Source organism: Serinus canaria, chromosome 2, assembly GCF_022539315.1.
Source record: "Serinus canaria isolate serCan28SL12 chromosome 2, serCan2020, whole genome shotgun sequence".
Classification (NCBI taxonomy): Eukaryota; Metazoa; Chordata; class Aves; order Passeriformes; family Fringillidae; genus Serinus; species Serinus canaria.
The window spans coordinates 74,375,908-74,447,996 of NC_066315.1; positions in this window are offsets into that span (position 1 = coordinate 74,375,908).

The window sequence follows — 72,089 nt, forward strand, 5'->3', positions numbered from 1 at the left end:
TGGGGCAGTTTTGCGCTCCCCTTGGGATGCCTTGTGCAGCTGCGTTGTGCTTAGAGCTCTGGGCTTTCTGCATTCCGAGGCGCTAACCCTAGGCGTAAACCTAACCCTAGCTCCAGGCAGGAAAAACAACCCTGGCCTAGGCCTGCCTCTGAGGAAAAACAATGGAGGCAGATATCTTGGGGTTGTTTTGCGGTCCCCTTGGATGCCTTCTGTGGCTGCGCTGTGTCTGGAGCTCTGGTCTTTCTGCTTCCCGAGGCACTAACCCTAGGCGTAAACCTAACCCTAGCTCCAGGCAGGAAAAGCAGCCCTGGCCTAGGCCTGCCTTCTGAGGATAAAGCGGTGGAAGCAGGCATCTTGGGGCAATTTTGCATTCCCCTCGGGATGCCTTGTGCGGCTGCGCTGTGCTTGGAGCTCTGGTCTTTGTGCTTTCCGAGACGCTAACCCTAGGTGTAAGCCTAACCCTAGCTCCACGCGAGAAAAGCAGCCCTGGCCTAGGGCTGCCTCTGAGTAAAAAACGGTGGAGGCAGGCATCTTGGGGCAGTTTCGCACTCCCCTTGTTATGCCTTTGGCGGCGTCGCTGTGCCTGGAGCTCTGGGCTTTGTGCTTTCCGAGACGCTAACCCTAGGCGTAACCCTAACCCTAGCTCCAGGCAGGAAAAGCAGCCCTGGCCTAGGCCAGCCTCTGAGGAAAAAGCAATGGAGGCAGATATCTTGGGGCAGTTTTTCGCTCCCCTTTGGATGTCTTGTGCGGCTGCGCTGTGCTTGGAGTTTTGGGGATTGTGCTTTCCCAGACGCTAACCCTAGACGTAACCCTAACCCTAGCTCCAGGCAGGAAAAGCAGCCCGGGCCTAGGCCTGCCTCTAAGGAAAAAGCGGTGGAAGCAGGCATCTTGGGGCAATTTTGCATTCCCCTCGGGATGCCTTGTGCGGCTGCGCTGTGCTTGGAGCTCTGGTCTTTGTGCTTTCCGAGACGCTAACCCTAGGTGTAAGCCTAACCCTAGCTCCACGCGAGAAAAGCAGCCCTGGCCTAGGGCTGCCTCTGAGTAAAAAACGGTGGAGGCAGATCTATAGGGGCAGTTTTGTGCTCCCCATCGGATGCCTTGTGCGGCTGCGCTGTGCTTGGAGCTCTGGGCTTTGTGCTTTCCGAGACGCCAACCCTAGGCGTAACCCTAACCCTAGCTCCAGGCAGGAAAAGCAGCCTGGGCCTACGCCTGCCTCTGAAGAAAAAGCAGTGGAGGCAGGCATCTTGGGGCAGTTTTGCGCTCCCCTCGGGATGCCTTGTGCAGCTGCGCTGTGCCTGGAGCTCTGGGCTTTGTGCTTTTTGAGACGCTTACCCTAGGCGTGACCCTAAACCTAGCTTCAGGTGGGAAAAGCAGCCCTGGCTTAGGGCTGACTCAGAAGAAAAGAACGGTGGAGGCAGGCATCGTGGGGCAATTTTGCCCTCCCCTTGAGATGCCTTGTGCGGCTGCGCTGTGCCTGGTGCTCTGGTCTTTGTGCTTTCAGAGACGCTAACCCTAGGCGAAACCGTAACCCTAGCTCCAGGCAGGAAAAGCAAGCCTGGCCTAGGCCTGCCTCAGAGGAAAAAACAATGGAGGCAGATATCTTGGAGCAGTATAGCGCTCCCTTTGGGATGGCTTGTAAGGCTGCGCTGTGCTTAGAGCTCTGGGCTTTGTGCTTTCCGAGACGCTAACCCTAGGCGTAACCCTAACCCTAGCTCCAGGCAGGAAAAGCAGCCCTTACCTAGGCCTGCCTCTGAGGAAAAAGCGGTGGAAGCAGTCATCTTGTCGCAGTTTTGCGCTCCCCTTAAATTGCCTTTGGCGGCTGTACTGTGTTTGGAGCTCCAGGCTTTGTGCTTTACGTGACGCTAACCCTAGGCGAAACCGTAACCCTAGCTCCAGGCAGGAAATGCAACCCTGGCCTAGGCCTGCCTCTGAGGAAAAAGCATTGGAGGCAGATATCTTGGGGCATTTTTGCGCTCCCCTTTGGATGCCTTGTGCGGCTGCGCTGTGCTTGGAGCTCTGGGCTTTGTGCTTTCCGAGACGCTAACCCTAGGCGTAACCCTAACCCTAGCTCCAGGCAGGAAAAGCAGCCCTGTCCTTCGGCTGCCTCTAAAGAAAAAGCGGTGGAGGCAGGCATCTTGAGGCAGTTTCGCGCTCCCCTTGTGATGCGTTGGGCGGCGGCGCTGTGCCTGGAGCTCTGGGCTTTGTGATTTCCAAGACGCTAACCCTAGGCGTAACCCTAACCCTAGCTCCAGGCAGGAAAAGCAGCCCTGTCCTTCGGCTGCCTCTAAAGAAAAAGCGGTGGAGGCAGGCATCTTGAGGCAGTTTCGCGCTCCCCTTGTGATGCGTTGGGCGGCGGCGCTGTGCCTGGAGCTCTGGGCTTTGTGCTTTCCGAGACGCTAACCCTAGGCGTAACCCTAACCCTAGCTCCAGGCAGGAAAAGCAGCCCTGGCCTAGGGCTGCCTCACAAGAAAAAAACGTTGGAGGCAGGCATCTTGGGGCAGTTTCGCGCTCCTCTTGAGATGCGTTGTGCGGCTGCGCTGTGCTTGGAGCTCTGGGCTTTGTGCTTTCCGAGACGCTAACCCTAGGCGTAACCCTAACCCTAGCTCCAGGCAGGAAAAGCAGCCTGGGCCTACGCCTGCCTCTGAGGAAAAAGCGGTGGAGGAAGATATCTTGGTGCAGTTTTGCGCTCCCCTTGGGATGCCTTGTGCGGCTGCGCTGTGCTTGGAGCTCTGGGCTTTGTGCTTTCCGAGACGCTAACCCTAGGCGTAACCCTAACCCTAGCTCCAGGCAGGAAAAGCAGCCTGGGCCTACGCCTGCCTCTGAGGAAAAAGCGGTGGAGGAAGATATCTTGGTGCAGTTTTGCGCTCCCCTTGGGATGCCTTGTGCGGCTGCGCTGTGCTTGGAGCTCTGGGCTTTGTGCTTTCCGAGACGCTAACCCTAGGCGTAACCCTAACCCTGGAGCTCCAGGCAGGAAAAGCCTTCATATATGTTGCTAAGAAACTTTCTATGAGTAGTTCCCATGCTCACAGCTATGGGATATATCACTTGGTGCTATCCATAAATTACCTAGAGCCAAATGAGTAAAGAGGTATTGCTGAAATTATAGCATTGAACTACTGCAGGCATTATTAACAGTAGCCAGAGTAACAGGCACACGATCTATCCCAAATTAACAACCTAGGTTAACAGTCCCAGGCATTTCTGGAAAAGCTCATCTGTCACATGAGTTCAGAATGATAATGGTCCTATTGCCACAGATAACTAAAACACTGCCAGTGCACAGCAGTTCCCTGACTGTATAATTTATGAGCCTGACAGTGTTTAGAACATTTACAGTTATGATGATGTACCAGGGTCTCAGACTGCTGCAATCTTTGGAAGACTTGACTACAAGAGCTGTTCAGTGAAGAAGGCATGGCGTATCTGATACCCAGTTCTGAGAAAGAACACAAATTGGAAGGTTAAAGATGTTAAGTTGTCTTTATCTGTGGAACTGCCATACACCAACATGTCTATGTCAATGTAACATCCCTTTATCCTTTCAACCTTGAAGAAGAAATTAAAAGGAAAATGAGCCAGGTTTTCACTGATAAATCTCCCAACCACACAGGATCAGAGGGTCTGGTGCCTGAGGGGCCAGCTTGGTCCTGCTGGCACTTATCACCCTGACTGGTAATAAGTCAGTGAGTGGCTCTCACTTACCTGGGGCTGTGTGAGACCATCTGCCCCAAAGGCAAGAGCAGCCAAGGAGTGACAAACACCAGCTCTGGGTGTCCCTAGGGTGTCCCCAGTTTGTGCTGGCCACACTGCCCTGACTGCCTGGGGAGGGCAGTGCTATGCACTGAGGGAACATATGGAAAACAAATACAAGTATATCCCAGTATTAAAAGGGAAGAAATTTCTACCATGAACAACAGATTCTGCTTGACAAAGATATCAGGATGCTGATGGTTGTTGCAAAAAGCCAGTGACAGTCAGTAAAGGCACACACTAAAAAGTTGCACAGAAATGCAGGCAAAAGAGTATGTGTGTATAAAAGTGTGAATAAAAATTTCCTCTCTGCTATTAATTTCCTTAAGTTGCTGAAAACTAGGGGTTGCTGTAATTTTAGTGAAATTTTAGTGAAAATTTTAGTGAAAAATCTGCTTTCAGTCGTTGCTCATCAGCGCCTGATGTTTTTTGTTCAATTGATTAATTATAACTAGTTCTCATATAAACAGTACTCCTCATTAAAGCACTTTGCAAAAGAGGTCGGTGTCATTAACTGCACTTGGCCATCAATGAAACCAAAGCATAGAAGCTGATGGCTATGACTCAAGTCTGCTGGGGTAACAACTAATCCATACTGCTTAATTTTGAATATATATTGTGATTGAAATATAAACAATAAAAATCATGCTGCAAAAAGAAAAAGCTTCTTTTTAAAGAAAAATCAAAGTAATTGACAAGTTTGTTAAGAATTACGTCCTTTTTGCTTCCTAAATTGTTAGTAAATCAACTCTGAAACTAGAAAAAAGTAATAAATCCAGAATCAATACATTTGAGTGGTGTTCAGCCTTAAAACTTGCATTTGGCAAACAATAAATCTTTGGATTAAAGGTAACAATTTGATAATTTGTTGTCAAACCTGACCCTATTGCTGTCAATCCTAGTGCCAGCTAGGTACATAAACCAAAGTATTCAAAGTTGACTCAGCCTACAAAAACAAAATACAAGAAATTTTGAATTAGAATTGTAGACACAAGAGCAGCTTTCTTCCTTATGTTATAGATTATAAAACTGCAGAGCTTTGTTATCTGCTAAAGTCATCCTTGCCCATCATATTTTCTTTAAAGAGAATTTGATTATAGACTTAATGAGGGTTTTTTTTTAATTATTGCTTATTCCAAATTTTTTTGGGTTTATGAAAATGGGAGAGAGGGAATCACTGTGGATCTTACTGAAAATCTGCAATCTTCAGATTTTTTGAGGTAATTCCTTTATATGAAAGAAAAAGAAAAATATTTTTCCATCTCCACAGAAGTTTCTCTGAGATTTTTGTTTTGGTTTTGTTTTGCTGCAGTGAAATTTTTGTGTCTTTGTCAGCTGGAGATATTTTATTCCATTCCGCAGTGGCAGAGACAGCTGATGAACTAAAGTTATCTGAATAGAAAAGGAAACAATACTAAGAAAAAATGAATGATATGTTTAGTTATATCTGGAGGTAAATAAAGAGGAAAAGTACTTAGGACTTAAGCTTGAGTCTTTGCATTTGCCACTTTTGGTAGACTCACTCTCTCCTTTAGCATAGTATTTAATCACTTTTCCTTCTGTTTGTTTTTAAAGTAGAGATAGATTAATCTACATCAGATACTACTAGAAAAAAAATAATATAGACATTTATATACTAATATTTAGCCATGCCTATACCACTATTTAATTACATTTATATATCCCTATTAGGCCTCATAGAAGCATCAAAAGACATATAGGCATGTAGATATGTGTGGAAAAAACACCCTACATTGAGTATCTTAATTCTTGACAAAAGTGGTATTTACATATTTGTAGAATTAATGGGGAGACAGTTGATTTAAAAAGTTCTGTGCTTTTCATTCCCACATCCTTTTTTTTTGCTTCCCTTCCTTCCACAGATGCAAAGCTGATATACAAAGGCAATCACATCAGTGTTTAGAATATAAGCTAAGTTTATGTAGAAAAGTTCTTTAAATGGTATTCTGAACAAAGTGTCTAGGCATTATCACAGAAGAAAAAATGGAATTTATTAGTTTATCATAGGAAAAAGAAAGTACTAAGCACTGAAATGGATATTAAAGATCATCTAGTCACATCCCCCTGCCATGTGCAGGGGCACCTCCCACTAGACCAGACTGCTTATTGCCTTATCCACTCTGGCTTTGAACACTACCAAGGCTGGGGCAATGCATAAGTATGCATTTTTCCACACATAGTTTAAATGAAGAAAAATAAAAGTATTTTGTGTTTAAACGTAGTTTAAATTGTATGCTAAAATGATATAGTTCTATCTATTTTTGTCTCTGATATGTCCCTGCAAATCTATGGGAAGTGTCTTTGAACTCAGTGCAAAACTCTTCATATGTGTAACTAAATGCTGGTTACGAAATTGTGTTTCTCTTACTTTCTTTTTATCTGGTCTCTTTTCATAACTTTAAGTGTAATTCAAAATGATAGCACTTTTATTTTGCTCTCTTATCTGCTTTTTGGTTTTTTTAAATTATGCTAGTAATGTGTAGGTTGTGGGGTTTTTCTTCTTTCAGACTAGGAGGAGAGCAAAAGGGCAGTGTATAAACTGACATCGATTTTTCACAGCATGACCAATAAGGACTATGGCAGAGACCCTTAGAAAGCAGTGTCCTGCACTGAGATGCCTTTCTGAAAGATCAAGGTAATCTGTATCTTTTCAGAGTAACCTGCAGGGAGTAACATCATAAATCAGTGAAGTGCATCACATGACAGTTATTTGTGCTGTAACCAACAGATTAATCCCAGACAACAGGCTCCAGATGCACATTATATTACTAAGCCACCTATAGAGAACAATCAGACAAGGTCACAGAGATTTCAATACAGTGGAAAGAGTGAAAAAGTTTACAAGAGTAAGATATTAAGTTCACTCCCTGCGCCTGTTTGTTCCCTTGTACTACAGCACCATTTCTGTCTCTCTTTATCTGGTGTTGGAAAAAAAAGCTTGAATCACCACCATGTTAATCCTAGCCTAAACTAGAGCCATGCAGACATGGTGTCAAGAGCAAATCGGTTGCATCTTTGCACTTTAGTTAATATATTTTAAGACATCTATGAAATAGAAGGTAAATGGAATCATTCTTGCCAATTTCTCAGTGGCCATTGCTTTAATGGCACAAATGTGTGCGGAGTAGTCCATGCCCAAAATGATGTAAACAACATTTAAATACCAATAAGCTCCCACATTTTAATTTAACTTCCAGTCATTAGACTAAAATTTGAGCCACAGCTATTAGGTTTACCCTTGTGACTGAGATCCCAAACAGATATTTTAATTTTCTCAGACTTTAAGCAGTAGCATGAGACTGAGTTAAAAAAGGAAGTTGGAAAAGGGGTGTAAAAGCAGTTCAAATAGTAAAAGCTGCTTCTGGAAGCAAGTCAAATCTTGTTTAATCAGGACTTTGGCACAGGCAGAGTCAGGAGTGAGCAAGCACATGGCAGGTTTGTTTTGCCTGACAGGAAATCAGAGCATGATATACTCAAGTGCTTATTTTCCCTAAGGCAAGGGATTGCCTTGTCAAGACTTGATTCATGCATGGTTTTCCTTTCAAATATAATAATATTAAGAACATTTATTTTAAAGTTTTGTTCTTATTTTAGAATATATTTGCTGATCTGATAGAGTTTCCTAAGTAATGTAATAATTTTCAAATTTTTTTTTTTTTTAAACTACACCCAAACATTTCTGCATTTCCTGAAACGTATTTTAATTTTTTAAAGGTGTGTGTTTATGTGGATGTTTTTCCCTAAAGAGTTTAATTTATTTTCAGTGAACTAATAAATACAAGAAATGTTGAAAAATACCAAATATAATTTTCATGATTGAATAGATGAGAAAAAACTGGATAAATACTTTTTTAAAATCATATCTTTATATCTAAAATCTCCAACTATGAATATCAGGGAAAAGTTAATATTGTGGAGTTTTTTCTATTTTTCCCTTTACCTGCAGTGTTAATCCTTTTTATTTGTGTTTTGCTAACCTAATTTCCTTAAATTACTTTCATCATTCAAGTCCACTCTGCCGAACTTCACAGTGAAAATTTCAATCTACCTTGAAGGAAGTTGCAATTTCCTCCTAGGTAATCTGATCTCAACACTTACTAAAAAAATCCCCCAGAGCTGCTGGACTGAGTGTAGAAGACTTCCTACAGACAGTCTACAAGAACTTCCCAGAAACACTGTTCTGTGACTTGATTAATTTCCCTCCTGCCTGATGAAGTTTTTAAAGATGATCGTAAATTTTAAGAAAGAAAAGAAATATGATAGTGCCAAAATGGCCTGCAGCCATCTGTGATCTCATGAGATGAATGAATTTAAGTATGATCAGGGACTACGAAGGAAAGCCTCATTCAATAATCCTTTTCTATACTGGGAAAATAATCTATTTATCTGCTTTAAATACATGACTTTCAAGAAAATTTTGACCTAAAATGGAGTGTGACAGAAGCAGCTAAATGCCTTTCTCCATCCCATTCCCTGTATTAGTTTACGTGCTCCAGCTGTCATATCTACTACTTAGGAATGGGTTCAAAACTTATCCTGAAAGGAAGAAAAAATGAAAATTGGAAAGTAATTTTTCCTGCACTCAACTTTTAATGTGCTTGTTCAACTGTCAGTCACTGTTTCTTAAGTCTTACATCATGTTTAATTCTTCTTGTCAAAAGTCTCCCAGATAAAATAGGTGGAAAGAGAGTGTTTTAAGCACACCTGATATCACCTGGTTTGGTTTTGCTACCTGCTAGTCTGCTGCTTGATTACATGAGATGCTTTTTTCATGATTATTTCTAGGAACCAGTCTTTTGCCTCTGAAAATATGCAAGGCCAGACTGGGGCCCTGGGAACCCTGATCTTGTGGAAGGTGCCCCTGCCCATGGCAGGAGGGTTGGAACTAGATGATCCTTCAGGTCCCTTCCAATCTAAACCATTCTATGATTAGCTTGTTGCTATAGCACAAGTTGTTTGTTTAATGAGAGGCTGGGCCAATAAATTAAAAACTAGCATGTAAGGAAGACACAGGAAAGAGTTTTCTCATCAAAAAGCTCATTTGTTTATCAATTAGTAAAGTCAAAAAGAGGGAACAGTTACCCCTTGGAAAGGTCCAAATCAGGGAGCAGGAAACTTGATGCATTGACAAGCCTGGAATCAGGACTCAAAACTCATTGACTGGTATTCATTGGCATCAGTAAGATAGTCTTTAGCAGAAAATTTCATGTGCAGAATTAGCAAATGCAAGATACTATTGTGCATTCATGCATGACCTCATTTTTTCGTAATTTCTTGATTATCAGCTACCATTATTCAGTGTCAGACCAGTTTACTCTAGGCTGACTCATTTATTTATTTGTGTAAATATATATATGTATATAAAACTGTTAACTCACTTTTTCTTAAAGAAAATGTCTAAATAACAGCAACAAATAGACCCAGGTTTGTCTTCTGCATTAGGTGACATAGGGGTCAAGGGTGTTAATGGGTCATCAGTACATGTACAAAATAATCTGCAGGTTGCAAACTATTAGAATTTTACAATAAAATTGGTTTTTGAAGGGAAATCAGCAATAGAAGGCAATACTTTGTTTGAAAGAATGATTATAGACTATTTTATCTTGACTTTCATACACAGTGCACTTGTCAGACAGTAAAAGGAGACACTAAGGCATATAATTAGGCAAGTTAGTGGTGTGGCAGAGTGTCACCCAGCAGAAGCTCTTTTAGGGGGCAGCTGTGCAGTCATTTATAAGAAGATTTCCTATGTGAAGTCAATAGGAGGTCTGAGTCCATCAGGGATTCAGAACAAGCTCATATAGGAAAGAGTAGAGACAGGAAGTCAAGTGTCTGTTGTTTGCTCACCAAGAAAGACCTAAGGGCAGGGAAGATCAATACAACTGAAGAACTGGAGTTAAGAGGAAGATTTATGAATTATTTCTCAGACTCTTCATCTTTGAAAGAAGAGAGAGAAATAAAGTGTCCAATTTTCCTGTGTGAAGGTTTTTTTTTTTTCTTCTAGCAAATTTCAAACACGTAGGTAGCATTTTATTGATGCTAAAGATAAGAACTGGAGGAATTTTCAGAAGTGTAGTTTTTACTAAGCTCTTTAATCTCTCATCTTTTCTCTCTCTCTCTTTTTTTTTTTTTTTTTTTTTGTATCTCCAAACTAGCTCAAGGTCAAAAATTTAATCACATCTTCTTTTCTTCTTTTGCCCAGTCAAACTTAAACCTAAGGATTCTTCCAAGGATCATTAAACATAAAAATCCCCCCTCTCCTATTTTAAGTATATATACAATTATACAGAATTTCTCAGTATATTAAAAATAAACCTTGGTGAACTTTTCTAAACACATCTTCAGTCTGCAAAGTGTAAAGTGCCCGTGTCTTGTATGCATGTATATATATTTATTTGTCTTTATTTGTGTGTGTGCACACTTGTGTGCATTTAAAGTCATAAGCATTTCTGATATCCTTTGCTTATTTTGAGCTTCCCTAGAACTAAAAGGCATTTGTAAATCTAGCATATTTTAAAAACATGTCAAGAACTTCACTTGAAAACAAAAAGAAGTCAGTTTTCAGTGAGTTTTAGACTTTCAAGCTAAAATTATTTAACTCTTCTTTGGCATCTTAGTAATCAGTGGGAGTAGGAAGATACATACACTGTAAATTACTAGTTTTGTTTATAGAAGGAGCTTAGATGAACAGCCTAGACAAAACATTTAGGTTTTATCTGTGATATTAGTACTTTTGCAATTGCATTAATCTTTAAAATGGAAATACACATTTTTAAAATAATACATATTTATTTATAACATTAGTAGTGATATAAGCAATAAAACATACTCTATTAGGAGTTACAAAATATTAGGTTTTCTTCATATGTTGTTTTTTGGTTTTTCATTATGTCAACAACTGTAAACTCACATTTTATGTTATGCACCTCTTCTAACTTAAAAACACTTGCCATTTATCATTTAAGAGAAGGAGAAGAGAAGAGAATGAAAAAGAAATCTTGGACAAAGCGAAAAATGCTCAGGAAAGGAGTGATAAAAAATTCCTTTAAAGACATCTTCATTGAGTAATTATTGGAGCCTGACAACGAGCTAAAGAAAAGATTATTTAACCACAATGATTTCAATATGTCTCTATACTTCAGAAATAAAAGAACAATAGAAATTAACATCAAACACAACTTTGTTATTTTCTAAATATAAGTGGTAGTGGAGTAAAAAAAATATTTTAAAAAATTGTAGTTACTTTGTTAGGAGCAAGTAACTCCCTCCACCCCATTATCAGAGGGATTTTTCTATGCAGCTCAATGAAACTGCTGTCATTTTAAAGGGCATGAACAACACTGTTTTTAAGGAAAAGAATTAATTGAAGTATTTTATTCTTGAATTACACTGGTTTTAAGTATTTAAAAACAGTAAAAACCCCAGTAATTAATAAAATAAAAACAGTATTTCCCACTGTCTGAATGTGCATACTATTCTACTTTTTTAAAAAATTCAATATTATTCTCATACTATTTATGTGTTGTAAACTTGCATTCTTAATCTTGTGCTTTTATTTTCTTTATGAAAATTCAGAGTATTAGAAAATACTCTGATAGCTATTATATCCAATCCAGATTCAGCTCCCCTTGAAAGCCAAGATTTCACCCATTTTCTTTACATGACTAGACTTACATTTTTGTCCACGTTTTAAAGGATTATCTGAAACAACATATCTAGGGAAGCACCTGTTGAAGCTGGTATGTCTCAGATGACCTGAAGGCACAATTCCTGTCTTTTGAATCTAGTTTCTTCACTTAATGGTGCTGATTTGATGTTGCCTTATGAATGTGTCTTACCCACGCTCCTGAAGCTGTTATGCCTCAGCTCAAACACAGGATGCAGCAGGAAGAGTTAAGATGACAAAACAATTCAGTTGATATGAAGTATCTTGCAAACAGAATCTAGGATATTTGGAAACTGCATTTCGTTGTTTTCCTCTGTCTGATTTTGTTTGTTTGTTGGTATAGAGTGGAATTACTGTGGGAGTGTTGTGGCACCAGCTAGTGAAAGAGAAAAGGAATAAAAAAATTACATATTTGCAGAAGAGCCTGTGAAATGGCAGGAAAGCCAGGTGCATCAGCAGTTTTGTCCAGTTGAAGCAGTAGAAGTAGCAGTAGACATCCAAAAATGTAGGAATTGAATTGTAGCCTCCTAATTCCCTGTCTTGTTTATGCTAACTTTCTTTTTTAAAAACTGTTTGTCTGTGTAGGGAGAATTAGTTCTATATGTGCACTAAAGTCCAGGTTGAGCTCACTGTGATGTGGCAGATCTAAGCTATATTTTTTAGCGGCTCCTCTAATTTGACCATAACCTATATTGCTGCAAAACAGCTCTTGCTAGAAGCTTATATATATATATATAAATGGATGTGATAGTATAGATCCCTTCCAGATTTTCTTGCAGAAAAGTATGGTAGCTGGTCATAAAGTATAAGAAAAGGAAAATAATTTTCCAATTTTGTGTGATATTGAACACAGCAAAGCTATTCTTGCATCTCCAAATTATCTGTTACATTCAGGATGCAAATGCATGCATGTAGCTCTTTTCATTTTCACTAGAGCCTGACTCATTTAAGAAATGAGTATTATCTTGTGTACCAAATTTAGAGGCACTGGTGCAATGAACTGAATACTAAACAAGCATTGAACCCTGGCAATTTCTATATGGAAAGTGCCTGTAAAAATACTTTTTCTATGTCTGAATAATATAGGTAATTTTTTAAAAGAAACTTATCTCCTGTCTGAAAGTCTTATTCTAATAAAGGGATTTGTAGAATATCTCAAATAATACAGTAAATTAGATATTAATCTTGATATTTATACCCAGGAAATCATTCCTGTGTTATTTAACCTGAATAGTTTGACCGCTTCCATTTTGCTGTTTTCCTGCACTGTCACTAATTCACTCTCTCAAAGACTTCTGGCCCACATCCATTATCCTATTCATATTCCCCTTTATAATGCATGACTTTCAGAGGCATCTCTATGTGCCAGCATTGCTCTCATTCAGTCTGAAAAACACTTTGGCTCACCATCAGCTGCAGAACAGATCCTGTGTCGCTGCTCATCGTTCTAGCAAAATATACTTGCTTACCATTCAGTTACTGATAGCAGAAGTCTGACTTTACTGAAGATTTGTACATTTTCTGTGCAACTTTTGTGGGTTTGGCTCATGTTTTTTGGGGTGAGAAATTTTCCACAGAGGTATTGCTCAAAGACAATTCGAGTAAATCACAGTTTTGTTATTCTGAGTTAGCACTTGTATTTTCATAATTTCCTTCCAACCGGAATTGATGTACCTCTAAACAGTTCTCAGTTCTGAGCACAGAAAGTTTTCTCGTGATATTTTTGCAGAAATAAGAATTATTTACATCAACATTTTGAAAAACTTCATTACCTGAAAGACAGTGAAGCTTCTTTGTGAAAAGCAGATCCTATTAATATGTTCAGCAATGACTCATCCCAAAGTATCTGACATCAGAACAGACTGATCAACTCAAAGCAAGAAGAAAAACCGAGGATTTTAAAAAAGGAAAGGGAAGTAATTCTATTAATTGGAAGGAAAGTAATTCTATTAATTGTTCACTTCTAAAAGGCCTGAGATTTTACCACAAAAATATAGCCACTGAAGAATCCAGAAGGGTCCAGATATAGTCCTCCAAATCTCTCTTCTGATGCAAAATTATAAAAAAGTTCCTAGCACTAAGGGTTGTTCAACTGTCTGTACCACATAAAAATGGCTCATATTATAAAAATAATATGGTTATCAAAATACTTTTTATACTTACTTCTCATCTGTTGCAGTGTGAAATATATTAAATAGATGCAACACTGCATTTTTAGCACCACATATGTCTATATTTATTTACTTAGTTAGTTTTCAAACACAGCTGAAGTTTTGATGCTTTTCTTCTACCCAGACTCTATGGAAGGCAGAACAACTGCAAGGTGTAAGATAATGGAAAAATTATTGACAAGTGCAATCCTCTACATCTGTGATACCAAATTTAATATCAAATTGATTGAATAGCAGGCCAATTGGTGTACATTTCAAATGCATAGTCTCTTCTGTTCCTAGATTTAGGATTAGGTAGATGACTTGCTGCATTCTTTTGTCCAATCCTGCTGTAGAATTACAATGAAACAAATAGGCAGTATTAATAAGACCTAATTATACAATTTGAGCTCGGCAATGCCAAGTTTAGCTGCTTAGTAATCATATATTTTCCATCCTATTTTTTAGTTCCAGCAATTGAATCACAGCTAGAGACTATCAATCCATGGGTTTAGGAAAAAAAATCTGTTAGGGCAACAAAACACAGTGGGGAAATGGAAGAGTAGGGTTTGCATAATGAAGCAATGCAATTTAATAGGTTTTAATAATTATATTGGTTACATTCTGCAGTGTAAATAGAAAAGAGAATCTCTCTGTGATTGTCTTGAAACACACAGTGAAAAAAGATTCCTTTAAGTTCTATCTGCAAAGACCAGAATATCAAAGGTCATGGCTCCTTCTGAAATATCTTGACTAGCATGATGAACCGCAATTTTGGACCCCTCTATGTGAGAACAAGAAGTGTCATTTAATAGTACCTAATTATATTTTTCCAAGGTGAATTTTACATTGATTATTCATTTCCTTGCTGCTGGTATTTCTAAAATAACAACTACAGCACACTTGGAAATATTCCTGTAGCTTTTTGTCTCAGATTGCCAGATTTCAAAATATCTGACAATACAATTTCAATACACAACAATATAGATCCCATTACAAAATAATAAGGATACCAAGGCTCTTTGCAATTTTATAGCCCTCTTCCCACTGCCCCAATAAAAAAGCAGAGGCCCTTCAGAATGAGGAAAAGTTTTCTTGTTTGATCTATTGTTGAATTTATGAACATGGGAAAAAGCATTTTTATCAATCATGCTTGTTTGAAAATCATGAAACATCCCAAAAACAAACTTTACCTCACATTTTTCTCCAGTTCAAAATAGAAAAAAAAAAAACAAAAAAACCCCAAATCCTCTGCAATAATTATTGTCCTAAAAGTCACTGAAGTGATCCTGGTGCTACAGCCAGCTTCACCGGTCTTGATAGAATAGATGTATTTACACCAGTTTAAACTGCAACTGAATCTCACTATATTCACTGCTCATAAAACTTTCCCTTTTATGAAGCTAAAACTATCCTGTGCATAAAAATATGAAACAGTACTGAAATGCACTTTCAATTTGGGCTTAACTTAAAATATACCTCCATTTTATATAAAGGTTTGATTGGTTTGAAACAATACACAATACTAGGCAATGAGAGAATGGCTGCGCTTCATTAAAGAAAAGCTTTTTTGGTAACTGCTGCAGTCTTTCTAGCAATACTTGATAACATTAATATCCCCTAATGAAAACTGATTTTGTTTATGTACAGTCATAATGGATATGGTCACATAATTATTATGTGTTGACTGCTACTTATTAATTAATTATTATATTTTCTTTTATAGTTTATTTACCAGGGAAAAAATCAAGTATGAAGCAGCATCTGCTTTCCAGTGAAGTTCTGCTTTGACTTAATTTCACAGCTGAGCAGGAAGGCAAACATGGAGCTTGAGTAACTTGCCCAAGGTCACCAAGACTGCAATCTGCCTTGACTTGAGCCAAGCACAAATTATTTTTCATTCTTGTGTTCTAGACACTCAAGCTGATGTGCTTTTAGTTTTCAACAGATGTTCCAAAATTACCAAGAGAGGCCCATGATCTTAGATTATTACATCAACCACTTTCTGCGTATGACAGCCAGACAGGCAGAAATTCTTCAACTTAGTGTAAAAGAAGAACAGTTTGAATGTAAAGAGAAAAAGAACACCACATTTTCACTGGGTCCTTCCCTTTCCCTTTCCCTTTCCCTTTCCCTTTCCCTTTCCCTTTCCCTTTCCCTTTCCCTTTCCCTTTCCCTTTCCCTTTCCCTTTCCCTTTCCCTTTCCCTTTCCCTTTCCCTTTCCCTTTCCCTTTCCCTTTCCCTTTCCCTTTCCCCTTTCCCTTTCCCTTTCCCCTTACCTTTCCTTTTCCTTTCCATTCCAGAAAGAGCTTGGGGTAGCAGTAATAACTGTAGCAGAGTTGAAGCAGTAGATAAAAATCCATCAGGTGGCTGCAGCCTTACAATTGGTACCATCCATTCTGCTTTTGTGATGCATGTCCTAGCTATTAAAGCAGGCATAGCTCCTATTGCACCAGTTCCTGCAGCAGCACGGTTTTCATCCAGATATATTAAGAGAGAGAAAAAGAATTTCTTTTGCTTTGATGTGTCAGGCTGCAGATCACAGAGGTTTAGCAACCTATCTGTGACAGTCAAATGTCTTAGGTAAGCACCTTAATTTGGAAGATTGTTTGTGTGGTTTAGATGGATCCTGCAAAAAGAAATCTTCTGACTCATCTTTTGATTCAGACGTTTTGCAGACTCATTCTGGACCAAATATCCTCCCAGTGCACTTGCACTTGCCTGTGGAAGTTGGAGTACACAGGTTGTTCTGTTCTTCTAACCTGTATGAGTGCCAGGGCAGTTTGCTGGCTGCAGTGGCTCCAACGGGACAGGCTGTGTTGACATCCTTAGTGTGTATCTTTTAAATCCAGCAGTCATGCTTTAAACAAGGATGCTGTTCTAGGACTTCCAGATTCTATTCCAGACTACTCTAATCCCTCCTTCTGAAGACTGTCATAATGCAAATAAAAGAACCGAGAATTCTTGGAATCAGAGAATACTCGTGAAATAATCTGACTCTCTAGTCCTGAGAGACACTAATATCATTACGAAGGGAAGATGCTGGCTTCTGCAAATACTATGCAACCTAAAACGTGTGTACAATCCTCAACTAATTTATGAGACTACAGAGTTGCATGATTGAGTGAATGACTTGACCTCTTCTCAGTGACTTAAGTTTTATATGTCTGTCTAAGCAAGGATTTCTGTTGTGGCTTAACTTAAAGGCACAGTATATTTATGTAATAAAGTATACCATGACATGATATGTGTATCATCTCCTCCCACTTGTCTGCTGAATAGAGATTTCTAGTTTTCTCCTACTGCTGAAAGAAAACATATTGTAGCACATGTTTTCTGGCTGCAGAAAGAAGAGTCTCTCTCTCCTCTTCCTTTCTTGGGAGGACTGGAAAACTAGAGCTGATGTCACTCCTGTTGTTTGTTTTTTTAGTCTTTTCACAGCACCAGGCAATCACATATATAAGGATTTGGATGCAAGATATGAAAGCTCTTATTTTCAAGGTACTTTATTAATGGCAGTTAAAAAAATGAAAAACATGGTAAAACAAATGAGTCCTTAAATAACTTCAAGACACCATAGTGACCCGCTGAAAAAAAACCCGCAAGCAAAAATTGATCTCAGAATCATTTAGAGTTATAGAATTTTACTGGAGATTTAGGGATAATATGCATACCTTGAAGAGAGAACTGCAAAGATTTTTGTTTCAGAAAACTAAGTCTAATAAAGTATATGTTTACAGTGGTACCCAGGTAGTAGATTCTAGGAATGTGTTTTAAAATGTAGAGAAAGAGACAAATAAAATTGGGCAGTAGAGTAAACAGGATTTTTATGTGGGTTCATGAAGCTGAAAATTCCCTAGAAACAAACTAGGAATAATTTTAAAACCTATTTTCCTCTATAGGAAGGAAACCACAGAAGCAGTGTCTACCATGCCAGTGCCTGGGAGTATGATGGCATAAACAAAACAAAACATTCTTCTTTTGGGGATGATGACTCCAGATTTCAGCTAAAGCTGCCACAGGGTAATAACTGAACTGTTACTTGAAAAGTTTAGGCACTCCTCTGCCTAAGACTGCCATCATGGGAGGAAAACTAAAAGATATTTCTAAGCAAGCAAATGAATCATGCTTTTGCACTATCAGGGTTAAGTTCAGTTTTACTTAACATATTTCTTCAGAGTTTTGATGAAAAAATATATGACACAAAAGTAAATTGCATAATACTATAACAGGGGAGTCTCACAAAATGGCTTTGGTGAAAAAAAAAAATACAAGACAAAAAATAGAAATTAGAAATTAATGGAATCACAATGGCTGGAATGACAGGGCTTGGAATCACAAGCTGAGGAATTAGAAAGATGTTCTTCTGAACACCCTAAGATGAAATTTGGCTGACCATTGTATTACATATAGTGGTAAAGACATTTGTTTTTGTTTTTTTCAAACACATCTTCAAAGCATCCACACCCTGTTATGCAGGAGGCCCCAAATATATTTAATACAGAGAGCCCTTGAAAAACAACAGTCCCAGTAATAGCCCAAAAAGTCCCAGTTGGAGGAGTACGTGTAAAATTCAAAATATTAATTTTGGGTATGGTACAGAAAAAAAGAGGTAATCTAATATTCATAGCTGTCATATATTTTAAATATCCATTGTCTTGATTCTATCATGCTTATATATGCAGTTCAGTTTCTTAGTCTCTATTTGGTCTTTCTGAAAGGATTTGTGTATGAAAGAGCACCTAGGCTTTGTACAAGCTGGGACAGCTAAATGAGAAATAACACAACAGACACCATGTTTGCCTAAATCTGTTGGAAGATTCAAGCCAGGAAAAACAAAAAAAAAGAAAATACTGTAGGAGAAATGGGTGACTAACTTGTGAGGGAACATTTTGCGAGAAGATTGTATGTATGTAATGGCTGAAAGAAAACATGGCATATTGTCTTAACAAAAGTGTTAACTCCAGGGTTTAAGAAACAGTACTTAGTGTAAAATTTGAAGAAAGAGGTAGGCATGGTAAAGTGAAATCAGGTAGTGATTGCTGTGAGAAAAATTATCAGAGCAGCAGGATTTTTGGAGTAGTGTCCAAAGGCACGGATTGTGGGTTTCAAATAAAATATCTTAAAAACACTAAAACCACCATACTTTCTGGAACCATACCTACTTTTGCAGCAATTAATAATCTAAAATATTTTCCAATTGTAACACATCATGCTGGCACATACAGATACACAGGCACAAGTCAGGAGCAACAGAAAAAGAATACCAGTAAATCCTTTTAGACACCTATAACATTCCATCATGTAAATCTGCCACCTAAATAAATCCATGAGGGGCAGACTGTTGTCTCTTTTTGGTGGATGGTGAGGAAAAGATGCTGTGAAAAACCAAATGAAGCTTTCATAGACAGAGATTTTATATGTCTCCTCCTCTGCAATCTGGTCCATCAGTTGCTGGCTTCCATTCCTAGAATGTAGGAAGATGAACTTAAAGGCCACACTAAAATCACTAAATTAACCGCCCAAAATTTAAGGGTAGTTTTGAGGTCCATCATTTTTTGAACTCCATGGAACTTATCAAGATGTTGAATTGTAGATTCCAGGCAACATATTTTTCCCAAATTTTGTGTGTAAAGTTATTCTCCTAAATATGTATTTAAATTTCAAGAGTAAATTGCCCTTTTTTCTCACCAAAACTTAAGGAAAAAAAATTGGATGCTTTGTTCTAAAGGCAGGTGCTGCACTTCTGATAGTCTTGCTGTTACTTATTTAGTAGCTTGATGTCAGGAATGAGCAGCCCTAACCACACCTGACACCTGTGGTGCAAAGTTGCTGTAGCCACAAGAGCTGAATCAGTTTATTCCAATTGGGGACTATGTCCCCTACTACTAAAATTATTTCTTGGCAGCTCTGCATTAGCATAAAACTTGGGAAGTTTCTTTATTTCCTTCTCCTTTTTTCTTTTTTGGTGGGGAGTTTCAAAATTGTCACTGAATGAATGCTGAAGAAAGCAAGCCTAAGAGATTAAAGCAATTTATTTTTCTTTTGTCTAACCTGCTTGGTTACAGAGTTCAGTAGCCAAGGGTCAGATCAGATCATTGTAACCTGTTGGGTAGGTTCACATAAGAGACAGTGCAGTCCAATATCTGCATTGTTTTTAAACTGCTACTCACAAGCAGATTGCCATTTAAATTCAGGCTGCCAGCTGCTGCTACTGACTACTGTCATTAATACTGTGGCTTTGAGCACTGTTTCACTGTTGCAAATGTTTCTTAAATTATCTTTTCTCCCTTCTGCTGTGTTCCTTTAAAAACAGCACCAGTGGGTCTTACTGGGAGTTTTGAGAGCAACCGGCCTCCATGGCATTTATTAGAGGCAGGAAGCAGCAGAGTTTTGTGGGCTCCGACAGAGAAGTTAAATAGCTTCAAACATTTTCTATCAGCTTAACACAGTGTGCTCAATGGTGCAAGCACACACTTTGCTTCCTTTGCCTTAGAATCACCCTGGGACATCCACTCTGAAAGCAGATTTGAATGAGGTTGAAAATTCAAGATAGGCTTCATTGCCAATCTGTCAACAGACCCTAAAAATAATAAAAAAAAATAAAATAAAGTGACAACTCAGAAAAGGAAAATGCTTACTCCATGCACACTCCATGCCCTGCTTTGTCTCTTCTGACTGTCAACTATTAATATTTATATTCAGTGGGGTAAACCTGGCTAAATTAGAAACATAAGAGGGCACCACTGAAATCAAAATTCTGTCAAAACTCACAGTTGGTCTTGACTTTTGTTTCATTAAAAATTTAATTGGAACCAAACTGTGCAGTCACAAAGCTCATCAGTGTTTCCTGTTCAAAACACTAAAGAATCAGATGCTCAAATATAGCAAATTAGTGAAGAGCATGTTTACAGTCTGCTCCCTTATTACTGAAAATGATTATTTGATAAACAAAGAGGCACAGCCAGGAAGAAGCCAGCATGTGTTGACAGAACTAGCAGGCCTCGGTGACTACACCTACTACCTCTGTGTGGATCAAGAATAGTACTTCAATGAGTAGTCTTGAAGAGCTGATAAATAAAAGAGAGCATCCAGCATCCAGCTGCCTCTGAGCTCTATATTCACCTCAGGGCAGAAATGGTAGGGGACTCTGACTCCATGCAGTACTGGCAGTGCTGCCCTAAACCAGCAAGCTTTCTTAGGAGCATGAAAGGGAAGCCTGTTTGCAATACAGAGAAGGAGCTCAGGGGAGAACACACCGCTGCACACAGGATCTTTACCATGCTTGTGGGGCAGGAGAGACGCCTCTCACACTGAGAGAATCACTCACAGGTAGAGCAGATGTTCCTGTCTAGGAAGCCTCATGATACCATCACAGCCTTCCCATTTAAAGCTTACCCAGTCCAGCCATTCTGTGTGGCTGTAGTAAAAATTAAACTGAGAACAATGGGGTTTTTTAATTTCTGAGGCTTTAAAAGATCAGTCTTCGCCTTGGGAATAAAGGTATTGCTGAGAGTCAGACAAGCTTTTATATTGTTTAATTTCAAACAGCTTGCAGCTGGAAGACAGAATCGTAAAAATCTCTTAGGAAAGTAACAAATACCAAGAGTTCAAGAACAACAGGACAAATCTACATTTCTTTAAATAGATTCTTAGCTGAGATCAGGACCTACATGAGAAATTGAAACTCAGGCAGGCAAAACTTAAACATACATGGCTAAATAAAGTAAGGGAAGAATAACAGTAATGTTATAGTCATCTGTGGAATGACTAACGAGGAATTCATTAGAATACGTATTTTAATAAGAAAATGTTAATTTATAGAGATTAAAATTATTTACAACCCTGCTGGTTTTATTGCCAGTGGGATTGCCATGAAATTGTACACTAAAAAATATACTTAAGGTACTTGGAAAGTTTTTTGTATTTTATTGAGAAGCCCTTAAATCTGCTTAATTGGGTCTGCTGAATCACACAGGGAATAGATTTAAACTCAGAGATAGTGGGAAACAACTGCAAATTATGTGGTTTCTATTTCCTCTTAAATAGGATTAAAATTATTTTAGTAATCCCTGCCTGCAGTTTGCACTTCGACTATCCCGGCTTCAGAGCAACCACAGGCTGCCTGCTGGGAAGCCCAGTCAGAGCCACAAGTGTCTCCTCCTGGCCCTTTGGCATAGATGTGTCCATACTGATGTGTTCCCAGGCTCCAGCTCTGTCTCCTTGCCCTTATTGCTTGGTATGAGCAGGTGCTACTCTTCCACTCTCCTTTGAGAGAGTAAGTCTTTGGGAAAACTGTATTTTTGGGTTTTTTTTAAAAAATAATTCATGTTAATTCTATTTAAATGGTTTCATTAGGTCACTTCACACCCTCCCACCCACCCACACAGCTTTTAACAATTTTATAGCTTTTATGTTTTTCTGGTTTAGGAGTCAGCGGTTTTATTGTCATTTAATTATTGATTACTTCAATAACACCTGCATTGGCAAGAGTGTTCTGTTACTCAATGCACTGGCTACAACACTTTTACTTTTCTTTAGAGATTCCAGAACTATTATCAGAGAAGTGATCTGAGACTGGCCACGCAGGATACTTCTCTAATTAAATAAATCAATGGGACTGAAAATGCTTTTATCCTGATGAAAACAAGAGGTAACCATACTGGAGAAGTATCGTGTCTTTTTTCCTACCATGAAGCAGCTTCAGCTTTCATGTGTTTCACAGCCCATCATTGGGGTGTGGGTGTGTGTGGGTGTATGCGTGTGAAATATATTCTGAAAGATGGTCTAGAAGTATATCTATATTTTATTGCACAATGTGCTCTAATTTAAATTTAGCCTTTGAATTCGCAAAAAATTCTTGCACTTGCATAACAAAACAGAAGGTCTGTCTTCCAATTGTACTGTACAACTAAAGCCTTATGTAGCCAGATTCTTTCCCAAAGAGCTAATTACTCGTCTCACACTCAGCTCATCTGTACCTATCTGTGATGTTATTGCTGCTCGAGATAAAGTGAACAAAACTAAATTACGGAGTACGTAGCTGAAAAGCGAATATGGTCGTAACACCTTTATATCCTCCTACTTCATAAATAGATGAAAGCTGTGTGCATTGGGCTGAGGCGTCCCGGCGGCGGTGGCAGCGCCGGGCCTGTGCCGCGGCCGTGCCAAGGCCGTGCCGGGCCTGTGCCAAGGCCGTGCCGGGGCTGGGCCGGGACCGTGCCGGGCCTGTGCCAAGGCCGTGCCGGGGCCCTGCCGGGGCTGTGCCCGGGCCGGCCCCAGGCGGTGCCAGCGGCTGCAGCGGCCCCAGCGCAGGGCACGGCTGAGCCCCTGAGCCCCGGCGAAAGCCTGGGCAAGGGAGGGCAAAACGCTGCCCGGCAGCCAGGGCTGAGCCAGGGGAAGCGAGCGAGAAACAAGCGCTGGGAGCCCCGAGGGGACAGCGGGAGCAGGGACGGGCCGGGAGAGAGCCCGGCCGGGCTGGGCTTTCGACACCATCTCTCACAGGATCCCTCTGGACAGGATGTCCAGCACACAGCTGGATAAACACGTCATGTGGTGGGTGAATGTCTTACAGTTCGGGCACAAAGGGTTATAAGGAATGGGGTGACATCAGCTGACGACCTGACAATAGAGGGATTCCACTAGTGGGGCTCCATCCTCGGCCCTGTGCTCTCCAACATATTCATAAATTATTTGGATGCAGAATTCAAGGGATTCTGAGCAAGTTCACAGATGGTACAAAAACTGGGAGGAGCTGTCGTCTCCCTGCAGAGAGACGTTGACAAATTAGGGGGCTGTGCAACCACCAGCCGTATGAAGTTTAACAAGGACAAATGCAGGATTCTGCACCTGAGATGGGACAACCCTGGATGTACAGACAGACTGGGGAATGAGAGGCACGAAAGCAATGACATGGAAAGCGTCCTGGGGGTCCTGGTCCATGGCAAGTTGAATCTGAGTCAGCAGTGCCCTGGCAGCCAGGAGGGCCAAGTGTGTCCTGGGTGGCATCAGGCACAGCATCACCAGCCGGGCAAGGGAAGGGATTGTCCTGCTCTGCTCTGAGCTGGGGCAGCCTCAGCTGGAGTGCTGGGGGCAGGTTTTGGTGCCACAATATAAGAAAGGCATTAAGCTCTTCAAAAGCATCCAAAGGAGGGCAATGAGGATGTTAAAGGGCCTTGCAGGGAATCTGTATGAGGAGTGGCTGAGGTCATTTGATCTGTTCAGCCTGGAGGAGTCAGCGACTTCCTGCTGAGTGGAAGAAGAAGGGCAAACATTGTACTTTTCTCTGTGTTGACTAGTGACAGGATGCGAGGCAATGGCCTGATGTTGTGTCAGGGAAGGTTTAACCTGGATTTTAGGAAAAGGTTCTTCACCCAGAAGGTGTTTGGGCACTGGAACAGGCTCCCCAGGGAAGTTGGTCACAGCACCAACCCTGAGAGAATTCAAGAAGCGTTAGAACAGTGCTCTTGGGCACATGGTGTGACTCTTGGGGATGGTGCTGTGCAGGGCCAGGAGCTGGGCTCAGTGATCTCTGTAGGTCTCTTCCAACTCAGCATACCCCATGATTCTGTGATTCTTTGGTCTCAACCCATGAGGATTTCCATGATATTTTTTTCCCATGTCCTATTGAGGACAACGAGTAAGACCAGCTGAATGGGTGTGTGCCAGCCAGTCAAGGTCTACCCATGACTTTAACTTAAGAAAATTAATTCTAAACATTTATTTTACATGCTTCACTTTAAAAAAACCAAAAACAAAACAAAAAACTCCAACAAAACAAACCAACAAACAAACAAAAACCCCCAACATTATTGAGAACTATGCAGCATGCCAAATCTTGCATGTGGTGTCAGCTAAATTCAGATTTTTCAAAAATGGTAAGTTTTAAATTTTTTTTCCTAGTGAGTGGCATATTGTTTTTTAAAAATCATTTTTCTTTGAAGAACTGATTCCTCCCCTGTTTTCAAGTGTCTTCAAAATAGAAGTAGGATGGAGCTAATCTGCCTCACTCCACCATGGGAATACCAAAGTGTTATAAATTAAGGGATTCCAAAGCATAGAATATCTAGAATTTGGTTGCCTTCAAGGACAGCTTAATCACTATTAATATATGAATGAAAGCTCTGAATTATCTCCTTATGGACTTTATCCAGTTAGGTGAGCTATCATCAGATGAGGACAACATTTTTTGGAAATACTGTGGTGCTAAACTCACAAAGTTATAATTTTACAGTTTTTTTTTAACTTTCCACTCAGAAAACTGCATTAAATACATATTTATAGGGTTCACTTATTTACACACAGTTTTGTAATGATCATACTCCTTGAATAACTGGTATTTTATTGCCATTTCGAATGAGAGGGGAATTGTTCCCTGTTTTTGTTAATTGCATTGCTGTAGCAGAAACCTGGTTTACTATTCTTTCATGCCCATCAGCTTAATAGAATATTAAATAGTTATTGACTTTGGAAGAGGTGAACCATCATGATTTATTGAGCTGAGAGGTAAATATTCATCAAGCAACTACAATTAAGCTTCTGCTTGTGCACTTCATTTACAGAAAATGTAGGTGGTAAAAAAAGGCTAGTGAAATGTGAAAATAACTACATCATTAAAGCCCAATTACCAACTGATCTAAAGAGGATCTGAAAAACTATAATTTATAAGTCAACACAAAAAAAAGACTTCTAACAAAAATAATGATGAAAAAGCACAAAATATTTTCTTTCTATCTTTACTATCTCTGATCATGTACTTGTAATTCCTGACAGGCCTAAGGATTATAAAGAAAATGGTGAAAATTCTCTTAAAACATCAAGATACTGTTTAATGTTGTTAAGCTGAAGCGATGAATTATTGCAAAGTTGACATCTTAGACTTTTGCACTTTTGTTGGTTGGCATTTTTTTTATCACCTCTAATTCATTAATTGAGAAACTGCCAACATTTGTTTCTGTTTTACAACTCCATGAATGTGCAGAAATGATATATCTCCATGAATGTGCAGAAATGATATATCACACTGTATTTTCCTCCTCCCTATGTATGTGTTCAGACACAAACAGTGATATTGGAGAGTTTGGATGCAAGAGAGGTAATTGTCTACTAATTTAGATTTAAACTAAAACTGGAACATTATTGCAACCATCACTATTTCTGATTACAGAGAATGATCTGTCAACACATTTACAGAGCTAATGTTAAGTGTGATTTGAACTGAAAGAGACTGATTAAAGTCTTGCCATAAATCCTTTACATAATTATATCCTTAATGTAAGGATGAGTGTAAAGGAAACAATATTAGTCACTTACAAGAAATTTGTCACTCATTTTGCTGCTTATCATACTTGTACAGAAATGCAGAAAGTAATTTAACGCATACGAAAGAAAGCCCCAATTAAACAAACAAAAACTAAGAAAGGAGGCTGGTAGGAGACTTCCATTGGCTATACCAGAGGTCAGGTATGCCCCAGTCTATGTCCTGGTCCTGCAAATGTGTGATATGCAGTGACCAACTGTTATGCTACAGTCCCCTCTTAGGGGAAGCTCATTTGATTCACTTTGGGTGTTGCATCAGAGAAATTACAAAATTCTCAGAAATTTTCAATAACCAAGATTTACTTTTAAATTTTAGAATATGAAGGTAGAAAAAATTATTTGGCAAATTTTAAAACAACATCCAGACAAAGTAAGGGACTTCACAAACTTAAACTAAGCAGGCTTAAACTTAGCCAACTTAAATTTATCCAGACACAACAAAGCATATGCTAAGGCATTGACTGGAATTTTTTAGTCGGGCTTACAATATACTTCAGGAAGAAGTTAGGAGAAGAAAGAGAGAAAGAAAGAGAAAGAAAGGATAAGAGTAGAAAGACAGCACCATCTGTGGATCCAAGCACAAGACTCAATTGCTGCAATTTAAATATTTGTTGGTGGAAGTGATGGTTGTGGTCTTGATCTGTTGTGGGTGGGGGAAGCCCACAAAACACAAAGCTGAGTGCATTAATATGTGTTTAGGTTAACATGGGAACATCCAGGGGATGTTGCAACATTGTGGATCATGTGCAGTCCTTAGAGGTGGAAGGCTTCAGAAAGGAGTCTGGGGGGGGCTTATGACCCCTTCAAAGGCATGACATTTCTCTCTCATGACAGCTCAGAAGAGTTGAGCCAATTATGCCTCATCAGAAGGGATGAATGCCTTCAGACCTGTGTGTGAATGTTCCAGATATATCCCCTGGGGTAGGAGAGTTTTACAACAGAGCCAGTTGGGTAAGGGAGGACACTGGCATGATGGAAAATACTATGTTCCCTCCAAAATGTCTGCTTCTTATAATTCTTCTCCCTTGTCTGGTTTAAACCCCAGCTTGTTCCTAAACAAAGGTTGATTTGTCATGGTCATCCTCTGATGATCACCTTCTCTGCACCTGGTCTGCTCCCTTGCACACTGTCAGCAAAGCACCTGCTGTTTTTGCAAATGGCTGATTGAGTTATTAACCATTATCATCTCAGTCTCACAGCCACACAATACCTTACTTCCTGCCTGTGCACAATTTTTCGTCCAAAGTTGGGAGCTGCACTTAGCACAGTTCCAAAATAAAGTTGAAACCAATCCAAGAGTGCTTGGAGGTACTCTTGAGCCCTTTTCTGAAGCAGGCAGTGTTTTCTCAGGACAGAATATTTTTTTCCTCATAAGGAAGTGGCAGCTACTGTTCCTTGTATCATGAGACTTATCACGTCAGTGGACACACTTTGCCAGTGAACAAAGTGTCACAGGCTGCGAGTTTCAAATCAGGTAAATTACCTACTGTGTTTTTTGCTGCTGAAATTTTGCTGAACACAATTTTGATTATTTTAAGCAGAAGAAAACATGAGCATTATTATAGTTCCTCTGACACTTCCTTTTAATTATCTGATTTTGCATGTTTCATTAAATGTGTAGAAATGTTGTTGATATTCCTATGGCAGTAATGACTTTATGTGACATTAATGCTAGAGTGTATATGCAATTCCTGGTACAGAAAATGTATATGTCAGGGGTTTGTATAATAAAATTGTTTCATTTTTGACATAATAATAATGCATTTGAAATGCACTTAGAATGTGCAGATTCATAATATAATAATTTTATAGTGTTTGTGCAAATGCTCTTTACCATGCTTAGAGGCTCACACATACTAAGTTAAAAATCTTGTTTTAAGGAGAAAAAAAATATTTGTGGAAGATTTTTGAGCTAGATAGTTACAGAGGTGTACACCCTGTCCAATGACCAGGTTGTTTGCTTTGCACAAAAGAGCAAGACAGGAAGTCAGATTTTAGAGTATTTTCTATGAAGATATAATTAAGTGACTAACCCTTCCTTTTGTACTTCAAGGAATGTTTTTCACTCGCAGTTGCCTACAAAGTTCTAGGCCAGTGCACAGTTTTTTGTTTCTGACCTAGTGGGGAAAAAATAACCCCAAAAGCATAAAAAAAGAAGGAAAAAACCCAACAACAACAAAGAAAAACAACCAAACCTCCCTCAGTGGGGAATCCTGACATTTTGTTCTACTCTGGCCGCTGTACCCACATGAGCCTTCTGTTAGCACTCATGGGGGTTACCCACACAGGGAGTATAGTAAAAAGCTTTCTGAGAAAGACACTGCTCAGACATTATTAGCTACACCTGCTTAAAAACTTCACAGGAATAATTAAACTTTAGTACCAGCCAGTTCTACTTTCCCTGAACCTGCCATTCTCAGCAACTGCAGAAGAAATTAATTTATTTACATAAATAAGGGGGATAATAATTAGCTAAATACAAGAACAAATAACTCCTCTTGTATTCCTTTGCTGCAGCTCTAATGCTGCTGCAAGATATTAAGATGAGTTATCTGTCCCCTGGTGACATCCATATTCTCAGCTTTGTTGAAAGAAATCTCTAAATGTGTGATTCTTCTGCTGATGCATTGCTGCAGTTTTATGGTATGACAGACGCCTCTCCACTGCTAGGTGGTACTATGGGCTGTGAAGGTACATCCAGGCATTTAATACTTGTGATTTCCACATGATTAAATAAATAGCACCTCTAGGTCAAGTACAAAGCACCATTAAATAGTGGAACTGAGAAGAAGCCTTTCAGTGGAATTCTGCTGAATTTAATACAGTGTAAAAGAAATTGTCCTTACTCCCCCTCAAGTCACAGAGTAGACCATTTGCATATAAATTTCACTGCTGCAGCTTTTGCATAAAGACAAAAATGCACCTTTTCAAAGCTAGTTCAAAATGTACATTGTGGATGCCTAAAGAAGCTGGTTTTATATGTAAATATATTGGAGAAGGTATTTTATCTTGGGTAGTATGAAACAGAAAATTGCATATCTCTCAATTTACGATTTTTTGTGACCCAAGACTCACAGATTTTTTTGATTTTTTTTTCTCAAATTCCCCTGTTTGCCTTTTTTTTATGATCAAAATAGTGCCAGTTGTAGCACTCACCACAGCGGCCTCTTTTGCATCTCCTCAATGATAATTGCTCTACTAACCCTCACGCATTTAATGATCAAGGTTCTTTTTTGACGTGTCTTAATTTAGCATGATTCAAAATAGAATACTTAGAAGTTATAAGATAAAAAATCAAAACCACAAAGTAGTGGTAGCTGCTGCAAGAAAAGCATTGTAAACTTTGTGAAAAATTTGCAAGAATAGAGACTGAACAGAAGAAATGTTGAAGATTACATGACAGATGAAAAAATATCTCTCCTATATTTAATCTATTTACCTTGGATCTGATTGTTTTCAAAGTCTGGATTTTTCTCCAAAATAAGTATGCATTGTAAATTGCTGTATTCATATTTTACTAGATATGTTACCTTTTGTTGTTGTTACCAATAACATATGGAAGACCTTCTTGCAGCCTGTTTTTTTAAGTCAATATTATGGTGACTAAGACAAAATCAAGCGCCTTAACAGGTATAAGGGTGCATAATTATTAAATATGTACATCCTAAACAGTAAAATTTAATAGTAAATTTAATTAGCTTTAAAATTTCATCCCCACTTCAAAATTGAATGGGCACATTTTTCAGAAGATGTCATTACTATGCTTTCATAGACAAGCCAGATATTTTAAGGACAAGTCCTTAATGAGTTACAAAAATTGGTAGGTCTTAGGGTTTCCACAGAAATCTATTAAGACTCATGTTGCTCTTTTCATCATATCTGTACATGTTACTACACAGAGAACAAATAATGCTTTTTTTACTTATAATTTTCTCTTTCTGACCAAAGCTGAGAATAAGTTGAGAAAAAATAAAACTAGTGTTTATTAACGTTTGTGATGGTGGTACATGTTCTCCTTAATTAGGCTCTGGCTTGGTTGGCATACTTCTCTGCCTTCAGTTTTGTAGTATCTGAAATTTTTTATTACACCAGCTGTGTCAGGAAACTGTCTCCTCTATAAGCAGTGGTACAAAAAGCTGGAAATTCTGATCTCATTTTCTTTCAGATCTTTTATTTTTTTAAGATTCTGGCTTGGTTCTTTAGTTTTACATTGGTCAAATTCTTAATTTTTTTTTATTCGCTCATTTGTTGGTTGGTTGTTTTTTGGATTTTTTGCCTTTTTTTTTTTTTTTTTTTTTTTGGTGTTGTTATTGCTGAGGATTCATAGAATCATAAAATAATTTGGATTGGAAGGGACCTAAAGATCATCTAGTTCCAGTTCCCCTTGGGGAGGGCACACCTTCCACTAGTTGCTCAGGGCTCCATCCAACCACACCTTGAACACTTCCAGGGATGGGCCATGCACACAGCTTCTCTGGACAACCTGTTCCAGTGCTTCACCACCCTTAGAGAAAATAACTTCTTTCTAATATCTAATCTAAACCTATCCTCTTTCAGACTCATTTCTCCGTGTCCTGTCACTACATGCCCTTATGAAAAGTCCCTCTCCATCTTTCCCATACCAGTACCCTTCTGGTACTGGAAGGCTACTCTGAGGTCTCTGCAGAGCCTTTTCTTGTTCAGTCTGTACAACTCCAGTTCTCTTATCCTGTGTTCAAAGAAGAGGTGCTCCAGCCCTCTGATCTTTTTCCTGACTCTCCTTCCTCCTGCATTTCATTTTTTGTATAATCTCAAATACTTGCTAGTATTGCCACAATACAGTTTCCCAGATTATTTTTCTTCCTAAGACTTAGTGGTTGAAAACTTGTGAAAAGTTCTAGAAATTTTCAGGGGTGCTGTTGAAAATAAAGTCTGAAAGTCTTCCTTTTTGGCCCACACTTGCTACTCACAGGTGCAGATGCACCTGTGAGAACCTGAACAGTTTTCTTACATATTTTCAAAAGGCTTCCTCTGCATTGATGTTTTCAGCTGTCCAGTTCTCCCATGCAAGGTTTTCTTTTTTTCCTGGTACAACTGTTCCTACCACCTGCAGCCAAAAATTCTGCTACAAGTCTGTTTCATTTAGTGTTTAAGTTCCCATGGCATAAGATCAGTCTCCCTTTTAGCACTGCTTTCAACCATCTTATGACAAATCCTTTCATGTGTTAGGAAATTGTTGTCATTTATATTCCCCTTTGTAACTTTTATATTTTCTTTGTTTTCATTTTTTAAAAAATCTAAAGAACAATGTTTTATTTGTCCTTAAATAACTCAACCATTTGCTAGTCCTCTGACTGAAAAAGAAAGTTGTTTTCAGTATTCAGTTTTTGTCCTTCTTCAGTTTTCTCTTTTTTTTTTTTTCTTTAATTACCCAGCCCAGAGAATACTCTGGTTCTAAGAGTCTCACTGCTGCTGTGGAAAGATGAGTAGCTGCATCTCCTTCATGCAGATTGTGCTTCTTATTGCATGTTTTGTATTGACTAGTTTATTAAGTGAGTAGCTCTTAAATAGACAAATCCTGAGGCAGTGTTTGGTAAGAAAACCTACTGTTTTTTAGAAGAAGTTGAAACCCAAGGGATATAGCAACCCTAATTAAAGCTCAGGAGAATTCTGAAGCCAGGAAGACACAGAGCAGCAATAAAAACTACTGAAGTTTGTGGTCATAAAGTCTAACATTAACTATTTCAATCTGAAGTGAAGCATAAAATGAGAAATGTCAATGCCTGATTTTAACAATGCCTGATTCTCAGGAGAGAACTGAAACAGAAGACATCGAGACACCTAAGAAATCTCTCTTGTATAGCAGCGACTCTTCGTTTTTTTAGTTCTATTAATAAATTACAAAGCTCAAGCTTTGTAACTCTTCAGAGAACTTCAGTTTAACTGCTTAAAAGAGATACTAAATCAATTTGTGAAGCAGTTTTTTAAGTAACATAGTGCCAAGAATAAGTACGTAAATCAGTTGTTCGGAAGGCATATTCAGATACCCCAAGGATCAAGTGAGAGAGCCCAAAATGAGGCATTATTGATAGATCAGATGTGCAGAATAGTTTTATTATACCACAGCCCAAATTCGAATCTCTGGCACACTTCTTTTTACCAATATAACTCCAGGGGAGTTTAAGAATGCCTGGTAGGGTGCCATGTGTATAGCAGCCAACAAATACTTGCTCGGCAGCAGTGTATGATCATCTAATAGGAGGTAAGAACCATCATATTCACTTCTAAACAGCCTTTAGGGAAAGAGCCCCAAACCAGAATTCCCATTGCAGAAGAAAATGAAGTAGGGATATCTGAAGTAAGCTGTCATGGACTAGACAGCTCATCTCTACTTTTCTGTGATTATTTGCTGAAATAGTACTGACTTGTTTACTGTCCAGCAGTGGTAGGTAGATATCACCTGTGGTTTTTTACATCATTGTAACATTGTAGATTGTTTTCTATGTCACTGATACATAAATCACATGAGTTTTCATCTGAATGAAAAGAGATGCTAGCCCTCATGCTACTTAATATTTATTTTATACAATCTTTTGTTTAATTATAAGCATATTTCTCAACATCACCTTTTTCCAGTTGATTGTAACGTGTTAATGAGACTGTCATTCATTCAAAGTCAGTTTTTTAGATTAAATAGCAGAAGTCATACTGAGATGCTAAAATGAATATATTACAATAATTGAGCTTTCAATTTACTGAGAGCAAACAGCATGAGTGATGGGCAACAACAAGATCATCAGAAACTTTCTTTGGTGCTTTATGCATTTGATCAGTTTTTTCACAGCTTTGCCACAATTTTCTCCACCCTGAACTGACTGACTTACTGATCTCCTCTCTCTATGCTCAGTCTTTTCACTATAGCTTCATGCCTTCATTTTTCATGCTCCTTTTCTTTTCCTTCTTTTTACCTACTTCCTCACAGGTAAAACTGTTTTACCTGTGAATTGTTTTAGATCATAACAAGGTTTATAAAAGCTATGCCATGAAGTCCCAAGTAAACAGTTGCTTAAAGTCTGGTACTCTGTCTTTGACAAGCTTTTTCAAAAGGTGCCAGAGTATTTTGGAAGCTGAAATTGTGAGCTCACTAATATTTTGATGTGGTAGACTCATATTTGTGACTCTTTTCCCATCTTGTCTTCTTTCTAATCTGCCTTGAGATGTCAGGTCATTAAGGGACAGTGGTAATAAAAAAGGTAGAGATAAATTTGACTCTGAAGGTTTCCCAGAGTGAAACTTTGGCAAAAAAAAAAAAAAAATTAGGCACCTGTGCGTGAAAACATGTGTAATGATCAATATCTAATTATAATATAATTATGGCTTTCAAATGAATGTAGATACTTGTAGCCTAAAAAAAATTAGAAAAGTATATGTGGAGATGTTTTTAACATGTCCCAGTATGGCCATTGTTTTGGCATTATTTTTTCTGTAATGGGCCTGCCTTTGTGCCCCATTTACATGTGACAGGTGCATAGTTCTAATATTATAGTAGTAAATGTTAAATTGCAACCAGAGGTAGTATTTTAATCTATTTGCTTTTGCATTTTCAAACTGTTGTCTCTCCATCTGTGCTCATTACGTGTTTAACCCAATTTGTATCATTATCTACAATTTACATCCTATTATTTTACAAGGAGAACTCTGGCCCTGGTAACAATATGAACAATCTGTGTTATAGAGAGAAATGTACAGCACAAGCTGCTTTCTCTATTCCCTTAATTAGACTGGAAGTACTGTGTTACTGATAACCTGTGACTAGGGATGCCAGATGATTTTCTACATTATTTGTGCTTCCTGATCCAGCAGATTAATTAGAAGTCGTTAGGGATTTTTGAACACCTTTTCCTTACAGTTTTTATTTCCATCCTCTAGATTTAGCTTTTAGCATGATTACAAGAGAAGTTAGACACTACAGGAACTGCATAGGTTGGACAGAAACTAAATGTACCTTCTCGTCTTTACTGCCATAAAAGTACACGGAAATAAAAGACAAAGTTCACTGAAAAGTAGAACAATAATTACACATGCTAACATATAGAATGGAATTTTTCTTGATCACATAAATGTTAATATGCATGCATATTTCATCTCTTGCCATTTCTTACTCCCAAAGTGCTTTTTATTCGCTATTAAGAAGCACAGGAAAAGGTCTGGGCATTGTAACTACTTAAATACATTTTAAAACAGTTTACATTCGATACTAAGGACTAATGTAGAATTTTCCAATTGCAACACCTTTTATTGCTCACCATATAACAAGGTGAAAACTGGAAGGGTTCTTCTGGGTTTCTTTTTGGTGGGGGAACTTGTAAACCATCATATGAACATGAAGGCAATTATCCTGTAGTTGTATACACCCACATATGTCTGACTTCTGGATTAAGAGCAAAATGTTGTGTACTGCTTTTCAGGAGGAATAAAATTGAATTGATATGATTACTCAGTCACAGTAGGACAGTAACATCATTTATATTAAAAGAACCTTTGTATGGAAGAGCATGAGCTGCTTCCCAAACAGTGGGTTCATTGCAGTGTAGTTGGCCTTTTTTGCCCTGATACAATGGAGCTGTTTGAGCCCAACAGGTGCTGTTATCCTTTCAAGCCTTCTTTCTGTGCACTGCCTGATTTACTGCTTGCAGAAGTGAGAAGCCCAAGAGAGAGCCCATTTAAAACAGACCACAGAAATAAATTAAAAAAATTAGAGGAATGAACTCAGGCTTGTTTACTGCAAAACCCTCTCTGCTTCTCTACATCAACTAGTAAAAGACAAAAATGGTAATATTACCACTCTACTTCCATGAATAAAGTGCTACTATGCTACAAGTAGATGACACTGAATTCTCCACAGTGAGAAAGGGCTTAAATATACAAATTAGAAAATTAAAAATAATTTTAGAAAATTAAAATTAAAAATAGAAAATAGAAAATTAAAAAATAATTTAGAAAATAGAAAATTAAAAATAATTTTCTAAGCATTGGATAGCACTTGGCACTATCAAAGGATTTTTGATAAACTTTGCTATTTGGGTCAGCTTATTGTTTTCCAAAAGCAAATATTCAACTTTTCAAAAGTAGCTTCATAAACCAAGAAGAAAAATCACAGTTGGCGTGGATGGCTTACAGTGCCCAGAGAGGGTACTCTGCACTGCCAGAGGCAAGAAAGTTTTTCTTCTTTCCTTGTGTATTTAAAATATTGCTTCTTAATATAGTTAATCATTTCATTTCTACTGTAAAACTGCTGCATTCAGCAGGATATTTAGCTCTTGTCCCTTGGAAAGATTAACTTCTTTGTATATATTTGGCTATCCTTACAGAAGTAAGGTAACTAAAGGATTTTTTTTTTCCTGAATTACTGCCACTGGGCATTTTTTGGGTTTTTTTAATGAGATCTGGTGAACTAGGACTTGTAGAAAACTTTTTTTATTCTGACAGAGCTGAAACAAGTTCCCAAAATAAATTCTAGCTGTTTCTTGACAGTAGTGTCAAAATAAACAGAATTTTTCTTAGCACACTAATATTAAATATTGCAAGTATTTACTGCATGTCTGATTCTATTCCAGGTTTTAAGTAAAGACTGTGACACTTGAATATGGATCGGTTTAACAATCTGGAGTTTACTCTCCTCCACCTTTTTAAATATATGATTTTCTATTCTTGAGAGAGAGACCAAAAGCAGATACAAGGAGGACGGAGTATTGTTCTAGAACCTGTTAGAGCTGTGAGTATCTATATGGAGAAAGGCAAATTACACTGGGGAGATGATCTCTTCATGCATTCTGCATTCTTGCTCAATGATAAAGCAGCCTGCAAGACTTCTGCTGATTTTTGCTGTTTGATGGAGGTGTTAAAAAGAGTACAGCAGTATTTTGTGACAGTAACATTAGTTTTTCTTGTAGATATTATGTTTATTTACTGGCTTCTTGTGCTGGACAATGTGCTATTTGAGACTTCCAGGAGTTTGAAAAACTTACAGGACTTATGAGAGTTTGCTGTCAGAGTGTTTGTAGACTTCCAGTGTGTAGTGTATTTGTAAACATCACATAAAAGTAGAGTAATTTGGCAACTCACAGTACTTTCCTCTATTTTAATAGATTTTCATAAGATTTTGATAAAGCACATGAAAGTGACTAGAAATGTTCAGATTATTGGGGTTTTTTTTCTTTTTTTTTTTTTTTATTGTGCTAATAGCATACCAATAACCTGGTTTATTAACATAGGTATAAAATTATTGCAGTGCTGCCTCAAAGGTAGATTGTGTGAGAAGAAAATAAGTCAAACTCAAGCCGCATTCATTTTAAGCTAAAAAGTTCAGACAAAGATAAGAAGATTCCATGAAAAGTTAATCTGTAAGCCCCCTCACCATCCCACAAAACAGAAAAGCATGTAGTGGAAGGCACAGCCAATTAAGCTGGTTTTACACAGAGACTTCCTTGCTCCATGCTTTAAGCAGCGCTTGTGACTTAATTCAAAAACTGCACAAGGTTGTTTTAATTCATGCCAACAAAAGCCCCTGAAACCCAGAGCACAGTATAAATACAGCCAAACTAGGACAAGAAAGGGCAGTTAGCACTCTGCCCAGATCTTTCCATTGTGCATGCAGAAGTCAAATTAGAAAGTTAGGCTGATACCAAACTTAAGCAACCTAGTGAACTAAATGAAAAAGGTAGGTGATCTATTGCACTTCCATTTCTTTGACAGTGTCTCTGAGACTCACAGCTCTCTGTTACAGGCTGGTGCCACACTTGGCCTCTAGCATGAAGGAATAAAGCCTTAGAGAAAAGGATGAGTCTGAGACTAGCTGTTTGTTGAGGTAGAGAAGAAGAGGAGAAACAGCTACTCATAGTCTAGTGATGGTTTGATGGGTCATTTCCGCTCATCAGAAAGTGGTGATAGGAAAATAAGATAGTTAAAATCTATATCTAAATGTGAAGCTTTAGGCATAAATAACTGGTCCAAGATCTTTCACAATGTGTAGTACATCACAGTCCAGGTCTATTTTACCCAGGCCTTCAGTTTAACAGTGGCGTTATTCTTAACTCTCTATATAACTTATTTGGCCAATTAAGCATGTTGATTTGCTAAGTTACTGCCTTAATAAAATTGATTAAAAAGGCCTAATGAAATAAACCTGGAAATCTTTAATTTATCTGACAGTACTTATAAGTAATTGGGACTAAATCAACAGTTAGCTAAAAAGACCCAGTAATAAAGAGCAGGCACTGGGATTTATCTTCCAGTTTGCAGAGATGAAACAAGCAAAGTGACCACCAAAATGATGTTGTTGATTTCGTGAAAGCACCAGGAGAGCAGATGATGAAAAATTGCAGGTACATAAAGCTGTTGCTATGGCATTCAATTCTTGCTTCACTGTGTCTGGATTTAGGGCCTTAGACTGAAGCCTTAGACTGAATTACAAAATCATATATTCCAAATGCTGCTTATCATTTTAACAGAGCTTAGTAATAAATGACAGCACATGCATTACCCATCCAAGACGTGTACCAGTGGATGAGCAAAGATTGAATTCAGGAATTCGAAAATGTTGGTGTTTTGTTGGTTTTGGTTTTTTTTTTAACTGCTGTTTGTCACTCCTAAAATATATTTGTAATTCCAAGGCACAAGGTGGTGTTTGAAGACCAGATTCAGAGACTGTGAGCAGTTAGGGACAGTGATAGCATGAGGGAAGGATATACAATAAATCTGTAGATCTAGGCAAAATCCATGTTTTACAGCAGAGGGGAAAAGAAAAACAATTAGAAATGTAAACTTTAAGTATTTCTGTGATATTGAAGGTTTAGCCCAGCACAGCCATATGTGCAATGTAGTACCACCGAAGACATTGCTAACAAAAGAGATTTTCAAGTGGCCTTCTGAAGAGTCATAATAGCAGCCACTCTAAGACAGGGAAATGGGGACAGGCAGACCTTTCTGAGCAGGAACAAATGATGGCACCAACACCTTTCCTTGACTTTCTTTGAACTTCCCTCCTTTTTTCCAGTTTTATTTTTTAATTTCCTCAGTATTGACATGTTTTTGCACTTAACATTCCCTACCTTTCCCCTTTCCTGGAATCTTATGTCTTCTGGTTTCTTGCCCTTCCTCATTATTACTTTTATCCCTTTCACTTTTGACTTCAGTTTTGTCCTTTTCCTGCCCTCTGGTTCTTTTACCTCAGTCTCCTCTGGCCTTTTTCTCATCATAAAGTCTTTTCTCATTTTGAAAAAAAGAAAAATCCAGGGCAAGTTTAAATATCTTATGTTTTAACAACAGCTTCATCTTTCAGAGTGGCCTTCAAAAGCCATCTTGCCTCATCCAAGTAACTTGAGAATTCTTTTGCAGAGCTGATGTTTAAATGCTATCACCTCATTTAGGCCACTTTTTCTCTCGATCCCTTCTCAGGGACTCCCCAGTTTTTGTTTCCTCCAGCCTACATGGCATCTCTTTAAATCAGCTTCCCAGGCAATTTAATGCAATAGTGACTCCCTGTTCCTAAACTCTTAGGGATGCAGAAACTTTCTGTGTGCACATCAATAAACTGAGGAGATAATCAGGAAAAGTGGGGGTTTTTTCTGTCCACATTTTTTTCTGTATAAGTGGCTTTCCAATCAAAACACTTGGAAAATGTTTGGATCCATGTATAATGCAGGTTCATGACCCTAATCCAGTTTTAGACTGTGTGAAAATGTTACCTTAATCTTTGAGTAAAACAAGAAGAACTTAATTTCATCTGTCATGCACTTCTAATGGGATCTCTCTCTCCCTCTCTTTCTCTCTCTTCTCCATTGTGGTCATGATCAAGGCAGAAAACTAAAAAAAGTTTCAAACTAGAGAGTATAAGTAAAGATTTTGTCTAAAGTATTTTGAAAAGACAAAACTTTAAAAGCTTATCAAAACCAACAAAATCTCCTGATATCTGGAAAGATTTAAGGTAATTTAAAGATAAACTGATTTAGCAGTGTAGATTGAACATATTAGTTTTTATCTGGAAAGTTATGCTCATATCTAGGGACTTAGAAAGCAAAATAATCAAATATGATATCATACTTCAATCAAGTCTAATCCTATGATAGTCTTCGTAAATAGTTGTGTGAAGGTTTTGTAGGACTATGATTTTTGTGTTTAATTGTACAAAAAGTGTTAACTATACCCTGATTGTGTGTACAGTTCAAAGAAGCTCCCTATAATTTCTTCAAAAATCTAAAACTTGAGACGTGTATCAGTGCCTTTGCCTCAGGGATTGAAACTTACCTGTTTTGTAGTGTAGTAAGGAATTGGTAGTGTTATGAAGGAACAACAGAGAAATAAGGAAATAAGGAAATAAAGAGGAAAGATAATAAGAACTGTGGAAAAAAGCTGAAATGTTCTCGTATATCAGGGCACATTCAACATTTTAATAAGGTAAATTAGAAGGGCCATAGAATTTGGTCTAATTTTATGCATATGAATTAAGTGATAAGTCTTTTCATAGAAATTTTGAAAATATAGTAAAAACATGTAAAGGCACTTGTGAATGAGGAGAAGAGGAGATAGGAGACTTTCAGAAATACCTGGAGATTTGTTTAATTTGAAGAGTATATTGAGGTTCTAATTTGCTAATAGCAATACTATTGCTTCCCAGTTTTACATTCTACTAGGGGTTTTCCAGCTAGAGCAATAACACATGGTATCTCAGCAAAAGCAAATTAATTTTTGCTACTTATGTTTGTAATTTTAGCAGTCTAGAAGTGCTGACAGTGTCTCAGGTTATGTGGTGAGAAGGTGGGAGGAATCCCTGGAGAGCAGCTTTTATGTGCAAGGCACTGACATTTGCACTTCCTTCTGCAGCTTTAGGTTTCATGAGAGGAACATTTAGCACAGGGCTGTTCCATGTGATTGAAGCAATATGAGATGCTTGATGCTGGTACTACTCTATGGACGTGAGAAAGATCTTTACAACAGTGGATGTGAAACATCAACAACTCTCATCAGGGAAGGGACTCTGACAATTCAGAAATGAGTTGCAATTTAGGTGCAGGAGGCTCCAGCCTCACAGTCCTGTAGGCACCTGTCTAAAAAATTTAATATTTGCCAGTCAGTGAAAAGAGATTCAGGAATCAATTTTGAGGCAAGTTGTGTTGCTGTTTATTCAAATGACATGCTGCTGTTGTGTATGAAGACAGAAAATGATTGAAAATTATGCAGTGACTCTATATTTCATTCATGAACTCATGAGCTTAAACCAAGAAGACAGTCAATTTGTAGTATTTTCCTGATTTTTCTTCAAGGCAAATGTTGGTGCAAGACCAATGCATCTTTGCCCTATGAGTGGCATCATGCAACGGAAGTGATCTGAAGTTTAACAATGAAATATGTTTATATTCTTTCTGGTATTTTCCAATCTACTCTTCAGAGCTCTGACTTACAGAAACAAAATGTGAAATTAAAGCACTTCACAGAAAAAAACTTAGCTGCAAGGATTTCACTGGCAAGGTAACAGCTTTTTGTGCAGTAAGATCAAAGCTACCTACACAATTTCTTAGATGTCGTTGAAGTCTAATGCCACTCATATTATCACTGCAGATTTTCCCTGTGAAATTTCTGTAGGTGAGGATTTTCCTTTTTTGGTAGAAGCCAAAAGATATTAATCTGCCTTTTGCTTCTGTCAGAATCCAAGGTGGGTTGTCCCCCTGCTATCCCCCTCTTACTGTATTGGGATGCCTTGGCTCAGGGTGTATTTCAGTTGTCTGCCCTTGAGACTCCAGGCTGCTAGAGAAAGTGTTAAATGGAAGAGAATTGCACATTAAACAAAAGCTTCCACTATGTGGAAGGTATCTGAGAAACAAGTGTTCAGAAAAGCTTGATGGAGCAAGAGGATTATCAAAAATTTGACCTACACAAATAAGCTTTTGTAATATCCTCACTACAAAGTGATCTGCCTTTAAAGGACAAAAACTTTCAACCAAGAATAAAACGCCTGAATTATGTGAACGTGGTAATGTGAACCATGTTGTTTCAAAGCATGGAAATATAAGACTTAAGATTTCTCTTTCAAATAATATGTAAACCTGACCTAAAAGCCAGGTTAAAACTGAAGGTGAATCTGTAGTGATGACATGCTCAAAGTGACACATGGCCCTACACCTTATTTTCAGGACCAATTTTGGCATATTCTATGTAATGTGTAAAATTACAATTAATGAGGTTTAGACTTCTTCCTAATTAAAAGCCATAGAAGACTGCCAGGACCTCATTAAGCAATCTACTTGGTTAGCATGTCTAGCCATGTCTGTTGTGTTGTACAGTTTATTTCAACTTGTTAGTTCCTGTGGTCAGTGGTTGTACATCTCAAGCATTTTGTGAACAGATGAAGATGATAAGTCAATGTGGCCACTAAATGAAAATAAAAGGCAAAGATTTATGCAAAATATAAAGCATCATCCTTGCAAATGCTGAAAAGAGGTGTGCATTCTAGAGATAATTCCAAATGCTTTTCATTCACTTTGGGAGATGCATCTGCCTTCATCAGTGGTCTTGAAGCAAAGCCAAACTATTTGTCTTGAGCTGACTTAGGATCTGACTTTTTCTTCAACATACAAACATATTAATTATACCATTCATTTTTGGCAAATTAGGGTTAGAATGCATAAACTTCTGTGGCTAGTTACACTGTTAGCCATGAAAAGTTGCTCTTAGTTAGAGCACATCTGTCTCAATTCCTGTTTCAGTGGCAGCACTCTGGAGGGGACATGGGACTGTACAAAGCAAGAGTTGAACCAGATGGCCTGGGGAGTTTTTTTCCTCAACCATGTTTTAATTCTGTGAAGTTTTAACAAATGGTTTATGGACTCATATTTGCTTCTGTGTACTAATTGCCATTATAATTAATCCTGTTTTTCAAAGATTAGATGTTATTAGCTGTGTGGATAGGAAATCACATTTGCTCTTGTCATTTCACAGGACAAACCTGAGGCTTCTGCTAGTGTGCATTTACATTTCCTACTTATTTGGGTTTTTTTTCTTATTTGGTCTATAGTCTAGGATGAGAGATTGTATCTGGTCAATCAGCTCTCTTTAATATCTGGTAGATTGTTTTTTGAGAGGTGAGTCAGACATCACTTTTTTCCTATAGCTATGACAGGTGGTGATAAAATGCATGTGTTCACTAGGAAACTGAGAGACTCATAAGGAATATGGAATTTTCTGTAAATGTGGAAGTCATTATATTTTTAGGACCTTAGTGTCTGTTGGGCAAAACTTACTTTCAATCCATATTTGAATCAGTGCCCATTACTTGAATTTTGTTTTGTAGAGAGCTTTAGCCATGTCAAAACTCTCAAAATCTGGATCGCAGCCGGCTTACTGCTAATTAGATCTTCAGAGGTGTCTGGAGTCTAAACAATATGGTGTGCAGAGATATCGTCAGTCATTCAGCAGAGATTGCATTCACTACAGATATTCAGCAGGCTTGCTGTTTATAAATGCCTGTGTATGTGAATCTCTCAGTGGGAGCATCATAGAATCATAGAATACTCTGAGTTGGAAGGAATACACAAGGATCATAGAAGCCCAAGTCCTGGTCCTGCACAAAAGAGCCCAAGACTCACAGCATGTTCCTGACAGTGTTGTCCAAAAGCTTCTTGAACTCTGTCAGGTTTGGTGCTGTGACCACTTCCCTGGGGAGACTGTTCCAGTGCCCAAACACCCTCTGGTTGAAAAATCTTTTCTTCATATCCAACCTTAACCTGCCCTGGAACAGCTTCAGGCCATTCCCCTGGGTCTTGTCACCAGTCAACAAGAGAAGAGATTGTCTGCCACTCCTCTTCACTCATGAGGAAATTGTAGACTACCATGAGGTCTCTCCTCAGTCTCTCTTATGAAACCACTCTCATATGGCTTCCCCTCAAGGCCCTTCACCATCTTTATAACCTACCTTTGGACTATCTCTAATGGCTTTATATCTTTCCTGCATTATGGTGCCTAAAACTTCAGACAGGACTCAAGGTTAGGTCCCATCAGTGCCACAGTGGGACTGGACAATCACATGTGAGGATCTACAAAGTCTCCTCTTCAAAGCTATTGTCTATTATCTTGCTCTAAGAAGTGCGAACCTTTTTGTTATGCATTGGTGGCTTGCATTCCTATTTAGCTATGCTACTGTGCATCTTCTCTAGTTTGTTTTAATTTCCCCTGCAGGTATCTTCTTTTGCCTCAAGGTGGTCCCTGGATGAGGGATTTTACATTTTACCACACTGGTGGCATATCTAGTCTTTTGCATCCTCAAACACTTGACGTTTGTGTTTGGAAGTGTCAATCATTTTGTACTTTTATGGGTGTATTCAGGATCTGAGAGTCCTCTGCTTCCCCACTTTTACCTTCCTATACACACACTAGAAAAGGTGTAGAAATAGGAACCATTTGATAGTACACAGGGATCTTCACATTAAACACACATGACTTTTGCAGTGGCCAGTGAGACTTTTTAGGGCAAGTTTAAGATATGAACACACTTTCCTTTCTTCTAGGTTATATAACAGTAATGTATAAGTTGGTCACAAGGGAAGGGACTACTTGCAGATTTTCATTAAAACTAGTGAATGACAATTTTTTTAAAGTTTTGCTTTTCTGAGGACACATTTTTCTCATTAAAAGCCAAAATTATTCTGTCCTTCCAAAAGAAATAAAAAACTTCAGAGTAATAAAGTCCGTCTCTTCATTCACGTTATTCATGGGAGCCATCCCATAATTCTCAGTTTAACCTACTACAGTGAGTTGTTTGCTCTAACCATAGAGCAGAAATACAGGTCATTTGAAGCAAGATTGTTAAGCAAAATGTTATTGTTAAAAAAATATTTTTACTAAAAATGCTCCTTAGCAAAAATTAAATAATTTTCAGCTATAATGTAAGTAATCCTATGCTCATCCACTCTAATAATGCATCAACATGTTCCTTAACACAAGCATAGTTCTACCATATGTAAAATTTACCTAAACTTAAAATGCTTCAACTGATGTTTATCAGCAGATTGTGAAAAGTACATCTGTGGTGTTCTGTCCTAGCCTCCAGCAATATAAAACTCAAAGTCAAGTTGAACTAGAGGCAGTATTTGAATTTAACAGTCTTTGTCAGATTATTTCTTTCAGAGCTTTCCTAATCATTCTTATTTTGCAAAATATTTGCCTGTTCTTGTATCTTTGTATATTCTTTTTCTGTTTAGATCTTTAAAAATTAATGCTTAAAAAAACCAAGCAACTCCTCTGAGATGTAGTTTTAAGAACATATAACTGTGGTGTCAATTTTTTTTTTTAAATGTAACTACTATCTTTTTGCCTTTTCTCCCTGTTCTGTCCTCAATAAAATTATAAGTAGAAGAATGGCTGTAATGTTTGCTGAGACTTAGCAACAAACTATTCATGTAGATAAAACTTAACAGGAATCAAACTACATAGCTGCATATTTAATTTCAGGTGCTCAAATGACATTTGTCCTGAAAAACAAAAGTCAAGTCAATCTACTTTAAGATGCAATACATGCACTCATTATGGATTCAGCTAATCCATCACACTCTCTGTTTCTGTCTCTATCCATTTTTTTTTTTTTTTTTGGTCTCAAGACATTTGCATGCTTTGGTATTACTTTATATTGTAGTTCAGAAGGTCAGCTGTTACTGCAGGTTAAATTGTTTTGCTTTTCACCTAGAGATTATCAAACATAGGTGCCCTTATGTATTAGGTGCAGGTTACAGAGAGGACCAAGGCATGCAGCAGTCTATGCAGCTGTTCACAGAGTCAGGTGGACGTTTTTCTGTGTTGCACTAATTGTGTCAAACAGAGGATGATTTTGTGAGGTTAGGTTAAAAGATCACAATGACAAATAACTTCTCCATATCAATCTTAATGTATTTATGTGTTTATCTCTTTTTTTAATATGCCAAACAATTAATTCATACTTCATCTGACAGCACTACAAGGACAAAGACCTATGTTGTAGGCCTGGCAAAATTCAGTTTTGTCTATGCTTTTAAAAAGTGCTAAGCCAGCTCTGTACTTTCAGTGATGTTTTTAGGACCATTAATTAAATGTGACAGATACCTGATTTAAGCTTTGTTTCGCTCATGTTGACCTCCAGATAAGTCTACACCACTTAAATTTTTTATAATATTTTTAGATATGTACAGCATTTTTCTTGATTCCCTCAACTTCCTATCACTACCTACACAGGCTATGATCCCATGTGCTGATTAGAGAGAATGTGCATGACATATAGAAATGTCGTACTACCGAGACACTGGGATCTTAAGACCTTAATTAGCATTTCAGTTCCAAAATTTGAAATTTTTATGAAAAAAATATCTTAATTGTTATTATGTTAACCTTTAATGGGGTATTATTCCATGTTTTAATGGCAATTGCAGCTGTTTACTTACCTTTTATCCCCAAAGTAGTAATCCTTTCCACAGCAGCTTCATTTTAGAGTCTTTGGTTTTCCACATTTTAATCACATTTACTGAGGTTTAGTGGTGACTATGAGGTGAATAATTTATCATCCTCTAAACAGAAACAAAGAAGCAGAGTAAATGATCCTTCACAATTAGATTTAGAAGGTGACTTTAAAATCTTAGGGGATTGCCCAATATATTAAAAGTAGACAATTTAAAAATTTAATTAGAAAGGTAGAGCCTGGTTTTGTGTATTATACGTGTACTTTAGGTTCACCCTGAAGATTTCATTAATATTTGCTCATTTTTATGCATTTGTGGTTTTAAGATTCTTTTCTTTATAATGGATCTGCTGCTTCGGTTTTGAGATAGACACAAGACTAAATACACTCAGGCAAAACAGATACAAAGCCATTAGTGAAAGGGCACATTTTTGAGCAGTCAATTAGGATAGTCTGGTCTATTTAAATTCTAGCCAATTTATTTTCCTTACACATTTAATTCATTAAAACAAGTTAGAGAAGTTGAGGACTCTATATAATGATCTTCTGAGTCTTTTCCTTTACAGAGATAATGTTACAGAGATGACCTTAATTGTTGCACTATGTTATGCAAACAGATTTCTATTTTAGTTAAAAGAAAAGACTGTAAGGTTATTCTGCTCAGGTCTTGGATGTTTTGTATTGTTTTAAAGGTATCATGTCTCTCTTCAATATATATAAAAAAGTCTAATGGCAAGTATTCCTTCACTGTTTTTTTTTATTATTTTTTTTATTTTTATTGTTACAGGTGGTTGAAATCATGATGATACTTCATGAGTTCTGGTTGTTTGTTGTAAACATTAAGTGTTTTAATAAGTTGTTTCTATGGCAAATCTGTACCCATGTTGATAGAATCACAGAATCTTGAAACTAAACCCCATCTCCCTCAGCTGCTCCTCATAAGGCTTGTGCTGCAGACACTCTTCACCAGCTCTGTTGCCCTTCTTTGAACACCCTCTAGCACCTCAATCAATGTCCTTGTAGTGAGGGACCCAGAATTGAACACAGGATCTAAGATGTGGCCTCACCAATGCAGAGGGACAAAAACTGCCCTAGTCCAGCCAGAACACTATTGCTTCCTGACTACCTGGGCACACGCTGGCTCATGTTTAGCTGGCTATTGACCAGCACTCACAGGTCTTTTGACCAAGCAGCTTTCCAGTCAGTCTTCCCCAAGCCTGTAGCATGGGCTGCTTGTGACCCTAGTGCAAAATCTGGCAATTCACCTTGTTGAGCCTCCTACTGTTTGCCTCAGTCCATGGATCCAGCCTATCCAGATCCCTCTGCAGAACCTTCCTATCCTCCAAAAGATCAACACTTCCACCCTACATAGTGTTGTCTGCAAACTGACTAAGGGTGTGCTTGATCCCCTGGTCCAGGTCATTGATGAAGATATTACACAGGGCTGTCCACAATGCTGAGCCTTAGGGAATACCAGCAGTAACCAGCTGCCAGCTGGATGTAGCACCATTCACCAGCACTCTTTGGGCTCAGCCATCCGGACAGACACTTTTCTATCCAGCCAGGAGTGCTCTCATCCAGGCCATGAGCAGTCAAGGTCATTCAGGATTGTCCCGCCAGGACAATCCTGAGGAAAATGTTGTCAAATGTTATATTGCAGTCTAGATAGACAACATCCACAGCCTTTCCCTCATCCACTAAGGTGACACCATGTCATGAAAGGAGATCTGGTCATTCAAAGCAGGATCTACCTTTCATGCTTGGCATGATCTTCTGTATTGTGCTGCATGATGGTGCTCAAGGTGATCTGTTCCATGACCTCCTGAACACTGAGGCCAGACTGACAGGCCTGTAGTCCCCTGGATCCTTCTTCTGTCTCTGCTTGTAGATGGGTGTCACATTTGCTTACCTCCACTCAATTGGGAGCTCCCCTATCAGGATTCTTGATAATTGATAAAAAATGGCTGGGCGAGTTCTTGCACCAGCTACCTCAGTGCCCTTGGGTGGATGCTATGTGGCTCTACAGACTTGTGAGTGTCTAAGTGGCAGAGCAGTTTGCTGACCTTTTTTCCCATGGATTACTAGGGCTTCATTCTCTTTCCCATCCTTCTGGGCTTCCAGCTTTCAGCTCAGGGCCCAGGTATCCTGGTAATGCTTGGTTTTACTTTTAAACACTGATACAAAAAAATTAAGTACCATAGTCTTTTCCTCATCCTTTTTTACTACATTTCTGCTTACATCCACTAAAGGACAGAGATTCTCCTTTGCCCTCCTTGTGTTGCAGTTGTGTTTGTAGAAACCTTTTTCATCACCTTTTACAGCAGTAACCATATTAAGTTCCAGCTGAGTTTTGGCTCTTCTAATTTTTTCCCTCCATGACATCCATGTAGCCCTCCAGAGTTCCCTGCTCCTTCTTCCAGTTTAAGATTCTGGTGTAATTTCTGTGGAGAAATATTCTATGGCTCACCTGGAAGATTGTGATTATTCAATCTGTTTTCAAATTGAGTTTAAATACTTTGATCTTGAATAACACAGAAAGGGTTGGTGGTTTGAGTTGTTGTTTTTTTTTTTCTTGTTCCACTGCTGTAAATAGCCTTTGAACTTCACCTTTTGAAGATGACATCAGACTTACCACTTTTTTCTTAACTATCTTTAGAACTAGGAGAAGATTGATTCCTTCAGTGTCAAGCATTATACTGAGGCTGACACTTCTGGAGAGCTGCAATGTTAAATAGCATTTCTTTAGCACTATTCTTAGAAATAAAATACACACAGTATTCACAGCATTTCTAAAATTATATTTTTGCAAATTTAGACTGGATAAGTGAGACCATGTAAGCATTCTTTTCAGCATCGCTGTCAATAAAGCTGACCTTTGTTAGGGAGAAATCCTTATTTTTAGAAGCTAAACGCCATCAAATTTTTTTATAAGCCATTTTACCCTAGAATTCAATAAAAATTTAAATAAATAAGAACAATAATAATTGCTTTTACCAGGAACCTTTCTGATTTTATTTCAGGAAGAAGAGCAAAATATCTGTTCTGTGAAAGAAATAATTAATTGCAGCTCCATAGGATATTATTTTTATGCCCTTTAGCTCAAGGCTGAAAGTATCACTTTGGGGAAGGGTAAGCTTCATTACCAATTATAAATCATGTTTAAAACATCTTATTTGAATGAAACATGTAGGACTAAGAGTGAGATATTGGAGCCTTTTGAAAATGATATAAAAATATTCCTTGACTTCTGCTAGATTTAAAATTTCATACAAAGTCTAACCTAACATTTATCCCCAATTGAATAAGTTCTATTGAACCTTGTAACAGAAACTTTTCTACAGGAATCTGTGGGAAGATGTCCACTTCTGTGGGACCCTAATTAAATTGCATAAGCATCCACTGATTCATGTGTTTATATATTTTAAGATATGTTTGTGATCCAAGAAAATAATATTGATTCTTTTTTTTGCCTTTAGACGATTTTGAGGCAAAACCCCCATGTGGTACTAAATTGCTTTTAAAAACTCAAAATAGTGCCTCAAAATGGCCTAATGTATTTTCTCACATGAAAAAACAAAAGAAAATAAATGGAGTAACACCAGTATATGTCAAGTGGTTTATATTCTATATTCATGTGAGATTTTAAGAGTATGAAAGACTATACAAACACAAAATCAATCATAAGCTCTGAGCAACTGAGATAAAAAAGTAAATTTTTAGAAGTTCAGCTGATAAAAACAATTCAAGGCATGTTATAGGACCTGAAAATCATTACCTGCCAAGTCGATGTCTAATGATTACTTTGTCTTCTAAAACTGCAGCTAAACTAAAATCACTAAGTGTGATAACTGCGTGAGTCAGCTTGTTAAAGTATCCAAGAGCCTTCTCAGAATTTAAGTATTTTCTTTGTGGGAGAATAGTGGGCATAGTGCAGTGGTTCCTTTCCCTTACTTGCTGTGGTTTGGTATTTTGGGTTTGTGTTTTCGTTTTTTCAGTGTGAAGGAGCTGGGATGAATGACAGAAAAAAAATGCAGGCCAAAAGAAACTATAGTTGCAACAGCTGGAATGAATTATCATCAGTCAGGATGGCTGGAGGGTGGGTGGGGACACAGGAAGATCTGTTACAAGGCTGTGATAGATTTTGAAGACACAGCAGGTAGAGACTTTCTGATTGTGGAAACCATTTGATTTTTTAAAAATTAAGTTTTGAATTTTCTACATTTGGTGGAGTAAACAGTAACCTTTCTTATCAGTGAAATTTAAACTTTCATAAACTCAGAGGAAAAGAGAGGCACTATCTGTATGTTACACAGGTCAAACAAGTAGTCCTGACTTACCTAAGACACAGAATTATTGCAGCAGAAGAGACTGGTTTTAATATGCCAGCTGTCCTGTTCAACTAAATCTAGTGGGAAAGCTAGCAGCAACAAGTAACCTATTATATCTCTCTGAGTGCATCAGAGAATACCCAGGTAAAACCAAGCCTAATTAGGAGTGAAGTTAAGCTTAGTGAAAAGCTGAATTTGTTTATTTAGTTTGACTTGCTATCTTACTTTAGTTAATCATTGGCTAGCTTTAGTATATCAAGTGCATAAATAATTAAAGTTTTTGCTGCCTAATAAACTGGGTTATTTGTGAATCTGTGATTGTGAAAGTTTTTGTTACTGCAACTGGACTTACATAGTGCTGAATTGGCTAAAATCACAAATTAAGCCCAGCCTCACCCAGCCCTTTGAGGATCAGTTGGAAGGCAAAGTAGTTTATTTTCTGCCAAATTTCTTTACTCTTAATACACCAATATTTGGGAAACTATGTTTCTGGAAACCTCTGTAATTCATAAATCATGGTAAAGTCATCACATGAAAGTATTCTTCAGGAATGGCACTGAAAATTTAAAATTTAAATTTTTGCAAAACAGGGGCACTAGAAACAGACAAACTGTTTTCAGAGGCTAAAGTTATATTGGCATTTGCAGTTCAGGTAAATAATATTTTATCAGTTCAGGAATAAATACTGCATTTTTTATCTTTATTTTACAGTAAAGTAAATACTGAATTTAATATGAAGCTACCATTGTGACACGGTAAAGATGCTTACAGCAAAGTTAGATTGTAACACAGGCTGTGATTCAAACCCAGATTTGTGATTACTTTGGTGAAATTCAGTGGTGCTAGCAGTCTGTATGGGGTCTGAAGTTGTAAGCCCAGATATTGGTATTGGCCTTGAGTATTTTATGATAAAAACTATGCCTCTAGCACCATGTAAAGGTGCAAATAACTTCTACAGATATCCTATATTTTTTGACAACCTGCTTGCTTAGAATATAATCTTAGGGGACAAGTATTTTATTTATTACTTTGGAGTTTTTCTTTTTTCCTTTTTTTTTTCTCATAAATAAAACATACTTCAAGGCACTGAGGAAACTGAACTAAGAAGTTATTTCTAATCCTTAACTTCAGTTTTTTCTCAGAATTATATTTGAACTATGAATTTCATCTGCAGAAAAGATTTAATATACTCATCCTTGATAATTTTATTTCTAATACAAGAAAGGCTTGCTTTAGGAATAAAGCTTTGCATTCTGTTGAATAATGGGAAAATATGGCTGTTTCACATACAAGGAAAACATGAATACATTTTCTGCTAAATATGGCTAGAACCAGTATAGGAGTTCTAATCTGAGTATTATTCTGTATCTCAACAAGTCTTGAGATTAACTGGGGAAGAGTATACTAATTCTTAGAAATAAAGTATTACATTAGTATTACATTTTTAGTAAAATTAGTATATAAGGAGAATTTTTCTTGATTTCTTTGGTCATGTTTTTGCAACTGATGATGTACTTGATGAAATAATGATGACTATAGTCATTTAATACGGCACATAAATGCTAGAACTCAACAGTATGAATCTTGCTCCTTGGGGCAGTGAAACCCTAATTGCATAACTGGATGTGTTACTCCAGGAGTTTACCTCAAACTACATTAAGCAAGGGAAACATGATAGTATGGAAAAATCTAGTATACTGAATCTGTTCACATATTTTTTAAAAGCCATTGATCTAAATTACTGCAGTTATAGCAAGGGCACACACTGCCTGATGTCTGTATTAAGAAGACAGCAGAACAGCAGACTTAAAGGATTGAGTTGTAATTGATTTCAATAAACTCCTCTCAAAAGCATGACTTCCTAAGCCATGAGCAACACCCAGCCTTCCTTTTGTGCCTACACATTTGTCCTGTTGGTGGAAATGGACCCATCTTTTCCTTGAATGGGTTTATGGGAAAATGTACCCATATAACATAGAGTAAACCTTAGGAAAGAACAAGGTACAAATTAACTTGATTTTCTTTTTCACTTGACAGCATCTCATTTATTCTTTTGCTCTCTCTCAATAATTATAAAATATGGGAACTTGAAATCCTTCATTTCAGGAAGCAGGCTTTCAACAAAGTCTACTTTTAAAGCAACAGCATAATTGATTTGCTCAAATGACAGTTGCTTGAAGATGTGAAAACAATTGCAAATTATCTTGAAGGCAAGTGATTCTTCACTTGATAATCATTGTATGTTCGTATTTTTAAGTGAGGTTTTGTTTCACAGTGAGATGGCCAACTTCATAATCTCTTCATCCTAATATGCAGAGAGTGAGCAGAGATTTCTACCTGCTGTCAGAGAACAGAAAAATTAATTTGACAGGTTGTTGAACATGGACTTCAGCAGAATATTCAGTATTGCCTTTGTACTTTCTTAAGACAGTCCCAACTGCATAATGCTGGTTAGACCCAAAAACACAAGGGCAGAAGTTCTCTAGGTAAATTTTCATTAGTGACTTAGTCACACTGGCAAAGATTTTTATCCATCTTAAATTTAGTCTTGTTTCAGTAGCTGACATTCAGAAACCTCAGGAATGATGACTTCCTGCCTCCATAACTGCACACAAAAACTTGCTTTTATCAAGTTCTTAACTCATCTCCTTACCCAGGGGTACTCAATAAAAGGAGATATGGGAAATCATGAGGCTCTTTTCCATCTTGCAGACATTAAAGGAGAACCAAACCATGAGAAATATATCTGCCTTTTCTTCCACTAAGAATTGGAATATTTCAGTAGAAATGATGATTAAAAATACACATGCCTTAGATATACTATTACTGTGCTAATGGGCATAATGTTCAAAAAATATTAACAACATAAATTGCTATACTTAGTTCTTTACAAATATAGAAGTGAAAATATATTTCTCTAAAGAAATTGTCTGCTGTGTCTTCAGTGCACAAGCTTGGATTAAACAGAGCATAGAATAATCCCCCTGCTCACATTAAATAAATAAATAATCCATGAAAAAGGATTGATAATAAAGAGGAAATCTGGAGTATTTGCTTGCATCAGACATATAAAATATGTTTATTTTACATTATCTTACTTCTACAGTTAAGATATCGTGATTTTATCAAGATTGTATGCACTTTTATCTTTTTTTAGTTTTAAGATATGCTCCAGCCCATATCAAATGGTAGGAATTAGGAATAAACCATGTGGGCTTCCTAGATAAATAGTAGGTATGGCTATTCTGGTTTTAATGTTTCAAACTGAATTGGAATATATAATTTTATCCTGAATCATCTGCTGGATGTCACAATCCCTCTGTAGGTATCTATGACATACCATTTGTATCAAAAGCAAGATTAAGTTCCGTATTTTTTTTGCAAAAATTTTCAGTAACAAAGCAAAGCCCATAGTTAGTCAGGAAGACAAATCTTTAAGTGTTAAGTGACTAAAGACATATTAGACCTTTTTTTGGTATCTGACTTGTGATGAGAGATACAGTTTTCAAGAAGAGGTCACTGAATTAAAAATATTACCTTACTAAATCTTATAACAGATGGTTCTTTGTGTTATGTTCACTGCCATAACCTTTTATCTTCCTAAGGGTTTAACTGCTTTCTTTTTTTTTGGGGGGGGGGGGTTTGGTTTTTTTGGTTTTTTTGGTTTTTGTTTTTTGTTGGGGTGAGGGGGTGATAAAGTATTCCTAGTTTAATTACAGTTTCTACTACTTTGAGCCAGCCAAAGTTTCTCTTTGATTTCTGTCACGCGATTCAGTTATCAATCTAGACTTAAATGAAATTCAATTATTTATTAAGGTGTGATCTGAAATCTTGAATTTAGAAGATAGAAGAGTAAGAAATCCTAGAAGTAACACAGTATCTTGTCTACCATAACTAGTTTTCAGTCGTGGATTTATGGGACAAGTCATTACGGCAACAACAGGGTTTTCAGGGAGACGGCAGATTGGTTACGAGAGCCAGACTTGCTTGAAATCTAAATGTGCCAGCTGAGAAATACAACTGTGTGAAATTTAGGTGAGACACTTTTATTGCCCAGGAACTATGAAACATTGATATGTCAGGATCTATGTGTATGATGTAATTTATCATTGAAATAAGCATAAGACATAGTTTTGTCTAAGATATACTAAAGTAAAAATATTCTTTATTCTAAGAGAATTTCTTCAAACATACTTTCTTATGGACTGATTAGAGAGAGGCTATCTTACCAAACAAAACATTTCACATACAGCTACTGTAATTTTAGATGCAAAATTTCAAGTAGTATAACTCTAGACTCCCATGGAAAAATGTGTACGTAAATAGAAGAATTAGAAAAAAATACCAATATAGTAATAGTGGAAATTAATAAAGAGCATAAAGAGGAATTTTTAGAACATCTAATTTTACTAAAAGAGAAGAAACAAGAATGGCAAGCCTTGCTGTTCATGGTTGCAATAACAGTTTCTTCTATTTTTGTCAAGCATTCTTTACAACATTTGGAAAATGTAAGAGTTAAAAACAATCAAAATGTTACATTAGTGATTGTACACTATTAAGCTTTCCATTTGCTTCCATAAAAATCCTGTGGTAAGTACCAATTACTTCCAATTTCTCTTCAGTTTAATTTAAAATGTCTACTGCCTAGTTTCACAATTCTACAATTCTGAAATAAGTCCTAAATAACATGCTGCACAATGATGCGAGCCTTCATTTCAAAGATGGGAGAAAGGCTAGGGTTTAGCTTTTGGTCTGACAAGGACAGCTATTAAGCTACCATACTGCTCTGTATTGTTGTCAAATACTTTGTCAGGGAGTACAAAGGACATGTATGTGGGATCCACACGTGAAATAATCTGTTTATTACAATTATTTGGGGAACTCTAACTTCTGAAATCAGTAGTAAAATGAGAGAAATTACTGCAAATGGTCTGGACTTATTTCCTACCATTTTTATTTTAAAATCTCAGGTTTTGTTTGGAATCCAATCAGTATTTGTGGGGTTTTGAGCTACAAGAACAACTGTTCTTCATTGGGCACATGCCCAATGTCAGTGTTCACACTGACGCTTTTTGGGATTATTAATAGAGAATTACCAACAGCTGGACTCTAAAAAGACTGGACTAAATTCAAACTAAGTGTTTACAGTATGCAGTGTAAGCTCTCACAGCACCAAGGTCAGAGAAGATAAACTGAAACCTTAAAAATAAAGCAGATGTCAAGGATGCCCAAGAGTAGGATCTGTTACAAATATCCATAATCTAATTCACTGCAGCAGACCCCAAATTTTAACCATCAAAATTAAGTAAATTATCCTTTCTTGTATGCAGTGGCAAAAGAACTCCTAAGGGGGCCATGTGGCTTGTGAACTTTTCCAATTATTCTGTTGGTCAATGAATTGGTCACAATGTAAAAATAGGTAAGACACCCATGGTATGAAGCTACAAGCAAAAATCTGCTAATCAATATCAGTTTTACTAAAAAAGGAGAGGAGAAAGAAAAATCCTACTGATAGGGTTTGTAATTTCCATGCTAGGCACAATGTGAGAGAGATCTCCAAAGCTCCCTTGGCTTGGATAGAATAAATTAATTTTAAAAAACCCAAGCAAACAAAAAACACCAACGCCACCAAAAATAATTGAAAACACCAATAACAGTTGAGAAAAAGCCCAGTAAAGCTACCCTACTGTATATTAATTCAGCCTAATAGAGGAGGTTTGCAAGTGTCATGAAAGAAATAAACTTTAGGAAAGAAAATAGTGAAAAAGTAGGTGGCAACTTCTTATGAAGATTCTTCTGTGATCCTTCATTTATGTGAGCATTATGATTAAATCTAGACATATAATATCAGCTTCTCATTCATGAGAAAGTGGATGGCAAGGGCAATCATATTAGGCTGTGTCTCTATTAAATGTACTGTTCCCTTAACTAAAATAGCACATTCAAGGTGAGAAAACAAAGTCATGTCTATTTTTAATTCTGATGTAAAATATAGTCTATGGTTTCAGCAGGCACAGAAATAGGAGGTTATAAGCCAAAACCTTCCTTATTTGGAGACAAAGAAGTGGCTTCTATGTATGCATGTGTGTGTATATTTGTGTGTGTGTGTATATATATATATATATATATATATATATATATATATATATATATGCATGTATGTATGTATCTTCCGACTCCAGACATTATTAAAATAGCAATATGTTTCCATGTTATAACTAATAAATATAAATTAAATTTTGCTTTTAACGTTCTAAATAGTGAAAATAGGAAAATGCAATGTAACTGACTGGAGGAGGATGGATTTGAGTTGGTTTTGCTTTGGACTACAATCACAAATAATCAGGTAATTTCTCTTTTAAAAGAAAGAGCAGAGGGAAAAGGAGGTGTGCATATTGTTTGCAGACAGTTTTTGAGGTAAAGAAAATTTTTTATAGTCAGTAGCTATTTCAAAGCTCCCTAGGACACAAATCAAGGTTTCCTGTGCCACTGAATATTGTCCTGGTCTTTTATTCACTAGTCGGTACCTCAAATATGCAAAGCTCCTAAATTGGACATGGCACAGGCAAAGATAATAAGTGACATTTATAATTATTTCAAACAAGTTGTATTAGTTTTAAATTTGACTTTTGGCCTCAGGAGCTTTAGAACACATTTGAGTTACATTTGTCCTTCTTTTCTCCAAAGCTGTGAGAGCTATGAACTTATAAAATGAAGCACAGATTTTCTTCTAATTACATGACTGCAGGAACTGGAGCTTAAAGGTCGTAAAGCATGGGGATTGCAATAAAATTAGCAGTTGACAAGTGTGCCATAGAAGAAATCTTAATCCAAACCAAGAATCTTGACATAAGAAAACCTGATAATTATTTGAAATGATTGATCCATAGGCATGCAAGTAGTAAAGATAGAATGGTAGCATCCCTGCAGGACCAGACCTACAGAGAAATCCACTGAAAACATTAAAAATTATCTCTTTTCTCTCACATCTTTCTATCTCATAAGAATGCAAAACTCTATTCTTGCCTTCTCATGCTCTCTTTTGTTTAACTTTCTAATATTTATTTCATGGCAATTTTCATATTTCCTACTGGAAGTATAAGGCAAACTTTTCCTACTTCTAAGTTAGGGATTTCTATCTAGAGGCAGGTCTGCATTTATGTCATCATACTGCAGAATATCATCATAAGCAAGTGCTGTAAGTGACTATATTTGGTGATCAAGTGTCATGCATGTTTAAAGGCATACAGAGAATTGCAGATTGCATCAGCTGTTCCACATCCCCTCAAATGTCATGAGGATTGAGAAGTCTCATACCATGTGAAGAAGTCTTTTAAATGTTGATACACCCACCCTGTACCTGATTACCCTACACTGATCTGCTTAATGAGATCTACAGGTGATAAGCATCCATATGGAGATGGCCACATGTTTCTGAATGAAGAGTGCAATTGTCACCTCTCTATGCTGAAATAGTATGAAGGAGTTCTGGGGTAAATTCTGTCAGACATCCAGGAGAGAAAATAATAATCTGAAATTCCAAGGTCACTTCCCAGGCCTGCAGCAGTCTCAGTATCCCCTCACTCACTGTTTTTTAGCTCACAAAACACAGTGATGAATAGATGTGATCAGAGGGAAAAAAATTCGAAATGGAATGGGAAGTCACCTCTGACTACTGTACATTGAGACCTTTTTGGTACTTAAAAGGAGTTTATACAAAAGATCAAGAGTGACTTTTCACATGAGCAGATACTGATAGGACATGGGGAAAATTTTTAAACTTATAGAGGGGAGACTTAGATTAGATATTCAGAGGAAAATCTCTACCTAGAGGGTGTTGAGACACTGGAACAAGTTGCCCAGAAAAGTTGTGGATACCCTGTTTATGGAAGTATTCAAGGCCAGGTTGGATGGGGTCGTGGGAAACCTGACCTAGTGGATGGCATCGCTGCCTGTGGTGGTTGGAGGAGGCTTCAAACTAGATGATCTTTAAGGTGCCTTCCAACCCAAACCATTTTCTTGTTCTGTAATGCTGTTCTTGCCAAAACAGCAGCAGGTGTCAGCAGCAGTTAGTCTGTCACCCAATGGCAACTTTCTAAAAACCTTTTGTGAGCCACTGTGTGTTAGGATGCCCTGCATCATTGGCTGAGTTAAAGCACTTGGATAATCATTTGAAAATGGCACATGTCAGCTCCAGATAACATGGCTTGCTGTAGACAAATGAAATGTGTATCAGGATCTTACATTAGCCTCAGGTTCCTGAACTGCAGTTGTCTCAGATCTAGTCTCTATTGCTAAGGACTTCTGTGGTATATATAAAGTAAGCTGTGTCCTTAAAAAATATGAAGAAATTCAGATTAAAAATTTTCCTTGATAAGCCTCCTCTTTTGACACCTGAGCTGTTATTTCACTGTGAAGCTGCTTTACTCAGCTTCCATGAATGGGCTTTTAAATTTCTTTAAGTGCTGAGAAAAATCTCTTAAGGCTACCATGATGAAAAATTCACACTGCTTTACTTATTGAAGGATTTTAGTTCTGAATGTCTTTGTATCAGTAGCAAGCACATTCAGAGAACTTTTTACAGCAGGTAATGTTGACTGTATTTATTTCAGGTTGATCCTGGCCTTGATTGTCAGTAGGATTAAAGCTATATCATCAGTTGTTGGTATCATATAATGCAGTAATAAATTGTGACAATTTGACCTTGCAATCTAACTTGTTCCTAATATTACCTATAAGGCTACTCTAAATTTTCTAATAATGTATTTCCTTTTTTGACCATTCTGTCAGGATTCCCAAAAGTACATATTTATGAGCCTTACCACCATGTCTAGATGTAAAAAACAGAATGAGAATTTTTTGTAAAGAACTTACTCATCCGTCTAAATGAATATAGATTTGAAATGCACACTTAAACTCTTCCAAAATTACTGGGTACCCTCCTTCATTGTATGCACTGTAGCATATTTATAGTCTAATTACCCTAGAGAAAATCTTAGTTTAAGATTCAAGGTTATGTAAATTACATCTAACTTCCTTAAATGGTATTGGGAAAAAGGCATAAAAAAAAACCTGCTGGTGTTAAGATATAATGCTAGTTACAAGGATAAACTAAAATTGCTAAATATAAATGATTAGAAAAGAAATTACAGGAAAGGAAGCCTCTGTTTCAGCTAGGTTAATGTAAATTAGTCGCTAAAAGAAAGTATTTAAAGAGTCCTATTTTTGAGAAAGAATATTCTGTTGCTACTTTTTAAACATGAAATCCTGTTAAAAGCAAGAAAGCACTACACCTTATGCATGAAAACAAGATTTTATTGTTAGACTAATCAAAATGTAACAAAGTTACTACTTGTCCAGCTAACTGATGACGTGTTAATTACTATTACAGTTACGATTTATATGCATATACTTCCTTGTATCTGTGCCTTTTCTTTAGCACTATGCTCCCTCTCCCAATATTCTTTTAGTTCCTGAGGTCCAATTTACTAGTCTTTCTCAAGCAGAAATGGCAAGAGGTGAAAAGACACTACTATCACCAGTCTCAAATTGTTAATCGTGTAACATTTAATGCTAGCAAGGGAAGAAGGAGAGATGGTTATCTTCCTTGTTCCTCGGAGCCAATTAAGAGTATTTTTTTTCTCAGGTTTTGTTACCAGTCCCCTTTTTTAAACAGCAGCCTCCTTAAACCCCAATTAAGCCACAATGTGTAAGAGTTCTGAGTTTCTTATTTTTCTTAATTACCCATTAGCCGCATCTGGAACAGATCCTCACCATATCCTTTCCCTGTAGTGCCATGACATTTATTTAAATTAGACTTGGATGTCTATCTTTTTCTTAAGGTGAATTAAAGTGATCTGTTTTCAGTCTTGCCTTTAGCCTCAGCTTGGGTATTCACCTATGGCAAGAGGTATGAAAACTAACAGTACTGAATTATTTAAACACTTCTGTTTTTGCATCCATATGTGTCTTCATCAATGTGTCTTCAGTTAGTTAATGGTATACAAAATTTGACAGTGTTAAACTTTACAAAATAATGATAAGTGAGAGGAAATGTATTTAATTAGGGAATGATGTAAAATAACTGAGCATCACTAATAAAACAGTTTTCAAAAATCAGAACTTATGTGAAGTAAACATGCTGATGACAGTTAACTTTTTAATACAGAGTGTCACCATGATATTTTACGAAAAATCCCTTCGCCAGGATTTTTCTCCTGAGAAGCGGAGAAGCCTCAGAAAAGAAATGTAAACAATAATTATCTGATTGCTTGGAATGTGGCCTGGAGGTTACTTACCAACAGCTGCATCTTTGATTAGTTCCATGTGAATTGTTTTTCATTAATTACCAATCCCTGTCCAGCTGTGTCAAACTCTCTGAGTTTGTCATTGGTTTTTATTATTCATTCTTGTCTAGCTTTCTGACGTATCCTTTCTCTTCTTTTAGTATAGTTTTATTATATTATATATAATATAATATTATATCATATTTATATGAAATAAATTATGGTATCATAATAATATAATATAATATAATAAATATAATTAATATAATACAATATCATCATATAATAGATCAGCTTTCTGAGAACAAGCAGTCAGATTCTCATCTCACCTTGTCCTGGGGACCCTCGCAACACCGCAACAGCAGAGTATTTACTAGTTTGTGCAATGTGAATTTCAATGTAAAATGTTAATTTTCCATCCCAAATTTTAAATTTATCATTGTGCTGGTTTAGTTTGGGGGAGAGTTAGTTTTGTTCACAATGGCTAAGATGGGGTTGTGTTTTGGATTTGTGCAGAAAACAGTGTTGAGAATACAGAGATTACTGTATTACTGCTGAGCAGTGCTTACATACATGAAGGCCTTTTCCATTTCTCCTACTACCCTGAGAGTGAGGGGGCTGGGGGAGGACAAGAAATTGGGAAGGGACACAGTTGGGATGCAGAAAACCAAAGGGATATTCCAAATCACATGGCTTCATGCTCAAGATATAAGATGGGGCACAGAACAAGGAAGAAGCTTTGAGTGATGGCATTTGCCATTCCAAGCCACTTTTGCATGTGATGGAGCCTTGCTTTCCTGGAGATGGCTGATCATCTGCATGATGATGGGAAGCAGTAAATTCATTCCTGTTTTTCTTTGTTTGTATATGCAACTTTTGCTTCACACAATAAACTGCCTTTATCTCAACCCATGAGTTTTCTTACTTTCACTTTTCAATCCTCTACCCCATCCCACTGGGGGAGTGAGCTGTGCTGCTCCTTAGCTGCTAGCTGGGGTTAAACCATGATAAGCATGGAAGTTTTTTGTACAGTTGATAGTGGGGTTTAACATTTCGAAATATCTTCCATTTATAAAACTAAAAGAGAAAGTGGCTGGTCTCTCATCATATGCTTTCAAATTCTTTAGTGATACAGTAACATGGAGATATTGTCTCTGAAGAGAGCTATAAATAATTTGAGCATTTCACTTTGCAGGAGGAACAATTTTACATATTGCTTTTTAAAATTCTGTTTCCTAGCATACTTCAGAAGCACAGGTGAAAAAAATAAATCTGAAGTGCAAGCAGACACTATACTCATGTTAAAGATGCTGACTATCAAGTGTGTAAACCCAAGGGAGCTGTGCTCCTCTGCACTCTTACAGAGTCTTTGATCAACTGCATAACTACTCAGCCTCAAGATTACAATGAGTATCTTGAGTGCATTCGTTTTGGAATGCATTTAAAATTATATTTAATGATGAAGGGCAACTAGACTCTAAATCTAACTGCTAGTGTGATGATGATCAATTGGTATTCATGTTGAACTAGAATTTGATGTCATTCAAAAGGGACTGTTTAGGTTTTCCTAATATTTTGTTCTTGTCGTACTTGCCAGTATGAAAGGTCAAGGTCTTCATTCCCCCACCCGTGCACTACCACCTGAAAATTTCACAGTATGACAGTCTCCAATATTTATAAACCACACTGGATTCCCTGCTCTTTTAATTTTTCCCAAATTCAAAGTGTTTAGGACAATGGTGATTAAATGCCCAAAGCATATAAACTAAATGAATTACTAATGAGTCTTCTTGAAATGACCCTAAGTAACTTGCTTTGCAAGTTACCTAAAAAGTCATCTTTATGCATCTGTATAGCAATATTACACTGTTGCTGAGGGATGTGAGCAATTATGGAAGACCTGCTGTAGAGACACACACCACTCAAATAAAAAGACTAATACAATTACTTGGAATCATGGAATATCCTGAGTTAGAAGAAACCCACAAGGATCACCAAATGCCAGTTCCTGGGCTCTGCACAGGCCAGCCCCAAGAGTCACACCACTTCTGTAACTCTCTCAGTCTTGTTGCTGTGACCACTTTCCCAGGGGAACCTGGTCAACCACCCTCTGGGTTAAAATTCTTTTGCTAATATCCAACCTAAAATTCCCCTGACATAAATTCAGGCCATTCCCTTAAGTCTTGTCACTGGACACCACAGAGAAGAGATCAGTGTCTGCCCCTCCTCTACATCTCATAAGGAAGTTGGAAACTGCCATGAGGTCTTCCCTCAGTCTCCTCTTCTTCAGGCTAAACAGTCCGTGTGACCTCAGCTGCTCCTCATACAGCTTCCCCACAAAGGTTCACCAACCTCCTTGGTGATTGGCCATCCTTGGGACAATCTCTAATACATTAATGCCTTTCTTATATGGTGGCACCCAAAACTTCTGCCAGCACTTGAGGTGAGGCTGCCCCAGTGCAGAGCAGAGTGGGACAATCCCTCCCTTGCCCAGCTGGTGATGCTGTGCCTGATGCCTCCAGGACAGGGTTGGCACCAGGACACCCAGGTCCTTTCCCATGGCACTGCTTTTCAGCCTCTCATTCCCCAGTTTGTCTGTACATCCAGGGCTGCCCCATCTCAGGTGTAGAATCTGGCACTTGTCTTTGTTAAAGCACATATGGTTGGTGATTGCCCAGCCCTTCAGCTTTTCCAGGTCCCTCTGAAGGGCCTCCCTGCCCTGGAGGGAGTCAACAGCTCCTCCCAATTTTGTATCATCTGCAAACCTACCCAGTATCCCTTCAGGTCCTGCATCCAAATCATTTATGAAGGTGTTAGAAGATCACAGACCTCACGACAGAACCCCACTAAGGGAACTCCACTAGTGACAAGTCACAAGTCTGATGTCATCTCATTCACTATAACCCTTTGAGCCTGACCTGTAAGCCCATCACAATGTGGTGCTCTCCCACCACAATGTGTTTATCCAGCTGTGTGTTGGACATTGTGTTCAGAAGGATCCTGTGAGAGATGGTATTGAAAGCTTTACTGAAATCCAAAGAGATTACCTCAGCTGGCTTCCCTTGCTACTTGCATTACCCTATTACAGCCCTTCTGCTATGCATGATCACAGTTTTCTTTTTCTTAATATCTTGTTTCTCTTGGATCATGTTCATTATTTGCCCTGCTCTTCCAGGAACACATCCAGGTATCTCAAAAACTTCAAGATGCAACATAGACGTGCCAAACCTCCCACCTCTAAATGGTTGATGTAAGTTCTATTTTAACTGCAAATTCATTGGCAATAACTAGAGATGGTCTTGCTTTCTGTCCATTGCAATCTCAGCCTTTGGACTCAAATTTTCAAGCTTTCTTTTTTTCTTGTTTTTACCTAATTTTTGTTTTTACCTAGTTTGCATTTTTTACCTAGTTACAGTGTGCTTTTCAGCATTCTCTCCAGACATGCTTTGTTAAAATAAAATTTCCCCTCAATATTTTTAAAATTTCCCCTCAATATTTTTAATCTTGTGTGGGTCCTAAGTGACAGAAGTAGTGAAAATGAGGTCTAGCACGAGAGTAAACCTATATTAGATAAGCTGACAAATATTACAGCCAGAGAATCTACTCTTCACACAGATAATACAAGTACCTATTTGTCAGTAGGAATAGTGAGACAATTAGTAGTGGAAGATTGTGAGAAGATTGAATTTTGAGAGATTGGGGCAGCTTTCTTACAGCACAAAACAGCACTAAACAAAGTTTGTGCTTCTCTTCAAAGCAAGGACAAACAACTAGTTAAATTCACGCCAGAAAACCTTTAAGCCTTATCTCCAGGTATCAAAAATGACTATTCAGTATAATGGCAGGAACCAATCCCACAATAAGTGATTACGGAACAACTGTCACTAGAGAAGTTTCTCTTCTGAACCTTAATATTTTGCTCATCTACCATCTTTACATTGTTCTGTATTATTCTATTTTCAGTGGACATATCTTTTTTTTCCCTAAATATAGCAGTCTAAGTCATAGCATACCATGACAGAAGCAGGAGGGAAATATCTACATGTAGAAGCAATTGTCAATCATCTTCCCTTTAAAGTATCAAAATGATTAATGTATTGCTCTTTACAAATAATATTTACTGACTTAAGAATTGTTGAACAAATGAATAGTGTTTTAATTATGTGCATAGAATAGCATGCCCTGAAGAGTTGCTACTGTGACTCTGTATTTTACTTGGGAGTGGATGAGGAATACTGTAGCAAAAAGCATAGAAAGGAAAGCATTTTTCACAAGAGTGTTACAGTGCATGTGACCAGAGATGGTTAGGTAATGGATTGAAGTAAGTGATGAAGAAGCATTGCAACATTTGAATAGTACCCAATTAATATAGCTGGCTGTTTGCTAACACAAGAAAATGATCAGAAAGAGTAATATCCGAGAACGATTTGAGGTGAAAACTTAAATCCAGACAGACTTGAAAGGCAAGAAAAGACACTACAGAAGTAAAACCATTTATTTCCTTGGTATCTGTTTCTTTCCTACAGGTATCAGAATATAGGTTTCCTGTCTCCCTGTGTGTGCTTTGCTGAAGATTTAATAGGTGGAATCCCATCTTTTTCAGAAAATGAGCTTTTTGGCTTCTTATAAAAGTATTGTTTTATTGGCTATAAATAATTTTCTCCTCCAGTTTACAAGCCAGGGGAACTAGGTCATCTGTTGCACAGAAAAACACCATGTTTTGAATGACTTGAGAAGCTTAGCAGCTTTTCTCTGCCAGAACCTAGGCAGAAGATCCTGCTCTGGTTTAGAATCAAACAATAGACTTGCCAATGTACTTAGCTGGCTAAAGAATATTGTGCCTTTATAAATGCCTCAGTGAAGACTCGAGGTGTTGATAATTTCTTTCAGGAACACACAAAAATAAGCTTCAGCTGTGATTGTGCTTTCCCTCAAAAACTGACTGAGAATTTAATATCATTAGGATTTTCTTCCTCTAAAGTACTCAAACAGGAAATAATGAAGGTCAATTTAAATGTTAATGTGACACATACTGTGATGATCAGTGCAGAAACTTTGTGGGAATGTAGATCCTTTATAGGTGTCAACTCAAAGTACAATAGAAATGTAGTTTCTTGAATGATAAATAATCCAGATACCAAATATGTGACCATAATATCAGTGTCTGTGAATTTGTGTGTCACAGCTGTGGACTGTTGTTAAGTACCTAAAAAAACTGTCAAAGAAAAATTTATCTATTCATTTTGGTATAATTTGTTGGAGAATTCTGATGAGCTCAGATTTTTCTCTTACATTTTTGTTCCCAGAATGGTTTTTCAGGTATGACATCTAGTAATCACTTCTATCTGTAACGATAGTTACTCTATATCCACCAGCATAACAATTCTACTACAAATATTATTCAGTACATACTGTTCATTTAAAACAGACTTATATCTGTTAGGTGTATACAATTACATAAGTAATGAATATAACTTTGAAAACACTGAAATGATAAAGAATTAGCTTGACATTTTACCAATGGAATACCAGGGAAGTCTATAATCAAGCAGCTTAACTGTACAGATTTTTCAAAGAGCATGTTAATGGTGATAAAAGGCAGTCTGAGGTGATAGACTGATTTAAGGCTACGAGCTAATTAGTGAGATCCTGGTTAGAACCACAGGGCCTAATGATTTGATAAAGCTGTCTTGCAAAGCATCGATCTCTAACTTTTTCTTGAAACTCTACAAATAGTCCTCATTAAGTGCTAGTAATATGCCTGAAATTAAATATCTGGATCCCTGGACTGCAGTCAGACCACCCGCTACAAAACTCAAAAATTTTGCTCATCACTAAAGTTAATGATGAAACGAGGGGGAACAATGATTTGTTACACCCCCACCCACCAAAAGTACATAGTCATTTTTGGGAGAACAGAATTGTCTGGAACAGGAGTTAAATGGATGGTTCACCACTGTTACCCTGCTATTGATTTATCATTGATCCTTTTTTGTGGTTTGAATTGAGGTTCCTATTTTTTGTTTGCTCTTTTTACCTGTTTCTGAGATGAATGTAGGACATGTAGGTCAGAATTCTCTAGTGCTTTTTACTGTGCATTTAGTTTTCTCTAGTTCCAGAAGCAATATATACTGATAAACATCTTGCCAAAAGTGTAAACTCAGAATTATTGTGGGATGGAATAAACATGTGCACATATAGAAAAAGAACACAACTTTCTTAAAAGGCTCATTTATTTATTTTTATGGTATGTTTCAGCTTTCTATCTATATATTTGTAAAAAAATGAACTACCAAGGGAAAGAAAGTGTTGCTATCAGTACTTCTCTTCCTACAGTGTGGGAAAATGGGTGGAAAAAACAGGAATAGTAGTTCAAAATTCCTTTTTTTAATGCTGAAGACATGAAATTGAATTTACTTCTCTCTCCCGGGAAGTTCCCTACCTTTCCTTTCAACCAATGAGACACCACTGGATTATCTATGGAGAGTGGCCCAGCCAATAAGCTGAAAGAATTCTATTGCTGGCTCATAAATAATGAAATAAATGTACAAAGCAAAAAAGCCTTAAAGTTCTTGCTCTACCATCTCCCCAGCTACTGAGTGACCCAGAACCATGGATAACTCTTTTGGGTGATAAGCCCCATGTGAAATACTCGAGGTGAGCAGAAATGAGAATATAACCTTCCTCTTTCAGAACTGGAATGTTTTTATGGAATTGCATGTCCAGAGGTTGATGGCTTTATTATGAATTGTCTGTGACACTTCAATTTTCTTAAAAAAAAAAAAAATCATTCCCCCCTGCTTTTGCTATAAAAAAGTTTATTTTGGTTCTTTTTGAAGGATTAAAATACTCTGCTCAGAATTTTTTTAAAGAGGTATGAAACAAGCTCGAAATTTTGTAGGGTTTTGGTGGGGTTTTTTTGTTGTTGGATTTTTTTGCTTTCCTGTCTGTAAACTTAAAATAAAATAAAAAGAGTAAATTTTTAATATAAAGGTGTTAGTATAACACCTCTTTTACTCAATCTCTGACAAAGGCAGGTTTGTACCTTAAGACATTACAGATAAGTTTTCAAAGATAAATCCATACTGTACAATCTCACGTATTTTTTGTGTAAAATAATGTATACAGTCCAATCCTGAACTAAAATATATATGTTCATTGTTTTATATCTTGCCCAAATCTCAGTCCTCTCACCAATGCTTGGCTTCCAGGAAGTTCTGTTACCCTAAAGATTCTTGCCTCCTACTGCGGTTTCTTTGTTTTGCTTCTCTTGGCACATTGGTGCTTGCCAAGAAATAAGGATGGCTTAATTGGGAAGAAGGTAGATAGGAGGCAAGAACCCTCCTGCTGGCATTGCCTGAAGTGATAAACAGCTTGTGTGTTACATGAAGTGCTTCTGTTGAGCAGCTGCATTGCTTCCTCCTTACGCAGCGCTGGCTGCGCGGCTGAAACCTAAGAGCACTGGCAAGCACAAGAACCTCTCTGAGAGCACACGTGGCTGACTGATCTGTCAGCTCGTGCCGTGACACCTGTGGCAAGAGGTGTTTTCTATCCTCAGAATGAATTGATGGCATTTCCAGCTGGAAATCTCCTTTGTTTTACACTGGGGTCATGGTGTGTGAGCATACAATTGCTCTGTGATGCTGTCACGACACAGGACAAACCAGGGAGCCACTGGCAGCATGTACAAGAGTGTCTGTGCTGCCTGTAGAGATGCTTCAGGTAACTGCAGCTAAACCAATACATCTCTGTGGCTTTATGCTGTGTAATGAAGGAGAACTGAGATATGGAAAGGGGTATAAAAACAAAGCATATGAAGGGCTATAAAAAACCCTCAAAAAACATTGTTCCATGCCTAGGGTATTTTCATCTGGGTTTTAGGCCCATAAAAATGTTACATAGATGAAGCTTTATACTGAAATTTGTGATAATTTGGAAACCCTTTGAGAAATCCCGATAAATGGCACAATTCACATTGCATATATCATGAGATCGCTATGAAGCTGTGATATCTAGAGTATTTGTCCTTTAAGCCAAGAAAGATTTATTAAAAATCTAAGCAATCTTGTTTAGAATCACATCTCACATCAAAGCAGTCATATTTTCATTGTCTGTTTTGATCACAGTTAATGATCTATTCATTTGTCTTAAGTAGGTTCTTATAACAAAATGCCCACAACTGCTAATTTTATTCACTGAATAAAGGAAAGCAAATATAATTCTGAGCTTTTTGATTGCGTTGGTTTTTGTTTTTTCAAGTGAAGTGTAAATGAAGTCTTTGGGAATAGTTTTCAGAAAGTGTCAACATGCAGTAGGAAATACTAAGGATCTTGAAATACTTGTTTGAAGTGTGAGGTCTGAATGTGTAATTTTTCTTTAAATTTGTGCATGTAAATCAAAGCAAAGAGAAAAATAAAAGGGATCAGAAACCCTAGGAAGTTGTTTGCAAAATATATATTGAGGCAAATCCCAAATTGCCTAAGGAATAATTTCTTTTAAACATAAAATGCAGTCATAAATCTTTTCCAAAAACCTCAGAATGAAAAGAGTTAGCAAAGAGTGTGTAATTGATGAAGAAGGCATAAAAAGAGGACTTAAAAGCTGAAACCACAGCAGAGAAATTATGTGAGGAGGGTGTTTTGGTTGGTTGGTTTGGTTTTTTGCATTACTGTTCATGACTGAAAAGACTGGGGACTTCCTGCATAGAAATCCTGTGTTTAGTCTGTTAGGGAATCTGTTAAATTGATTGGTAGAAAAAGTATGGAACATGAACAAATGAAAAAATGAACAAATAGAGATTGTGATGGTCAGATGATATTTGCCACAGAGTTCTAATTAACTTCTTAACACAATTAATAGTTCACCTATCTCCAACATAAAACTGCTGTGCTGTTACAGGCTAGCAAGGGGCAGAAGTGGTACCGGTGGAGGTTTTTAAGGTTCCAAAGATGATCTAGGTGGCTACAGATTAGTGATTCTGCTGTCTGTACAGAGCCAATTATTGGAAACTCTTCCAAAAAGTAAAATAAGTAAACATAGATTAATAGAATATCCTAGATTTAATATGATTTTATAGAGAAACTTCCTACCTCAGGGGCTCAAAAATGATTAGGAAAACAAAGAACGGGTGCTTGTAGATATCCCTTTGTTCCTTGAAGTCTGAGCCACAAAGTACTGGAAGCTATAGAATGTCCAGGGGAATCATTAAGTGTGTGTGTTCTCATTGCTTCCTAGTCATTCTGCCATGGACATGGTAGGAGGGAAATGGTTGAATGATAGTCACATTTCACCAGACTTGTTATTATCATGTTCCTCATTGTGAAATCTGATGGTAGTAAAGGGTGGTGTGTTGAGCTGGACTTTCTAATTTAGTCAGAACAGATTTCTGCTGCTGGTTAGTATCCTGGCTCCTTGAGCCTGTGCTGTAGCCCATGCAAAAAACAAATATTCTCCAAGAGGAAAAAGAAGCTACAGATGTACAGATGGTAAACACAGCAAATGTATGACATTTGGCCATTACATTAATCTGATTTTAATATCCCAAAGAAGTCTGACTTCTGAGATAGTAGCAAGAATTTATCACTTCTCTATGGGCCTTAAGGAACCTATTTTTCTGTGATTTAGACTCTGTACTTCAAAGTAAACTGTCTGCATATTATTAACAAATAATGGCCTGTCATCAATAAAACTGAGGATTTAGACAAACATTGCTATGGAATCAGATTGCAGATACTGGCAAATAATTTAATACTGACTGTTAGAAATAAGCTACTGTACAAGGTATGCTCTATGAGGAATCTGACCAGCAATGGCAGCTACACAGCTGCTGGGTTTACACAAATAGGTCTGTAAAGATATACATACAGATAACATTCACCATGATTTGAACAATGCAAATTGTAGTCCTGAAGTGCATTTGAATTAGTGTATTGTGAGGTATTTGGAAGGTTTCATTCAATATAGGCACATACCTATCTTGCAAATTTAGTCTGGTGAATTCTAAGCAAATTTTCCAAAAGATTATTGTCCTAGGAATGGGAATATTCTGATTATAATGTTTCTATTTTTTCCAGCTCCAGCCAGTCTTGTTTCCAGCTGTCTTTACACTCTGTGTTTGTGTGTATGTGTGTGTGTGTGTGTGTGTGAGTGTAAAATCACTGTTGCCATGAGAAATTGCCACAGCCAGTTTCAACTTGTAGAAAAGTAATAATACAAAGATGGTACTCATAATATGAGCATCAGTAAGGTATTTTGGATTAGTATTTTAAATTGTTTGTATTGCTTGGTTTCTTATACTTAATATTTCAAACTGATTTAATTGGCTAGATTATCCAGAGTGACATTGAACAGACACTGTGATTTTGTTCTTCTTGGTATTTGAGAAGAAGAGATTTTTTACACCAACATAAATCTTTCATCAAAGCAGAATCCACAATCTTGTAGTTATGGACAGTTACAAAATTCTATGCAATCCTGCTGGCAAGACACCCTCTTTGATTATTAGTCCCTGCTACAAAAAGCTTAAGAAAGTATTTATCAGCTTTTTAATCTACTTATTTTTCAGTTGGCTTTTTTCTTTTCCACACTTTTTTCAAAATAAAATATTATACTACAATGAGTTGGTGAGCAAGGTTTTCAATAAATAGCAAGAAATAGATCCTGTTGAATTTGTCAGGTATATCTTTATCAAAAAACTGTTATTAAGAATTTTTCCTCTCATTGATCATGTTTTAATCCTTTAATTCTTTAGTACTTGAATTAATTTTTTATTATTAGTCTTGTGTGAGCCATTTAGTATTTCGCTCAGGTTCAATATCAGGTAGACAAGCTGTTACCACACAGATCCAATCATTTACCTTTTAATATGTACACAAAACTTTAGCTGTCTTCCACTTGAAATTTGGGTATTGTACCAAGTTCTGTTGAATCTTAGTATTTCTGCTCCAAGCTCCCTCTGGAAGTGGGTTGTATGGGAGCAAAGAAACTGGAAGCAATTTCTCAACATCTGAGTTGCAGTTGTATATCCATTCTCTGATATAACATCACCTCTCTTTCCAACTTGGAAAAAAAAATAATCAGCCCCAAAAGCTCACTGAAAATAAATCAACCATTTGCTTGAAATGCATCTACTATTTCTATCTAGAGAGTCACTTTAAGTCTGTTGATTACTTTTATATCTGACTCCTTAAATAAACACAAGACTCTATGGACCCCCATCGTATTCATTAGTAATTTATTTCTGTAGTTTCCTTTGCTGATTTCAACCCTCCACCACCTGAGGTGTATTGTTGAAATACTTCATTCATATCCATTGCACTCAGCCATTGCATATGTAAAATGGATTTTATGAGAGCTTTTTCTCCCACAAGAAACATACTGATTTTCTTAAATTCCCAAAACTTTTATCAGCCATAAGATTCTGATTTCTAGAGAAACTAGCCAAGTAATTCTAAATAACTTCCAATTATTATTCAGCTTTAAACAATATTTTATCAAATTGCTTTCATCAAATAGTTTGAATGTCTTTCAATCTGAAAATAAAGAATGTGGCATTTGCAAAACACAAATGCATAGCCTTTAAAAAACTGAAAGGACCTAGCTACAAAAATGCTAATTTACTTTTCATTTTTTTCTCCTCCTTAAATAAAAACTGTAACGATGGCAGCTTCTTCTCATAAATTCTTCCCAATTTAGGCCTTCTGGGTTTAAGAGCATGCAAAAACTCCAAACTGTAGATTAAATTGCAGTCATTCAGAGAATAAAATCTATTTGGTTTCTAAATATTTGAGGAAGAATACATACGAAATTCTGGCTCCCAGTTGCAAATGGTTAAGTATACACAAAACAGACACATATGCTATGACACTGGTCCTGTACTCCTTACACTGGTCCTTCCCTAGTTGTGGGGAAACAGATCCTGAGAAGATTTATGGGGTTGAATTTGGAATAAAAATGGAAGATGTTGACCTGGTATTTTGTTGGAGTCTACTCCTCCACTGCACACGTGTTGGCTCTTGAGTGAAAGGTGTCAGCATAGAGTATGTGGATGTAATCTTGTTCAGAAGTTTCAATAGAATATTCCTGGGAAGTAATTGTGTTTCCAGTATCATCAGTTTA